Below are 72,089 nucleotides of genomic sequence, written 5' to 3' on the forward strand. Positions count from 1 at the left end.
AAAAGTCAGTATGTTTGATGTGGGAAAAGTACTGCCCTTTTTATGAGATTTCAGTTACTTCTACTTTATGCTTTTTATTTATACAATTACTTGGAGGAAAGAAATGGTAGGGAATTTTTAATCATGGCAAAACATAGTAGTTTTTTAAAGTGGCTTTTTCACTGAAATGGTAAGGTGGCTGGATTTATGGGGAAATCGCTGGAGGATGAAGATATTATTTTTCTAAAGTATCAGCTGAAGCCCATCTGTGTACCAGTGTCTGGTGATGTCTTAATTTGCAACCTTATTATCAAAGGCTCTCAGCAAAGGTCATCAAACAAACAAACACAGCCATTTGTTAGAGACAGAGATTTTGTTAGAGAAAAAACATGAGTCACACTTTTGCACTCTCCATCCAGAGAAGTAGAATATATAAATTCTTCTAAAAATTGTTATGCATTAAAGCAATAAAGTCACTAATCCCAGAAAATGTTTTACTTCCATTTTTCAACTTTTATTAAGCTTTTTCATCTCTTACTGAGTATTTCATTTTCAAAGCAAAAAAGTTCCTGGTGAAGAAACGGTAAAATGATAAAGACCTTTTTTTTTTTTTTAATGAAAAAGGGAAAACCATTCAGATTTCTTGTTTTCACTTTCCAAGCACAGTTGTTTTTGTTTTCATTTGATTTTCATTTTAGTATATGTAAACACTGAATAAAAATCACATAGATAGAGAAGCCTTTAAAAGAGAAGCTTCAGTAACTGTGGGGACACATATTCCTAGGTAAACCATGCTACTTTAGGATGATTTAACACTCTCTTATGCCTAATTCAGGAATTGGTCTCCTGATGAGAACGCTAAGTTCTTATGGCTCTTACAGAGAGCATCAGCCTTTGGGGTGCATTGACAGATAGTTCCTGCTAGGTAAGGAGCTAAGAGAAAAGATTTTCTGAGATTTTAATATCAGAAAACTTGTGATATCACAGTCCTAAAATTAAAGAAAGCATAAAGAAGCAAAGTACTTATTTTTGTCCATAGGATAGCAGGCTATTTGGAACCTGATATCGTGTTCCTGCCACAACAATTAATATTCCATGCATCAATGAGAAACAATTACTTTTGAGACATTTCAAAAAACTGAAGTCTCCAAATATAGCCCACAGAACCATAAAGGCTAATATGCTAACCTCTTTCTGCAAAGAACAATGACATTCATTCATTCATTCAAACTTTCATTAATTTATTCATTAGTTTGTCAATTTACTGAGTAGTTTATCTGCAGTCAGCATTATTCCAGCGACTGGAATATATCAGTGAAAAAAACTTCTGACCCCCAAAGTAGCTTCTATATTCTTGGAGTATAAGGATAATGAAATAGATAATACAAAAGTATTGATAACTAAATGAGCAAGAGAATTTCATAAGCTATAAGTCTTATGACGACTATAAAAAATAATAAGAGGGAGAGAGAGAATGGAAGGGTCTAGGAGCAGTTTCTGAGAAGGTGATAGCTGAGCCTGAAATATGAGTACTTACAAGCAGTATGATACAAGAAGATGGTGAATGAAAGAAACTCAAGCAGAGGAAACTGTAGTCAGTATATTTGAGAAAAACAGAGTCTGTATGATTGGAGTTCAGAAGGTAAAGAGATTAAACAGGAGATAAGGTTAGAGAGGTAAGTAGGATAAAAATGGTCAGAGACTTGAAGATCATAAGGAAAACAGATTTTAAATCCAGTGGGACATAATTGTAGAATCAAAAGCAGGAGATTGGCTTGATTTTATTTATACTCAAAAAAGAATATCTGGCAAGAGAATGGAAAATGGATTATAGACAAGCAACAGAAACAGGTAGAAATGATAGTTGCTATAATAGAGTAATAGCAGTAGACATGGTCAGAAGCACGGAAATTCATGGAGACCTCCTGCACATGGACAGGAAGAGGATGTGGGGAAGTAAAGAAATCAATCAATAAACTATATCTAAGTTTTTTGCCTGAATAAATGAATGGGCTGTGAGCCATTGCCTGGCATGGAAAAAACTAAGAAGAAAAAAAAATGTTTTAAAAATAGAAGTCAGAGATTTCCTTTGTCAATATTAACTTTAAGATGTCTCTCAGACATTTAAGTAGAGATTACATGGAAGAAGTTGGCCATACTGGACTAGGGATATTCCAACACCCCCAAGTCTATCATGCACACACAAAAAAGATAGAGAAAAGCAAGCTGAGAAGGAATACCAGTGAAATAGGAGAAACACTTGAGAAGGATGGTGTCATCAGAGTCAAGAGGAAATGATTCAAGAAAAAGGGAGTAGATAGCTGTGCTGAATACTGAGAAGTCAAGAAAGACAAGGACAGAGAAGCAATGATTTTGACAAGAGCTGCATTGGTGGATTTGTGAGTATATGTATTAATATTAATGAAAGAAGGTTAGAATATTTTTTTACAACAAACAAACCCTCAAATATCAGTGGTTAAACTCAATAAAGTCTTCCTTGCCAAACAAGCGATGTCTTGAGGTCAATCACTGACCTCCTTTCCAGTTCGTGGCCCTCATTCATCTTGTATAATGCCACTTTAAACAAATGGCTTTTATGTTTGTCACAGCAGCAGAAGAAAGACAGCATGGTTTATTTTTAAAAAATCTGGGCCGAAAAATATTTACATAACTTCCATACACATTATCCAAAATCCAGTTACATGGCAAAGAAAACTGGGAAATATAAAAGAGAACATGAGTATCTGGTGAGCACAGTGTCTACTTGGGATAGTAACCTAAGTTGCTGCACTGAAGACAGGATGAGAGATGACAAATTAGAAAGAAAAATAAGGACAATACAAATACTCTCCATCTCATAAAAGCCTTCCTTGATGCCACCTCCTCCTCAAGCTATTTCTTGAGAAATAGACTTTCTTGAGAAAGTCCATTTCTCTGCTCTCATTTGTACTTAACACTTTGAATTACCAACCAACATCTGAATAATAGTCTTAATAAAACTTTTGCTCTGTCATGAGCCAATGATAAAATTTTTGAAAATAACTGGCAAAAAATACCTGATACAATTATATAGTTTGGAATTGTTACATAATGAGCATTCATAGGACAAGGACAGTAATTTTTTTTTTCTTCTAACTTTGTATGATTAATGGACCCCCCCACACACACACACACACAAATAGGAACTGCATCGAAGAAAACAAACTGAAGTGAAGTAAAGTGAAGTTGCTCAGTTGTGTCCAACTCTTTGAGACCCCATGGACTGTAGGCTATCACACTCCTCAGTCCATGGGATATTCCAGGCAAGAGTACTGGAGTGGTTGCCATTTCCTTCTCCAGAGGATCTTCCCAACCCAGGGATTGAACCAGGATCTCCCGCACTGTAGGCAGATGTTCTACCATCTGAGCCACCAGGTAAGTTCTAAAAAAAACCAAAAGTACATGACAAATTTTGTTTGATACTTACTTCCATTATGAACCTAAGGTGAATAATGGATAGAGAATCAGTATTTATTAAGTTTTTTCTATGTGTTAGGCATGTTAATACATTGCTATATAAACCACATAGTAACATTAATTAGTATTAGGATCTTATTTGAAATGTGAAATTTAGGTTCTAAGGTGAAATTTTAGTAAGCAAGATAGCTGGGGTCTAAAATCAGTTGATTTTGATTCCAAAGTCAATGTTTTTTCTAACCCTTGATGATTTCTGTTCAAAGTTCAATAAATCAGGGTGCATATCTATTCTATTTTAAAATTCTAAGATCAAGAGCTTCTACAAAATGGCCTTTGAGAAAAAAATCTTCTATTAAAACTATACTTTAATTCTAATAATTACTTCTAACTTAAGTTTCAGTCTTCTATCAAGGAGCTGCTTTTAGAATACTTCCATTTTGATATTTCACATGACATCAAACTCAACACCCCCCCAAACCTGATTTCCCTTTTAAAAGCTACTCTCTCCCCAAGATTCTCATTTTACCATGGCATCACTTCTCCTGTCACCTCGCAATTCAGTCAGTCTATTGACCTGTCACCAAGTTATCCATTATTCTTATGTACGTATTTTCTCTGCTAGTTTAAAACTCTTTGAAGAAAAGACTCCGTATCTTCATCTTTTTATGTCCATTATCTCTGCCATTATCTTATTTATAACAGGTGCACAATACATGTTTGTTGATGCCTTTAATGACAAAATATAATTTTAATTCACTCTTTTATTTTTATGACATTTACTACCTAAATCTAAGGTTTCATAAGCTAGTTACTAAGACAGCTCCATCACTGACCTCCTAGCTCCCAGTAGATCTCCTTATAAGTATCATATAGACCCCCTGGAGAAGGGAATGGCTACCCACTCCAGTACTCTTGTCTGGAGAATCCCATGAACAGAGGAGCTTGGTGGGTTGCAGTCCATGGAGTTGCAAAGAGCTGGACCTGACTGAGCAACTAAGCATTCACTATATACTGTAATCAAGCAAAAAAAACTTACAAAATACTACTTGATCACATCAGTTCTCCTTTCCCAATTCTACAATGGAATTATATTGACTATTAATTTAGATGAAAGTTATTGACATACAAAGTCTTCCTAATCTAGTTTATCTTTGTCTCCCAACCAATGAACAGGTAGGGTTTTAAACACAGGAGATCATTGAATTGATATACACTTTCTTATTCTTCTCTTTAAGTATGACTAAAAGCTCTGGAAATGATATATAAAACAAATATAATAAGACTGTTAAAGAATGAAAGAAGAAAGTAGAATAGCTAGAAACCTCAGGACTCAGGAACAACATGGTGGTGAGAGCTCTGGGTTTCTTTTGGCCTCATGTAACCTAGATTTAGAACTGAAGAACCCAGAAACCTGAAATCACCTACAATAATAAGTAAAAAATATCTCCAAGAAAAGCCTTATTCAAAGGATCAATCTACGAAAGCAGAAAATGTTTAGATAATAACTGCACTATCCCCACCAAATGTCACAGGGCAAGTTGTGACCCCACTTTGCCCCCATGCCAGCAAAGGCTGAATGAAGAAATTAGACTGCGAAATTTGAAGCTATAATAAGGCACCTCAGTATTCTTGCCAGAATGATGTTAAGAGGAGGCTAAGTTGAAAGGCAGGATGTTCAGCACCACCCAGCAATAACAAAGCCTCATACCATAATGATGCTGGTGAAACCAACTGGGGAGCAAAACTCTCACCCACAAATAGCAATAATGAGGAGGACAAACTGCAGGTGTTAATATCCTAATGACAAGCCTGGACTTCTACACCCACCAGGATGTAATAAGATAGCAGAATGATGTTCAGAAAAAAGTAATCTAAAAAAGAAGGTTTAGCAACTTTGTGGATATTGACTAACTAATTCTAAAGTATTAAAAGGGAAAATATCTAAAACAGCCAACACAATGTTAAAGAATTAAAAAAAAAAAAACAATGAAAACAGACTGAAAAGATTTACTATCAATGGACAATATAGTATTGGTGACAGTGTGGTACTGGTGAAAGAATAGATGAAGAGATCAAAGGAACAGAATAGAGAGTCAGAAATAGACCCACACAAATATAAACAACTGATCTTCAACAAATGAGCAAAGGCAATACAGTGGAGCGTATTTTTTTGCAACAAATGGTGCAGGAACAAGTGGACATCCACATGCCAAAAAATAATATTAATAATAATCTAAACACAGACCTATACACTAAACTGAATTAAAATAAAAATACAACATATCATAATGTGTGTGATACAATGAAAGCAGTTCTAAGAGGAAATTTTTCCCTGATGGGTCAGACAGTAAAGAATCTGCCTGCAACTCAGGAAACCCGGGTTCAATCCCTGGGTTGGAAGATCCCCTGGAGAAAGGAATGGCAACCCAGTCCAGTATTCTTGCCTGGAGATTCCCACGGATAGGGGAGGCTGGCAGGCTACAATCCATGGGGTCGCAGAGTCAGACATGACTGAGTGATCAACACTACATATTCAAAGGAAATTCACAGCATTAAATGCACTTATTGGAAAAAATAAAGTCTGAACTGAGTAATCTCACTTCCTGCTTCAAGAATCTAGAAAAAGAAGAGCAAAATAACCCCAAGCAAGTGGAAGGAAGGAAATAAAATAGAATAGAAATGAATGAAATTGAAAATAGTAGATAAAAATCACAGGGACAAAGTGCTGAGTTTTCAAAAATGCAAATAAAATTAAAAAACTTCTAATAAAATTAAAGAAAAGAAATTCACTGATAGATAAGACACATGGATCAATGGATATCAGACTCACAACCCATGAATCAACCCATAGAAAAAGGCCCAAGTAATTTTGGACAAAGTTCATATAAAATTCAATAGAGTCTTATAAATAAGGCTGCTAGAGCAATTGGGGTTTTGCACATTCATAGACAAAACAAACAAGCAAAAACCTTATAGAAAAACATATTATCTTTAAGAACTATGAGGCAAACAGTTCTTAAACTTGACGTCAAAACTACAACCCATAAAAGGAGATATTGATAGACTATACTTCACCAAAATAAATAAGATTTTACTCTATGAAAGACCATGTTAAGAGGATAAAGACACAAGCTACAGTGAGAGAAAACATCAAATTACAACTAGCATCTAGAAAGATAAAGAACTCTCAAAACTCAGTATTAAGAAAGAAAATAAATCCAGTTAGAGAACAGACACAAAGATACAGACAGACACTTCACCAAAGAAGATAGATATACAAGTGCAAATAAATATATGAAAAAAATGTTCAAAATCTTTTCCTAAAATATCACTATACACCAGTCAGAATGGCTGAAGTAAAAAAATAAAGATAACTCTAAATGCTGATAAGAATGTGGAAGAAATGCATTACAAATACTTTTCTGCTGAAAATGGAAAATGGTACAGCCACTCTGGAAAATCATTTGGTAGTTTCTTAATAAAACTAAACATTCAACTACCATATGAGCCAGCAATTTCACTCCTGAGGATTTATCCCAGAGAAATGAGGCTTAAAATGAAGACATCAAACTGTACATGAATGTTTATAGTGTATTCATAGTGGTTCAAAACCTGAAACAACCCAGATGTATTTCAATAAGTGAATGTTTAAACAAATTATGGCATGCTGATATCACAAAATAATTTGTACGTGCAACCACCTCTAAATGAATCTCTAGATGATTATGCTAAGTGGAAATTACATATATACTCCATGTTTATAATTATATAACATTAATGAAATGGTAAAATTATGAAAATAGAAAACAGAGTAGTGGTTATCAAGGGTTAAGGTGATGAGAGGAGCAGAAGGGAAATGGATCTGGCTATAAAAAGACAACTGAAGGACTCCTGTGGTGACAGAAGTGTTCTCTGTCTTGACTTTATCGATGTCAATATCCTGACTGTGATATTGTACTACAGCTCTGCAAGAGGATACCACTGAGGGAAACTGGGTAAACAGTAAGGGGACCTTTTCATTATTTCTAACTGCTGCATGTTAGTTAGTGATTATTTCAAATAAAAGAGTTTAATAAAAAAATAAACATATGAAGGAATAGACACCTTAGTTTGATTCAAACTAAGAAATATGAATACTCAGACTCATTTATAGAGCCAGCTGATTTCTTCCCATGCATGCATGCTCAGTTTCCCAGCTGTGTTCTGACTCTGTGTGACTTCATGACTGCAGCTCACCAGGCTCCACTGTCCATGGGATTATCCAGGCAAGAATACTGGAGTGGGTTGCCATTTTCTTCTCTAGGGGATCCTTCCTGAGGCAGGGATCAAACCCACATCTCCTGCACTAGGAGGCAAATTCTTTACCACTGAACCACCTGGAAGGACTGATGCTGAAGATGAAACTCCAATACTTTGGCCACCTGATGCCAAGAAATGACTCATATGAAAAGACCCTGATGCTGGGAAAGATTAAAGGCAGGAGAAGAAGGGGACGACAGAGGATGAGATGGTTGGATGGCATCACTGACTCAATGGACATGGGTTTGAGCAGACTCTGGGAGTTGGTGATAGACAGGGTGGCCTGGCATGCAGCAGTCCATGGGGTCACAAAGAGTCAAACATGACTGAGTGACTGCTGAACTGAACTGAGCCACCTGGGAATCCAGGATTTCTTCCTAAACTTCTTTTAGAATAACTCATCAGGAGCTCCCCATTTCATATTTCTGATCTTTGCTTTCAAATTTACAAAATTACTGTTGATGGTAAAGAGCTTTCATGATACAGGAGTGACGTGAAAATACTCCATGTGTGGCATGCTCTTCTATTGTTTAGGACTCTTTTTCTGACTCTTTGACTTCATGATGTATTTGTTTGGAGGACCCCATGATCTACTGTTTTTGTCACTTCCAAGAAATATATCACAATGTCACCCAGAAACAGGTAGTGACGTACTTCATGATTTTATTCTGCTCAATTACTTACAGTTGCCTTTCTTTACTTTGCCATATCAGTAGCTTTTAGACAACCCTTCTATCTTACAGGAACCTTTTCTATTTGATTTTTCATATGTTCAGCTTGGTAGAGCTAAGTCACTCAGAATACAGCTTCAGTGCCCAGTGATCCTGCTACAGAACTTTATTGGATCATGTGAAATACTCAAGCAAGAAACTCAAATAACTAAATCTAATTTTCCAAGCTGGACTGTATATATAGGTGAAATGGCTCCCCAAATGATGGCTCTTTCAAGGCACTCAAACACATTTTAAAAAATAAAAATCAAGCAAATATTTGTAGAGTGCTATATATGTACCCATCGCTGTATGTCATTGTAAAGAATCCCAAAGCAACTTCTGATAGGAAGACACCAGCTTGATTGGGACAGAGGCACATGACATCAAGAAGTAGGAAATCAATTAGCATTAAAGAAATACATAATATGATCTCTAATCTAACAATTTTAGAAAACATTTTATTAATAACTAGTTTTTCAATGATAAGTGTCAAATATTACCATATTTATATAATTTTTAAAATTTTCATGAAATCTTTACTGTATGAGTCTAATGCTATTCTAAACATCAAAATGTGTATGATACTGGAAATACCAAAGACAGGGACCCTGACTTTAAACAGCTGGCATTTTGGTTGGAAAAATGCATCTCACCATGGGAAAATGTATAAGTAATAGATAACAATGTAAGAGAAAATAAAAATATATTTAATAAGAAAAGCACTCTTGAGAGAACAGCAACCAAAAATATCAAAATGTAGTAGAGACATTTTTATAGAAGGAGTGTGACTAGAGATGGGACTTATAAATAAATACTGGAGTGTTGACAGAATTGGCAGATAATCACATGAAAGTTTAAATTCCAAAGATTCTATTTTTCCAACCATATTTCCACAGCTTAGATCCCTTTCCTTAGGCACCTTCTCAGTGAACAGCATTCTGAGCTCAGGACCTTCCTTTCTTCCTGTTAAGCCTTCATCCATTTCCCCCACGCAAAGTCTTACCCTACAACTTCAGTCCCTCGCTCTCTTTTATCCATGCTTAAACATTCTCAGGCTTGGCTGCTTACCTAACATCCAGGGGAGATCTCCACCTCCCTTTCCTGGGTACTTGCTGAAAGGAATTGCCTGGATAGAATCTGTCAACTGACACTGTATATTACCCACCCGACTGTATTATCTGCAGGCAGGATTCTCCTCAAGTGTGTTCCCTATCCCAGTGTGCCTTCCAAGTTCCTATTATTTTGGTATCATGTTCTATGCATCAATGACTGTAACTAATTGACCATTTAAACCACTGAATCAGATCTGTTTCCCCACACTGTCAAAATGACATATTTATTCACTATTTTGTTTCTTTGAAATGACCATCTATTCTTCTAAAGAATGTACACAAGGGTTTCATGAGGGTGGATTATACTGAATGAAATTCTCACTAATAGTGAAAATAGTGAAATTTATAATTTAATTTAGGATTGCAAAAAGGCCTTGGAGGGAAGTGATTGTAAGTCATGCTAATGGAATAACAATACCAGAGTTCAATACAAAGTGATAATGATGTACACAGTGCAAGATGTGCCATATTATATTTGCAATCATCACAAACATTTAGTGCTCAGTTCCATCTGACTCCTGGCCACTCTATGAACTGTAGTCTGCCAGGCTCCTCTCTCCATGAGATTTCCAAGCAAGGATACTGGAGTGAGTTGCCATTTTATAACAGGACAAGTATTAAGAAATTAATGCATACAATAATCCTGGCAATGTCAGTATGAAAGAGGTTTGGACACTTATACAGGAAAAATTAAACAGACTGGAAAAGAGGCTAGATAATATATATTAGATAATTCTAGTAAATATGAATGAAGAGTGATAAAATCACTATATGTGGCTTAGTGAAAAACAAAATTAAAAAAAAAAAACTACAAGCAATTTTTTGATCTCTATTTATGTAAGAATGGTAATTTCTTTAGTGACTGGAGTTATAAATGATTTCTATTTTGATTAAAGCCTACAACTACAGAAATGTAAAATTTTGAGGTCTATTTTGAACTGTGGTGTTGGAGGAGACTCTTGAGAGTCCTTGTACTACAAGGAGATCAAACCAGTCAATCCTAAAGGAAATCAATCCTGAATATTCATTGGAAGGATTGATGCTGAAGCTGATGCTCCAATAATTTGGCCACCTGATGCGAAGAACTGACTCATTGGGAAAGACCCTGATGCTGGGAAAGATTAAAGGCAAGAGGAGAAGGGGACGACAGAGGATGAGATGGTTGGATGTCATCACTGACTCAATGGACATGAGTTTGAGCAAGCTCTGGGAGTCGGTGATGGACAGGGAGACCTGGTGTGCTTCAGTACATGGGGTCGCAAAGAGTCTGAGTGACTGAACTGAACTGAATTGATGGCAGGCTAGGATCTCATAGCATAAAACTCCAAATCCAAAATCATTAGGGCAGTTAATCACCACTTCTGTCTTAACTTATTTCCTACTTCATACACCTTTAGTTTTTGTGGGGTTTTTTTGTTTGTTTGGTTGGTTTTTTTAATGGTGCAGTATTTCAGGTCCAGCTCTCCAGGAGTCAGTAGAGGAGCATGTCAAGTCATTAGTTACATCTCCCATCCCCTCTAATGGTCTTCGATTACCATTTTAGTGTTGCAATGATAATTTGAGTTAATAGAAGCTAAACTAATTAAACAAACAAACTCTACTGATCATCTCCCATCTGTTCCTTGAAATATAATCAAATCTCCCTTCATCGTTCATCGTTCCCTGGATGGCCACTGTCCCTGGTCCACATTCCTGACTCCTTTGCACTCTAGTCTTCTGTTGGCAGAAGAAGGGAAGGAAGGAGGAAATATGGCTGGAGTTTACTTCCTGAGCCCCTCACTGTGGTCACTGTAGGCTGGTGGTAAGAGTGTGCCTTCTTCTGACAGGGGCTTCTCTCTTTTTTTTTTTTTTTTTCATTTTTTTTATTAGTTGGAGGCTAATTGCTTTACAATATTGTAGTAGTTTTTGCCATACATTGACATGAATCAGCCATGGATTTACATGTGTTCCCAATCCTGAACACCCCTCCCATTCCCTCCCCATCCCATCCTCTGGGTCATCCCAGTGTACCAGCCCTGAACATTTGTCTCATGCATCCAACCTGGACTTCTCTTCTTATTAGTTCCTCTCACCTCTCCACTTCAGAGAGGGGTTGTCAGACATTCTATTCCAATCCCAGAGAACCAAACTATTCATGTCAGTCAGTTCAATCACTCAGTCCTGTCTGACTCTTTGTGACCCCATGAATTGCAGCATGCCAGGCCTCCCTGTCCATCACCAACTCCTGGAGTTTACTCAAACTCATGTCCATTGAGTCGGTGATACTATCCAGCCATCTCATCCTCTGTTGTCTCCTTCTCCTCCTGTCCCCAATGCCTCCCAGCATCAGGGTCTTTTCCAATGAGTCAATTATTCGCATGAGGTGGCCAAAGTATGAGTTTCAGCTTCAACATCAGCCCTTCCAATGAACACCTAGGACTGATCTCCTTTAGAATGGACTGGTTGGATCTGCTCGCAGTACAAGGGACTCTTAAGACTCTTCTCCAACACGACAGTTCAAAAGCATCAATTCTTCAGTGCTCAGCTTTCTTCAAGTCCAATTCTCACATCCATACATGACCACTGGAAAAACCATAGCGTTGACTAGACAGAACACTGTTGGCAAAGTAACGTCTCTGCTTTTTAACATGCTGTCTAGCTTGGTCATAACTTTCCTTCCAAGGAGTAAGCATCTTTTAATTTCATAGCTGCAATCACCATCTGTAGTGATTTTGGAGCCCAAAACAATAAAATCAGCCACTGTTTCCACTGTTTCCCCATCTATTTGCCATGAAGTGATGGGATCAGATGCCATGATCTTAGTTTTCTGAATGTTGAGCTTTAAGCCAACATTTTCACTCTCCTCCTTCACTTTCATCAAGAGGCTTTTTAGTTCCTCTTCACTTTCTGCCATAAGGGTGCTGTCATCTGCATATCTGAGGTCATTGATATTTCTCCCGGCAATCTTGATTCCAGCTTGGGCTTCTTCCAGTCCAGCGTTTCTCACGATATACTCTGCATACAAGTTAAATAATCAGGGTGACATATATAGCCTTGACGTACTCCTTTTCCTATTTGGAACCAGTCTGTTGTTCCATGTCCAGTTCTAACTGTTGCTTCCTGACCTAAATACAGGTTTCTCAAGAGGCAGGTCAGGTGGTCTGGTATTCCCAACTCTTTCAGAATTTTCCACAGTTTATTGTGACCCACACCATCAAAGGATTTGGCATAGTCAATGAAGCAGAAATAGATGTTTTTCTGGAACTCTCTTGTTTTTACAATCATCCAGCAGATGTTGGCAATTTGATCTCTGGTTCCTCTGCCTTTTCTAAAACCAGCTTGAACATCTGGAAGCTCATGGTTCACGTATTGCTGAAGCCTGGCTTGGAGAATTTTGAGCATTACTTTACTAGCATGTGAGATGAGTGCAATTGTGCAGTAGTTTGAGCATTCTTTGGGTTGCCTTTCTTAGGGATTGGAATGAAAACTGACCTTTTCCAGTCCTGTGGCCACTGCTGAGTTTTCCAAATTTGCTGGCATATTGAGTTCAACACTTTAACAGCATCATCTTTCAGGATTTGAAATAGTTCAACTAGAATTCTGTCACCTCCACTAGCTTTGTTCATAGTGATACTTTCTAAGGCCCACTTGACTTCACCTTCCAGGATGTCTGGCTCTAGGTGAGTGATCACACCATTGTGATTATCTGGGTCATGAAGATCTTTTTTGTACAGTTCTGTGTATTCTTGCCACCTCTTCTTAACATCTTCTGCTTCTGTTAAATCCGTAGCATTTCTGTCCTTTATTGAACCCATCTTCACATGGAATGTTCCCTTGGTATTTCTAATTTTCTTGAAGAAATCTCTAGTCTTTCCCATTCTGTTGTTTTTCTCTATTTCTTTGCATTGATTGCTGAGGAAGGCTTTCTTATCTCCTCTTGCTATTCTTTGGAACTCTGCATTCAAATGGGAATATCTTTCCTTTTCTCCTTTGCTTTTTGCTTCTCTTCTTTTCACAGCTATTTGTAAGGCCTCTTCAGACATGTATTTCCCTACAAAATGTTCAATTTTGTAATAGCCCTTTATTATATTCACTTCAGCTTTCTCCAATTTGATTGTGCTATCATTTCCTGCTGAGATATAACTGACATCCAAAAAATTAAACACATTGTTTTCTGGCATCACTTCATAGAATATGGGTGACATTAATACGATTTCCAAATCTTCCCATATTCTACCATGCTATTTACGACATACTTCTTGAACTACTCACAATAAGCATAAAGATAGAAATGTGGGATGCGGATATTGACAGATTTTAGGAATATTCTTTATTGGAGAGCCGCAGTTTTGCCAATGAAATTTCAGAAACTGCATATTGTATGAATCATTTTGTGTGTTTTGAGTATTTGGTGAAATTAGTGAGGGACAAATAAGGTTTGTCAGGAAAGCCTACCAGTTGTATAAAAGCTTTGGGAAAAGTCAAACCCTTTAGACCTAGTATTGATATTGATTATTTCATTTTATTCAATTCTTTTCTGAATAAATTTCTTTACAAGACCAGCTGGAATGGATTTACTCTTTACAGGTTACACTGGCTATCCCTAAAAGTGCCTGTTTCTGTGTACACCTCCACACTGTCTATCCAAACACACTCAGTGACAGATTCTTTCCTCCTTCTCTTCCTGTGAAATCTGGTTTCTATCTAACATCCAGAACAAATGACAGCTTCTCCATGAGGTGTATCCAGATGTCTCCAAAGGCTATTACTTTCTCTGTATTTTCAAACTCTTGGGTGTATCTCTACATTAGTATCCCTTTAATATATTAAAATTAGAACTCTAAATATGTTGTGATTTTCTGGATGGCAAACGTCTAATTTATTTTTCTTCCCCTAGTATCCAGTTCAGTATATAACAGCATACAATAATTATTTAATGAATGAATGAATTAGTGAATTTATTAGCTAACCACAATGCAAACCCACATAGAGCATTTAGATTCTGTTCTTATAAAGCCCCAAATGTTCTCTTGAAACATCCCACCCTCGCCTTCTCCCCATGTATATTATCTAGGGTGAAACAGATCACCAGTCCAGGTTGGATGCATGAGACAAGTGCTCGGACCTGGTGCACTGGGAAGACGCAGAGGGATCAGGCGGAGAGGGAGGTGGGAGGGGGGATTGGGATGGGGAACACATGTGGATCCATGGCTGATTCATGTCAATGTATGACAAAACCCACTACGATGTTGTGGGGTAATTAGCCTCCAACTAATTTAAAAAAAAAAAAAGCCCCAAATGTGTATTCCTAAATGTAAATAAGGGATCATTTTCTGATCAAAAATAAACATATTATCTATTAAATTATTTTAATACTTAATTTAACAATTGCTACTTCAACTGAGCTTGGATATTTTATTTCTTGATTTTACATTAACACAAACTTCAACAGTAAAACATATGCATTGTTTTACACTTAAATCCACTGAGAAAGAATTCATGAAACAAACAAAAACAAACAAAAAGTTACAAACCAAATTCTGGTCATAAAATGGTAGCTATTTGAAAAGGATATGGGAAATCTACTTGAATCTTTCTTATGTGCTATCTATTTAACATTAAACTGCTCACTGAAATCTTTAAAAAGCCTGAGAGGTAATATAATGAATGACTATGGAGGAAGTCAGCAGATGGTATTCCTCAGAGTTATAATACAACTGGACATGATGACTTAAGGATACTGTTGTAAAACTTGTCCACAATTTTAACAATGAATGCTATAAATTTCATAGGTCTATAGGCTGTCCAAACCAGCATGATTCTTCTCACTGTTAAGACTGTAAATATAACTGCTTATTCTATTGGGCTTTTCAATCCTGCTATCTCACTATTCTATGGTTGCTTAGCAACCTTGGTACTATTATGGCATGATCACTTTAAAAAAAAAAAAAATGGAATCACCAAAATGTGTTTGCTGATTTATTTGAATGGAAATGATCCAGGTCCAAAATAAAATCTTTTCATTGTGACAGCTGGCACTGACTGGGTAACAACTTGCAACTTGACTGTAATCACAGTTAAGACAATGTTTTTCTCTGAAAAGGTAGACTCCTAGGTACCCTCTTATCCCAAATGTATATTTGTTTAATCATTTTTGGTCGGGATTGCTTTTGAATACCTGAAGATAGATGTGGCCTTTGGAAGTTCATGTGAAAAAGTATATGTGTAGTGGAGCCCAGGGCCAGGACGTTTGTAGGACAATATGAAGTATGAATTATTGCAACTGTAGTACTCAGTGAGAAAACTAACCCATCAAGCGATATAAGTTGTCACAAAATGTACTGAGGCATTCCGTTCCACTCAGGTGAGATAGGACGAAGGGCAGAAAGAAGGAGTCTGAGTCATAAAATCTTTCCTGCCTCAGGGTAATAGTAACTTATTTCATGGTATTTATAGGTCACTAATGGGAACTGATCCAAAAGAAATGGTGGCATCGAATTGTCCTTGGCCTCTTGTCAAAAAGAAAGAAATCATCTATGAATGTAGTCAAGGGCCAAAAAAGAAAAACACACAATAAATGACAACACTATTAGCATAAATACAGGAATAATAATAGTATGTAATTTATATGGTCTATCTTCAATGTTTTTTTCTAATGAAATTATTCAAATTCTAGTACATGCAGAGAATATTTATCACACAGAGGAAAAGAAAGTCTACCAGTACACTATTCAAACTTATGAGGCTAAATTCGCTATATTCACTTTGAGTGTTCCTGGGTGAAGAGAATAATATAATGAATCATCATTTCCTCCCTCTATTTCTCCTTCCCAGGTTAGATGGCTTTGTCAGGAGAAGCTGAGATATCGGAAAATAAATTCAGCTCTTTCCTGTACTCTGTGTCTCAGAGAAGCACACATACATTTTTCTAGTTCTTAATTTTTATCCTTTCATTCTGTTCCTAAGCCGTTCCATGATAACTTATGCTAAAGGAAACTGCATTGTTTAGTGATATTACTCATGGCTACCATTTTCTGAGGACTTGATATATGACCAGAGTTTATACCATTCTAGATTATCCTTTGCTTATTTGTCCAGTGTAATAAGAATCCATTAAATAATACAGAATCTTTGTTTCAGGGAAGAATGAACATGAAACCAGTCAAAATTCAAATTTTTTTCTATGTTAAGCACCACAGTAAAACAATGCAATGAAATGGGGTAGCTATTTTATTCCTAAAATATAGATTATGATTTCACTCACTCTTCTGTTATTCTGCTGAAATACTTTTAAATGGTGTTTTACCAATGCATAAACCCTGCTGAGAATCCTCAGACATGTGTATACTATAAAGCAGTCACACACTTCTTGTTTCCATAACCTTTATGGCTAAGCTCTTTTAATCAAATTATAACATCTATTCTCTGTTTTATATCACTAATTATCACAAACATGGTATAACACTCTTACCCATCAGTTTAGGGTTTAGAAATTCATATGGGAACTCTAGGAAAATTCAATGTCACAGAATTCATTGATGAATTTCAATTTTATACAATACATGTTCAAAAGTATACTTATGAGTAAGTTTGTGTCTGGCATTAATTAGTCTCTTTGACTCATTGATAACTGAATTAGCTAATTATTTGAATATATTAAACTGCCAAGTTTGAGCATATATTGATACATATAAATCATTCTTAAGTTTTAAAATTTTTTAAATCAATGTCTGCAATATATTTCTTCCCAGGTGGCGTTAGTGGTAAAGAACCCAACTGCCAATGTAAGAAACATAAGAGAAGCCTGCCAATGCAGGAGACATGGGTTCGATTCCTGGTTTGGAAAGATCCCTTGGGAGAGGTCATGGCAACCCACTCCGGTTTTCTTGCCTGGAGAATCCCATGGACTGAGGAGCCTGGTGGGCTACAGTCCACAGGGTTGCAAAGAGGCAAAAATGATTGAAGTGACTTAGCAGCAGAAGCAGTTGCATTAATTTAGTTGACTACTTTGAAAGAGGTAGACTATATTGTAAAAATATTTAGAACTTTATTAACCAAACAATGGAATAAACTTAAATGCTACCTTTAAATAATATATTCATTGTTTACTAAAAAATAAACAGTTTTGTTAATTAGACTCCTCTAGTTGGTAAAGAATCTGCCTGCAATGCAGGAGACCCCGGTTCGATTCCTGGGTCGGGAAGATTCACTGGAGAAGGGATAGGCTACCCACTCCAGTATTCTTGGGCTTTCCTTGTGGCTCAGCTGGTAAAGAATCTGCCTGCAGTGTGGGAGGCCTGGCTTTGATCCCTGTGTTGGGAAGATCCCCTGGAGAAGGGAAAGGCTACCCACCCCAGTATTCTGGCCTGGAGAATTCCATGGACTGTGTAGAGAATTCCATGGACTATACAGTCCACGGGGTCTCAAGGAGTCATACAAGACTAAGCGACTTCACTTTCTTTCTTTCACCCTGAAACTCAATTCAGTTTTACTTAGACTTGTTATACCATGTGGCTTCAAACTGTGCTTATGGTGTGCAGAAGGATGACATTTCACTTGACTTAATAGTGTCTGGTTTTGCATTCAAAAGACAGTAAACATTTTTATGGCATAAAACTGTTTAACTCAAATGAATGGCACTCACACGTGGGCTTCAAAGCTGCATTTATACATCTCATATTGCAGTGCACTTACATAAATCTGTCTTTTCTGGAGAGCATGCTTCCCTTGAGGGGCTCACCTGAAATGTCAGATCAACTAGAGCATGAAGATCTAGCCTGGTGAGCAATTCAACAGTCTGAAAATATTCAGGTTGAGTTAAAACAAATACTTTCTTGTTTATAAAGCAAGATCTACTTATTAGCACCTATTTAGGTATTACTTTAAGCTTTTAAACATAGATCAACTCATGTTTTGTGTTTCTATCCATAGGGGACAGGAAAAAAGAAACAGCAGAAAAAAAGAAAAATGAGACTTATGCATGCTTAGAATGCCAATTATTCTGAAATAAAGTATTTTATGGCTAAAAATTGCTAATAGTCAAATGTTTAAAATAAATATTATGCCTAAATATCTAAAAAGTAGCATATCTGTACTGTGATAACCATTTAATCATAGTTCAGTGTTAACTTCATCACATTTGAAGAGAATCTATATTTACAAATTCTTAAACTTGTTATTTATCTACTTTATAAACAAAGTTGCCCATCATATACAGTGAAGTAAGTCAGAAAGAAAAACACCAATACAGTATATTAACACATATATACAGAATTTAGAAAGATGGTAACAATGACCCTATATGTGAGATAGCAAAAGAGACACAGAAGTAAAGAACAGACTTCTGGACTCTGTAGGAGAAGGCCAGGGTGGGATGATCTCAGAGAATAGCATTGAAACATGTATATTACTATATGTGAAACAGATCACCAGTCCAAGTTAGATTCATGAAACAGGGCACTCAAAGCCAGTGCCCTGGGACAACCTGAGGGATGGGATGGGGAGGGGGGTGGGAGGGGGGCTCAGGATGGGGGTCACATGTACACCCATGGCTGATTCATGTCAATGTCTGGCAAAAACCACTATAATATTGTAAAGTAATTAACCTCCAATTAAAATAAATAAGTAAATTTAAATTTAAAAATAAAGCTGCCCAGAAGATAAAATTTATCATCATCTTACAAGTTAAAACAATCCTTGTTTTGGGGAAACAATCCTTAACAAGAAGTTAAATAAAACAACTCTTTCCTAAACACTTCAATATACTTTTGGGCGGTGGGTAATAAACTATATAGGCTAATCCTATGTACTAATCCATTCTTTTGAAAATCCTCCTAAATCTTGCTGCTCTGAACAGCAACAGATAATGAGATGTGGGCTCCCCTGGTGGCTCAGAAGGTAAAGAATCTGCCTACAATGCAGGAGACAACCCCTAGGTCAGGAAGATCTCCTGGAGAAGGGAATGGCTACCCACTCCATAAGCTTGCCTGGGAAATCCCATGGACAGAGGAGCCTGATGGGCTACAGTCCATGGAGTGTCAAAGAGTTGGACACACCATTGAGCAACTAACACTTTCACTTTCACACTTTCACCTCTCATATATGTCTGGGGTTTTTGTTGTTGTTGTTTTTAATTGCGTCCTGTGATGTTGAAAGGGGAAAAATTAAATAAACTACAGAGGACAGTATACAGCAGAGTTGTCTCCTAAGAGTGCTTAAGAATAATTTTTCGATGTAAATATCCAATGGTCACTCTAAAATGTTAGACCAAGGAACAAAATAAAGAGACAACACTTTCAAAGTTGTCTTTGATGTTGCTTCCTTAAAATAGGGTCCTTACTTTTTAGTCACAGTCACTGATTTTCTCCAAAATTCCTTATCTACAGGTGATCCAAGAGATGACTGAAAGTCGCAGAATAACAACAACAACAAAAATGGTCTGCAGAAAATTCTTACTTGGGACTTTCTCCCTAATTAAAATCCGTATCCTCATAAACAGTTAACATTCCCCATCTTATTAACATTATTTTTAGTTGTTCAAGCACAATATTCATTTAATAAAAATTGAACTTATTTTGAACACTCATGTAAAACTATATATTTTCCATTGAACATAAGAAGGTCCTATGTATTCAAACATATTCACCTTTCCTTTCAGGTTTGCAAACACAATAAATACTTACAGTGAGCAAATTTTTTTTTTCCTTTATGATATTTTCATGTGGTAAAGAACCCGCCTGCTGATGTAGAAGATGAAATTTGTTCCCTAGATCAGGAAGATCCCCTGGAGAAGGAAATGGCAAACCATGCCAGTGTTCTAGCCTGGGAAATAACATAGACATAGAAGCCTGGTGGGCTACAGTCCACAGGATCATAATGGATTGGACATGACTTAGCAACTGAACAACAACAACAGTCATTTACACTATATACTTCAGAGAATCTCCCATCATGGATTCACTGTTACTGACTAAGGAGTTAAAATTTAGACTGTGAAAATAAGTTCAGTTCAGTTGCTCAGTCATGTCTGACAGTTTGCGACCCCATGAATCGCAGCACGCCAGACCTCCCTTTCCATCACCAATGCTTGGAGTTTACTCAAACTCATGTCCATCGAGTAGGTGATGCCATCCAGCCATCTCATCCTCTGTCGTCCCCTTCTCCTCCTGCCCCCAATCCCTCCCAGGATCAGGGTCTTCTCCAATGAGTCAATTATTCCCATGAGGTGGCAAAAGTATTGGAGTTTCAGCTTCAGCATCAGTCCATCCAATGAACAACCAGGACTGATCTCCTTTAGAATGGACTGGTTGGATCTGCTCACAGTCCAAGGGACTCTCAAGAGTCTCCTCCAACACCACAGTTCAAAAGCATCAATTCTTCAGTGCTCAGCTTTCTTCACAGTCCAACTCTCACATCCATTCATGACCACTGGTAAAACCATAGCCTTGACTAGACAGAACACTGTTGGCAAAGTAATGTCTCTGCTTTTTAATATGCTGTCTAGGTAGGTCGTAACTTTCCTTCCAAGGAGTAAGCATCTTTTAATTTCATGACTGCAGTCACCATCTGCAGTGATTTTGGAGCCCAAAAAAGTAAAGTCTGACACTGCTTCCACTGTTTCCCCATCTATTTGCCATGAAGTGATGGGATCAGATGCCATGATCTTAGTTTTCTGAATGTTGAGCTTTAAGCCAACATTTTCACTCTCCTTCACTTTCATCAAGAGGCTTTTTAGTTCCTTTTCACTTTTTTGCCATAAGGGTGGTGTCATCTACATATCTGAGGTCATTGATATTTCTCCCAGCAATCTTGATTCCAGCTTGGGCTTCTTCCAGCCCAGCGTTTCTCATGATGTATTCTGCATACAAGTTAAATAAGCAGGGTGACAATATATAGCCTTGACGTACTCCTTTTCCTATTTGGAACCAGTCTGTTGTTCCATGTCCAGTTCTAACTGTTGCTTCCTGACCTAAATACAGATTTCTCAAGAGGCAGGTCTGGTGGTCTGGTATGCCAATCTCTTTCAGAATTTTCCACAGTTTATTATGATCCACACAGTCAAAGGCTTTGGTGTAATCAATGAAGCAGAAATAGATGTTTTTCTGGAACTCTCTTGCTTTTTTGATGATCCAGAGGATGTTGGCAATTTGATCTCTGGTTCCTCTGCCTTTTCTAAAACCAGCTTTAACATCTGGAAGTTCATGGTTCACATATTGCTGAAGCCTGTCTTGGAGAATTTTGAGCATTACTTTACTAGCATGTGAGATGAGTGCAATTGTGCAGTAGTTTGAGCATTCTTTGGGATTGCCTTTCTTAGGGATTGGAATGAAAACTGACCTTTTCCAGTCCTGTGGCCACTGCTGAGTTTTCCAAATTTACTGGCATATTGAGTTCAGCACTTTAACAGCATCATCTTTCAGGATTTGAAATAGTTCAACTGGAACTCCATCACCTCCACTAGCTTTGTTTGTAGTGATGCTCTCCAAGTCCCACCTGACTTCACATTCCAGGATGTGAATCACTCTAGGTGAGTGATCACACCATCATGATCATCTGGGTCATGAAGATCTTTTTGTACACTCCTTCTGTGTCTTCTCGCCACCTCTTCTTAATATCTTCTGCTTCTGTTAGGTCCATACCATTTCTGTCCTTTTATCGAACCCATCTTTGCATGAAATGTTCCCTTGGTATCTCTAATTTTCTTGAAGAGATCTCTAGCCTTTCACATTCTGTTGTTTTCCTCTATTTCTTTGCATTGATTGCTGAGGAGAGCTTTCTTATCTCTCCTTGCTATCCTTTGGAACTCTGCATTCAAATGGGAATATCTTTCCTTTTCTCCTTTGCTTTTCACTTCTCTTCTGTTCACAGCTATTTGCAAGGCCTCCTCAGACAGCCATTTTGCCTTTTTGCATTTCTTTTCCATGGGGATGGTCTTAATCCCTGTCTGCTGTACAATGTCAGAAACCTCCGTTCATCGTTCATCAGGCACTCTATCAGATCTAGTCCCTTAAATCTATTTCAAACTTCCACTGTATAGTCATAAGGGATTTGATTTAGGTCATACCTGAATGGTCTAGTGGTTTTCCCTACTTTCTTCAATTTATGTCTGAATTTGGCAATAAGGAGTTCATGATCTGAGCCACAGTCAGCTCCCGATCTTGATTTTGCTGACCGTATAGAGCTTCTCCATCTTTGGCTGCAAAGAATATAATCAGTCTGATTTCGGTGTTGACCATCTGGTGATGTCCATGTGTAGAGTCTTCTCTTGTGTTGTTGGAAGAGGGTGTTTGCTATGACCAGTGCGTTCTCTTGGCAAAACTCTATTAGCCTTTGCCCTGCTTCATTCTGTACTCCAAGGCTGAATTTGCCTGTTACTCCAGGTGTTTCTTGACTTCCTACTTTTGCATTCCAGTCCCCTATAATGAAAAGGACTTCTTTTTTGGGTGTTAGTTCTAAAAGGTCTTGTAGGTCTTCATAAACCCATTCAACTTCAGCTTCTTCAGCATTCCTGGTAGGGGCATAAGCTTGGATTACCGTGATATTGAATGGTTTGCCTTGGAAACGAACAGAGATCATTCTGTCATTTTTGAGATTGCATCCAAGTACAGCATTTTGGACTCTTTTGTTGACCATGATGGCTACTCCATTTCTTCTAAGGGATTCCTGCCCACAATAGTAGATATAATGGTCATCTGAGTTAAATTCACCCCTTCCAGTCCATTTTCGTTTGCTGATTCCTAAAATGTCGACATTTACTCTTGCCATCTCCTCTTTGACCACTTCCAACTTGCCTTGATTCATGGACCTAACATTCCAGGTTCCTATGCAATACTGCTCTTTACAGCATCGGACCTTGCTTCTATCACCAGTCACATCCACACTGGGTATTGTTTTTGCTTTGGCTCCATCCCTTCATTCTTTCTGGAGTTATTTCTCCACAGATCTCCAGTAGCATATTGGGCACCTACCGACCCGGCGGAGTTCCTCTTTCAGTATCCTTTCATTTTGCCTTTTCATACTCTTCATGGGGTTCTCAAGGCAGGAATACTGAAGTGGTTTGCCATTCCCTTCTCCAGTGGACCACATTCTGTCAGACCTCTCCACCATGACCCTACCGTCTTGGGTGGCCCCACACGGCATGGCTTAGTTTCACTGAGTTAGACAAGGCTGTGGTCCTGTGATCAGATTGGCTGGTTTTCTGGGATTATGGTTTCAGTGTGCCTGCCCTTTGATGCCCTCCCGCAACACCTACCGTCTTACTTGGGGTTCTCTTACCTCGGACATGGGGTATCTCTTCACGGCTACCCTAGAAAAGCGCAGCCGCTGCTCCTTACCTTGGACGAGGAGTATCTCCTCACGACTGCCCCTCCTGACCTTGAACTTGGAGTAGCTCCTCTAGGCCCTCCTGCGGGGCCCAGCCGCAGCTCCTTGGACGTGGGGTAGCTCCTCTCAGCTGCTCTTGCACCTTCGCAGCTTGGCCCTCTCGGTCTCCGCCCCTGACCTTGGGCAAAGGGTAGCTCCTCACAGCCACGCTTCTGCGCGGTCCGTCGCAGCCGGCGCGCTTCTGAAAATAAATAACATGGACAAACCAGGAGGTTGGTATATCTTTCCCTGTTTATTTATGCTCCTTCTCTTCCAACTTCCACATTTTGTGAGAGTGCTTCTTAGCAAATTACAACACATTGGATATCACCAGTATGGTACTGGCGCAAAAAACATATAGATGAGTGGTACAGAATAGAGAGCCCAGAAATAAGCCCATGCATGACATGACCAATTGTTGTTACTGAGTCACTAAGTCATGTCTAACTCTTTGCAACCTCATGGAATGCAGCATGCCAAACTCCTCTGTCCTCCACTATGTCCTGGAGTTGGCTCAAATTCAATAACTAATTTTCAAATTCAAACGGAAAAGCTTTCACACAATGAAGGACACCATCAAACAAAATGGAAAAGCAACCTACTGGGAGAAAAATATCTGCAGATGATACATCTGGTAAACCATTAATATCCAAAATATTCAGACAACTCATGCAATTCAACAACAACAAAAAATCCAATTAAAAAATAAGAAGAGGACTTGAACAGGCTGTCTTCCAAAGAAGAAATACAGATGTTCAACAGGAATATGCAAAGATACTCAACATCACTAGTCATTGGGAAAATGAAAGTATAAGAAACAATGAGATCTCACCTTACACCTGTGAGAATGACTATCCTCAAAGAGACAACAAACAAAAAGTATCAGTGAGAATGTAGAGGAAAGGTAACTCTCAGGCACTGTTACTGGAATGTAAACTGGATCAGCCACTATGGAAAATAGTATGGAGGCTTCCCAAAAAATTAAAAATAGAGCTACTATACAATCCAGCAATTTCACTCCTGGATATTTATCCAAAGGCAACAGAAACAATAATTCAACAAGATACTACACCCCTATGCTTATTTCAGCATTACTTATAATAGCCAAGATATGAAAGCAATCTAAGTGTCCAGTGATGAATAGATGAAGAGGGTGTGACATACACATACAACAGAATATCACTCAGACATAAAAAGAATGAAATCTTGCCGTTTGTAACATAAATGAACTTAGAGGGTATTGAGCTAAGTGAAATAAGTCAGACAAAGAAAGATAAATAAAGTATGTTTTCACCTGTGTGTGGAATCTAACAACAACAAAAGAATAAGTATAACAAAATAGAAAACAGATTCACAGATAGAAGAAACAAAGTAGTGGTTTCCAAAGGGGAGTGGGATGAAAAATGGATGAAATGAGTAAAAGGGATTAAGAGGTAAAACTATTTAATACCAATTATAAAATACATAAGTCACAGGGGTGCAATGTATAACACGGGGGTATAGTCAATAATACTGTAATAACTTTGGTGCATATTATAGAAACTATTATAAAATTAATTTTATTGGATTATAGTTGATTTACAATGCTCTGTTAGATTCTGCCACACAGCAAAGTGAATCAGTCATACACAGACCTATATCCATTCTTTTTTAGATTCTATTCTCATATAAGTCATTACAAAGTATTGAGTAGGTGTCAATTGCTATTCATCACCAAGACAGGTTACTATGGCTGTAACTAAGAAGTAAGCAATGAATAAGGAAGAAAAAAGGGGTTAACCAACAAGTATTCACACAGAATTCTTACTTAGCCAGTATAGATACAGAGTGTAGCTACTTCCCCTCATTCCCTGCCCTGGTCATTTCATCTGTCCTTTTACCTTTAATTTTTCCTTAGTCCTACCCAAATGTATTCCGGCTCTCCTGCTCAAAGCTGCAGGATCTCACAGGCAACATTATGGAATTTTACATGTTTCACCACTGCTAAGAGGGTCATATAGGCCACTTCTGGCTTCCAGCTTCTCCAAATACCCAATTTTATTCATGCTATTTCTTACACTTCACTCTTAATGTTGCCGTGTGTGTGTGTGTGTGTGTGTGTGTGTGTGTGTGTGTGTGTTAGTCACTCAGTAGTGTCTGACTCTTTGCAAACCTATGGACTGTAGCCCACAGGCTCCTCTGTCCATGGAATTCTCCAGGCAAGAATACTGGAGTGGGTAGCCATTCTCTTGTCCAGGGAATCATCCCAACCCGGGGATTGAACCTAGGTCTCCCATATTGAATGCAGATTCTTTACCATCTGAGCCACCAGGGAAGCCCAATGTTGTCTTAAGGACTTTCAAAAAGAAATACTCTTTTTGTGTTGTTGTTTAAAATATCATGCTCTTCAAGAACTACTGTCCATTTAGTCAATAAAAATTCACCTAAGACATATCCAAAGTAGTAACCTCTAAAATTAATTTAGCCATGCAAATAATAGGTTAAGTTCTGTATAACTAAGTAAAAGAGCTTGGTGTGAGTAATGTTTCAATGATGATGTTAATGATTGCATACATACTTGGTCAAGGTGAAATTATCTTCTCTACACATTTTAAGTGAATATATTTGAATATTGAATGAGTGTATTTAAATGAAAATGTTAATAATGAGGGCTAACCCTGGCAAAAACATTTATATGAAAAACACTTCTTTCCAATGACAGCTACTTAAAGACTGATCCAAGGATTTCTAGAAACAGCATCTTCACATATTTGAAGGCCCACAGTATACTTTGCTCCATCTCCAGAAGTCTCAGTAGATTCTCTTTTCACACTTACCTCCGTACAATCCTCATGCATGCTGTTCTCTTTCACTTTTGACCTGGACTCTTCTCCTAACTACCCCTACTGCCACCACCACATTCAACAATGTTTTTTCCTAACCAAGTTCTCTAGATGCTTGATGTAGGCTTATGATATAGTTGGCATTATTCTAGTGCACTAAGTTCTATTTTCCTTTTTTTAAAAAATTTGATTTTATTGGAGTATAATTGCTTTACAATGTGTTAATTTCTACTGTACAACAAAATGAATCAGCCGTACGTATACATATATCCTCTCTCTTTTGTATTTCCTTCCCATTCAGGACACCACTGAGGATGAAGAAGAGTTCCCTGCTCTATACAGTATCTCTTCATTAGTTATCTATTTTATACAAAGTATCGATAGTGTATATGTGTCAATCCCAATCTCCCTTCTATTTTCAATGGAAACCACTATTCCTTCACATTTTTAGAAAATATTTGATGTATGCACATGCCTCCTATATTGTTTGTATGCTTAGTGACAATATTACTAATCATCTATACAAGATTACAGCTTATTGTAGAGTAGGAATTTTTTTTTTCATATTTGTATCAGTTATAAGAAAGAACTAAAAATCTTTTTTCTCAGTAAGAAGTGAGTTTAGTTCATTTTCTGGTAAGAAAACTTTATCTGCAAGTTATATTATAAAAGAAAGGCCAGTGATTAACTCCTGCAATAATCTTCTATTGCTTCTAGTCACATGTAAGAATTAGGTGAGAATGGATTCCTCTAATATAGGTTGTATTCAGAAGATGGAAATGGTGTAAAAGGTAGTGGAAAGAACAGAGCCCTTGTCTCTAATGATTATTTCTTACTGAAAGAGGCAAGAAAGAGTCACAGTGACAAGACCCATGTCCTCTCATTTAGGGATCAAAAACCATGCAGCTTATAACCAAAGATAAGTGAAACCAAATTTTCCCATGGAATGTAATGAGGAACAAGGGAGTGTAGAAAATTTTTAACAGGTTGGAAGAAAATCCTAGGAAGGGTAGGCAGAGTTCTCTGCATGACCCACCTAGGATGACCAGACCCTGTCCCTATCTTACCAAGCTCCTGTCTCATTAAAAACCTCCAAGTCACACCCCCAAAAAGCTAAGTTTGAACTAATGATCAAGGGATCTCCTTGTTACTTTGCTCATTTCATAAAATCATAAGAATAGGGTTTGGTTTAAAATTAGGATTTAATTTAAGATGGAAGAGAAAAGAGTTTAAAAATTTAGATATATTATTATTCCTGGAAATCTGACTTTATGGAGCAAGTCACACCCATTAGATTTCTGACATCTATTTTATTAATATCTTGATTATAGCCCAGATTAATGTAATGCTTAAAAATTACCCATCTTCCATGGAAATGTGACTTCATGATCTTTTATTTTCATTATGGTACCCCTAATTTCTGGTCTTGATCTTAAAAATGAACAATTAGCAATTAAATGTAAGGGCACAATACCACTGAGCTTCAACTTATTGCCTAAAGCTTACAGTCAGTGAGTTACTATGAGTATTTAACAGAGTAATAACTTCACTATGGCTTAGAAAAATCTAGAATTTAATTAGAATTTTGTATTGGCTTTCATTATTGTTTATATACATAGAAATAAGAGAAGGTAAATTCAAACATCAAATGAACAAATTGTGTTGACTTTTATTCTTTTGCTATGGGAAATCTGTTTTTAGAACTACTTCATTTGTAAATTTCAGAGTTTAACAAATGAATTTAACAAATGAATTTATCTTAACCTAATAAAGAGAGCTGGTAGAAACACTACTCTCTCTACAGTATCTAACACTTCACTACTCTGTACACACATCCTGTGGTGACTTGTTCAAACCTCTAGTTACATAATCCTTGAAATTAGACAAATTGTGAAATTTGGTGAAATAATTAAATTTAATAAATGCCAGCAAATGACAAAAATTGTTTTTCTATCCTGGTTTACCAACTGTTTACAGTAATCAATTAGCACTTAGGATTATTATGTATATCCACAGAATTTTAGAACCCATTTTAGTGAAGTAGAGATCCCAAGATACTAAGTAACTTACCTCAAAATTCCATTTCTCCTTTTTAAAAACTGCCCCATTCCCATTTGTAACTTGTAATGAGACATTCCTTAGCAATGTTTTCCACCATCCTATAAAAAGTTTTAAATTTTAACATTATTGTTTTATACTAACTAAATTAAACTTTAGCAAGATTTAAGGTAAAATATACAGTCTCAAATGTTCTTTTTATTTTTATTTAATACTTACAACTTTTTATTTGGCAATAATTACAGATTAACATGAAGTTGCCAAAATAGTACAAGGAGTTCCAGTTTTCCCCAGTGGTAAGATCTTGCACATAACTCTAGTCCTTCAAAACCAACATATTAACAATGGTACAAAAATGCTAAATAGATTATAGACCTTATTTGGTTTCATCAGATTTTACCTGCATTTATTTGTGAGTGTGTGTAGCTCTGTATAGTTTTAGCACAGATATACAGTCATGTAATCAACAAAACAATCAAGATACAGAAGTGTTCCATCAGCCCAAAGGAACTCCTTGTGCTACCCTTCATAAACTCATACCCTCGTGTTTAAGACTGTAAAGAATTGCCTGCAATGCAGGTGACCAAGGTTTGATATCTGGGTAGGCAAGATCCCCTGGAGCAGGAAATGGTAACCCACTCCAGCATTCTTCCCTGGAGAATTCATGACCAGAGGAGAGTGGTGAGCTACAGTTCACAGGGTCGCAAAAAGCAGGAAACAACTGAAGGACCAACACTCCAGTTCCTATCCTTGGCAACCATTTATCTTCTTCACCTCTATAATTTTGTCATTTCAAGAACTGAGAAATAACATACAGTAGGCGACCTTTTTTAAAAACTGATTTATTTTTTTTATTGAAGGATAATTGCTTTACAGAATTTTGCTGTTTTCTGTCAAGCCTCAACATGAATCAGCCACAGGTATACATATATCCCCTCCCTTTTGAATGTCCCTCCCATCTACCTCCCCATCCCACCCCTCTAGGCTGAGTTGATACAGAGCCCCTGTTTTGAGTTTCCTGAGCCACACAGAAAATTCCCTCGGGCTACCTATTTTACATATGGTAATGTAAGTTTCCATGTTACTCTTTCCATACATCTCACCCTCTCTTCCCCTCTCCCCAAGTCCATAAGTGTATTCTCTATATCTATTTCTCCACTGCTGCCCTGTAAGTAAATTCTTCAGTACTGTTTTTCTAGATTCCATATATATGTGTTGGAATGTGGTATTTATCTTTCTCTTTCTGACTCACTTCACTCTGTATAATACATTCTAGGTTCATCCAACTCATTAGAAGTGACTCAAATGTGTTCCTTTTTATGGCTGAGTAATATTCCATTATGCATATATACCACAGCTTCTTTATCCATTTATCTGTTGATGGACATCTAGGTTATTCCATGTTCTAGCTATTGTAAATAGTGCAGCAATAAACAATGGGATACATGTGTCTCTTTCAATTTTGATTTCCTCAGGGTATATGACTAGGGATGGGATTGCTGGGTCATATGGTGGTTTTATTCTTGGTTTTTAAAGGAATCTCCATAGTGGCTGTATCAATATACATTCCTACCAACAGTGTAAGATCGCTCCCTTTTCTCCACACCCTTTCCAGCATTTATTGTTTGTAGATTTTTTGATGAGGGCCATTCTGACCAGTGTAAGGTGATATCTCATTGCAGTTTTGATTTGCATTTCTCTAATAATGAGCAATGTTGACCATCTTTTCATGTATTTGTTAGCCATCTTTGGAGAAATGTCTCTTTAGGATTTTTTCCCACTTTTTGATTGGGTTGTTTGTTTTTCTCGCATTGAGATGTATGAGCTGCTTGTATATTTTAGAAATTAATCCTTGTCATTTGTTTCATTTGCTATTATTTTCTCCCAATCTGAGGGCTGTTTTTTCACTTTGCTTATAGTTTCCTCTGCTGTGCAAAAGCTTTTAACTTTAATCAGGTCCCACTTGTTTACTTTTGTTTTTATTTCAGTTACTCTAGAAGGTGGGTCATAGAGTATCTGGCTTTGATTTATATCATTGAGTGTTCTGCCTATGTTTTCCTCTAAGAGTTTCATAGTTTATGGTCTTAAATTTAGGTTGTTAATCCATTTTGAGTTTATCTTTGTGTATAGTATTAGGAAGTGTTCTAATTTCATTCTTTTATATGTAGCTGTTCAGTTTTCCCAGCACCATTTATTGAAGAGGCTGTCTTTGCCCCATTGTATATTCCTGCCTCCTTTGTCAAAAATAAGGTACCCACAGGTGCATGGGTTTATTTCTGGCCTTTCTATCTGTTCCATTGGTCTGTATTTCTGTTTCTGTGCCAGTACCACACTGTCTTGATGACTGTAGCTTTGTAGTATCATCTGAAATCAGGAAGGTTGATTTCTCCAGCTCCATTCTTTTTTCTCAAGACTGCTTTGGCTATTCAAGGTCTTTTGTGTTTCCATATGAATTGTAAAATTAATTTTTTGTTCTAGTTCTGCGAAAAATGCCATTGATAATTTTATAGGGATTGCATTAAATCTGTAGATTGCATTTGGTAGTATAGTCATTTTCACAATACTGATTCTTCCTACCCAGGAACATGGAATATCTCACCATCTGTTTATGTCATCTTTGATTTCTTTCATTAGTATCTTATAATTTTCTGTGTACAGTTGCTTTGTCTCCTTAGGTAAGTTTATTCCTAGATATTTAATTCTTTTTGTTGCAATGGTGAATGGGATTGATTTCTTGATTGCTCTTTCTGATTTTCCATTTTTAGCATATAGAAATGCAAACAACTTCTGTGTATTGATTTTGTATCCTGCAACTTTGCTAAATTCACCGATTAGCTCTAGTAATTTTCAGATACTATCTTTAGGTTTTTCTATGTACAGTATCATGTCATCTACAAACAGTGAGAGCTTTGCTTCTTCTTTTCTGATATGGATTCCTTTTATTTCTTTTTTCTTCTCTGATTGCTGTAGCTAGGACTTCTAGAACTTGTTGAATAATAGTGGTGAAAGTGGACACCCTTGTCTTGTTCCTGATCTTAGAGGGAATGCTTTCAGTTTTTCTCCATTGAGAATAATGTTTGCTGTAGGCTTATCATATTTGGCCTCTTCAGGTTCCTTCTATGCCCATTTTTTGTAGAGTTTTAATAGGTGCTGAATTTTGTCAAAGACTTTTCTGCTTCTATTGAGATGATCATATCATTTTTATGTTTCAACTTGTTAATATGGTGCATCACATTGATTGATTTCCATATATCGAAGAATCCTTGCATCCCTGGAATAAACCCAACTAGATCATGGTGTGTGACTTTTTGATGTGTTGCTGAAATCTGCTTGCTAAAATTTTGTTGAGGATTTTTGCATCTATGTTCATCAGTGATATTGGACTCTAGTTTTCTTTTTGTGTGTTGTCTGTCTGGTTTTGGTATCAGGGTGATGGTGGCCTCGTAGAATGAGTTTGGAAGTGTTCCTTCCTCTACAATGTTTTGAAAGAGTTTTGGAAGGATAAGCATTAGCTCTTCTCTAAATTTTTGATAGAATTCTACTGTGAAGCCATCTGGAGCCATCTGGTCCTAGGCTTTTTTTTTGTGGGTGGGGGGGGGGGAGATTTTATCACAGCTTCAATTTCAGTGCTTGTAATTGGGTTGTTCATAATTTCTATTTCTTCCTGATTCAGTCTTGGAAGATTGAACTTTTCTAAGAATCTGTCCATTTCCTCCAGGTTATCTATTTTATTGCCATACAATTGTTCATAATAGTCTCATAATTCTTTGTATTTCTGCACTGTCTGTTGTAAGCTCTCCTTTTTCATTTCTAATTTTGTTGATTTGACTTTTCTCTCTTTTTTTTCTTGATCAGTCTAGCTAAGGGCTTGTCAAGTTTATCTTCTCAAAGTACCAGCTTTTAGTTTTATTAATCTTTACTATTGTGTCTTTCATTTCTTTTTCATTTACTTCTGCTTGGATCTTTATGATTGCTTTCCTTCTACAAATTTTGGGGGTGTTTTTCTTCTTCTTTTTCCAGTTGCGTTAGGTGTAAGTTTAGGTTGCCTATTTGATGTTTGTCTTGTTTCTTGAGGCAGGATTGTATTGCTATAAACTTCACTCTTAGAACTGCTTTTGCATCATCCCATAGGTTTTGAGTTGTCATGTTTACTTTGTCATTTGTTTTTAGAAATTTTTTGATTTCCCATTTGATTTCTTCAGTAACCTGCTGGTTATTTAGAAACGTGTTTTGATCTCCATGTGTTTGCTTTTCTTACAGTTTTTTTCTTGTAGTTGATATCTAGTCTCATAGCATTGTTATGAAGAAGATGCTTGATATAGTTTCAATTTTCTTAAATTTACTGAGGTTTGATTTGTGACCCAAGATGTGGTCTATCCTGGAGAATGTTCCATGTGCACTTGAGAAGGTATATTCTTCTGCATTTGGAAGGAATGTCCTGAAGATATCAATGAGATCCATCTCATCTAATGTATCATTTAAGACTTGTGTTTCCTTCTTAATTTTCTGTTTAGATTATCTGTCCATTGGTGTGAGTGGAGTGTTAAAGTCTCCTGCTATTATTGTGTTACTGTCAATTTCTTCTTTTATGTCTGTTAGTGTTTGTCTTATGTATTGAGGTGCTCCTCATGTTGGGTGCATAGATATTTACAATTGTTTTGTCTTCCTCTTGGATTGATCCCTTGATCGTTATGTACTGCCCTTCCAGACCTCTTGTAATCTTCTTTATTTTAAGGTCTATTTTGTCTGCTATAAGGGTTGCTACTCCAGCTCTTTTGCTTCTCATTTGCATGGAATATATTTTTCCATCCTCCCACTTGCAGTCTGTATGTGTCTTGAGGTCTGAAGTGGGTTTCTTGTAGACAGTATATATATATGTGTCTTGTTTTTGTATACATTCAGTCTGTGTATTTTGGTTGGAGCATTTAATCCATTTACATTTAAAACAATTATTGATATATATGTTCCTATTGCTATTTTCTAATTATTTGGGGTTGATTTTGTAGCTCTTTTTTCTTCTGTTGTATTTCTTGTCTATATAAATCTGTTTAACATTTGTTTTAAAGCTGGTTTGGTGGTACTGAATTTGCTTAACGTTTGCTTGTCTGAAAAGTTTTTTATTTCTCCATCAATTTTGAATGAGATCCTTGCTGGGTACAGTAATCTTGCTTTTAGATTATTCCCTTTCAGTACTTTAAATATATCCTGCCATTCCTTTCTGGTATGCAGAGCCTTTGCTGAAAGATCAACTGTTAAGCGTATGGGGTTTCCCTTGTATGTTACTTGTTGCTCCTCCCTTGCTGCTTTTAATATTCTTTCTTTGTGTTGGTCTTTGTTAGTTTGATTAGTATGTGTTTTGGCATGTTTCTCCTTGGGTTTATCTTGTATGGAACTCTCTGTGTCTCTTGGACTTGATTGGCTATTTCCTTCTCCACGTTGGGGGAATTTTCAACTATAATCCTTCAAAAAATTTATCATACCCTTTCTTTTTCTCTTCCTCTGGGACCCCTATAATTAAAATGTTGGGGTATTTGACATGGTCCCAGGGGGCTCTGAGACTGTCCTCAGCTCTTTTAATTCTTTTTACTTTATTCTGCTCTTCAGAAGTTATTTCCATCATTTTATCTTCCAGCTCACTGATTCATTCTTCTGTTTCAGATATTCTGCTATTGAGCCCTTCTAAAGTATTTTTAATTTCAGTAATTGTGTTGTTTGTCTCTGTATGCTTATTCTTTAATTCTTCTAGGTCTTTGTTAATTGATTCTTGCATTTTCTCCATTTTGTTTTTAAGGTTTTTTATCATCTTTACTATCATCATCCTGAATTGTTTTTCAGCTAATTTTCCTATTTTGTCTTCATTTATTTGGACTTCTGTGTTTCTAGTTTGTTCCTTCATTTGTGAAGTATTTCTCTGCTTTTTCTTTATTTTTTAAAGTTATTGTGTTTGAGGTCTCCTTTTCCCAGGCTTCAAGGAAAGTTGAATTCTTTCCTTGAAAAAGGTTGAATTCTTTCTTCCTTTTGATTTCTGCCCTCCTAAGGTTGGTCCAGTGGTTTGTGTGATCTTCATATAGGGTGAGATTTGTGCTGAGTTTTGTTTGTTTGTTTTTCCTCTGATGGACAAGGATGAGTGAGGTGATACTTCTATCTGCTGATGACGGGTTGGTATTTTTGTTTTGTTTGTTGTTTTGATATGGCATCCTGCAGAGGGTGCTATTGGTGGTTGGGTGATGCCCGGTCTTGTATTCAAGTGGTTTCCTTTCTGTGAGTTCTTACTATTTGATACTCCCTAGACTGAGTGACTGAACTGAATTGAACTAACTGAGGGTTAGTTAGGAGGGGCGGCCATGAGCAGATACCCCATGTCCAAGGTAAGGAGCAGTGGCTGTGTTTTGCTGCAGCAGCTGTGAAGAGATACCCCACATGCAAGGTAAGAGAAACCAAAATAAGAGGGTAGGTGTTGCGGGAGGGCATCAGAGGGCAGACACACTGAAACCATAATCACAGAAAACTGGCCAATCTGATCACAGGACCACAGCCTTGTCTAACTCAATGAAACTAAGCCATGCCGTGTGGGGCCACCCAAGACGGATGGGTCATGGTGGAGAGGTCTGACAGAATGTGGTCCACTGGAGAAGGGAATGGCAAACCACTTCAGTGTTCTTGCCTTGAGAACCCCATGAAGAGTATGAAAAGGCACAATGATAGGACGCTGAAAGAGGAACTCCCCAGGTCAGTAGGTGCCCAATATGCTACTGGAGATCTGTGGAGAAATAACTCCAGAAAGAATGAAGGGATGGAGCCAAAGCAAAAACAATACCCAGTGTGGATGTGACTGGTGATAGAAGCAAGGTCCGATGCTGTAAAGAGCAATATTGCATAGGAACCTGGAATGTTAGGTCCATGAATCAAGGCAAGTTGGAAGTGGTCAAAGAGGAGATGGCAAGAGTGAGTGTCGACATTCTAGGAATCAGCAAACGAAAATGGACTGGAAGGGGTGAATTTAACTCAGATGACCATTATATCTACTACTGTGGGCAGGAATCCCTTAGAAGAAATGGAGTAGCCATCATGGTCAACAAAAGAGTCCAAAATGCTGTACTTGGATGCAATCTCAAAAATGACAGAATGATCTCTGTTCGTTTCCAAGGCAAACCATTCAATATCACGGTAATCCAAGCTTATGGCCCTACCAGGAATGCTGAAGAAGCTGAAGTTGAATGGGTTTATGAAGACCTACAAGACCTTTTAGAACTAACACCCAAAAAGGATGTCCTTTTCATTATAGGGGACTGGAATGCAAAAGTAGGAAGTCAAGAAACACCTGGAGTAACAGGCAAATTCAGCCTTGGAGTACAGAATGAAGCAGGGCAAAGGCTAATAGAGTTTTGCCAAGAGAATGCACTAGTCATAGCAAACACTCTCTTCCAACAACACAAGAGGAGACTCTACACATGGACATCACCAGATGGTCAACACCGAAATCAGACTGATTATATTCTTTGCAGCCAAAGATGGAGAAGCTCTATACGGTCAGCAAAATCAAGATCGGGAGCTGACTGTGGCTCAGATCATGAACTCCTTATTGCCAAATTCAGACATAAATTGAAGAAAGTAGGGAAAACCACTAGACCATTCAGGTATGACCTAAATCAAATCCCTTATGACTATACAGTGGAAGTTTGAAATAGATTTAAGGGACTAGATCTGATAGCCAGAGAGCCTGATGAACTATGGACAGAGGTTCCTGACACTGTATAGGAGACAGAGATTAAGACAATTCCCATGGAAAAGAAATGCAGAAAAGCAAAATGGCTGTCTAAGGAGGCCTTACAAACAGCTGTGAAAAGAAAAGAAGTGAAAAGCAAAGGAGAAAAGGAAAGATATTCCCGTTTGAATGCAGAGTTCCAAAGAATAGCAAGGAGAGATAAGAAAACCTTCCTCAGAGATCAATGCAAAGAAATAGAGAAAAACAACAGAATGTGAAAGACTAGAGATCTCTTCAAGAAAATTAGAGATACCAAGGGAACATCTCATGCAAAGATGGGCTCGATAAAGGATAGAAGTGGTATGGACCTAACAGAAGCAGAAGATATTAAGAAGAGGCGGCAAGAATACACAGAAGGAGTGTACAAAAAAGATCTTCACGACCCAGGTGATCACGATGGTGTGATCACTCACCTAGAGCCAGACATCTTGGAATGCTCAAACTACCACACAATTGCACTCATCTCACACGCCGGAAAAGTAATGCTCAAAATTCTCCGAGCCAGGCTTCAGCAATACGTGAACGGTGAACTTCCAGACGTTCAAGCTGGTTTTAGAAAAGGCAGAGGAACCAGAGATCAAATTACCAACATCCGCTGGATCATTGAAAAAGCAAGAGAGTTCCAGAAAAACATCTATTTCTGCTTTATTGACTATGCCAAAGCCTTTGACTGTGTAGATCACAATAAACTGTGGAAAATTCTGAAACAGATGGGAATGCCAGACCACCTGACCTGTCTCTTGAGAAACCTGTATACAGGTCAGGAAGCACCAGTTAGAACTGGACATGGAACAACAGACTGGTTCCAAATACGAAAAGGAGTATGTCAAGGCTGTATATTGTCACCCTGCTTATTTAACTTACATGCAGAATACATCATGAGAAACGCTGGGCTGGAAGAAGCACATGCTGGAATCATGATTGCCGGGGGAAGTACCAATAACCTCAGATATGCAGATGACACTACCCTTATTGCAGAAAGTAAAGAGGAACTAAAGAGCCTCTTGATGAAAGTGAACCAGAAAGATAAAGACCACTACAGTATACTAACACATATATATGGAATTTAGAAAGATGGTAACAATAACCCTATATGCAAAACAGAAAAAGAGACCCAGATGTATAGAACAGACTTGTGGACTCTGTGGGAGAAGGCGAGGGTGGGATGTTTCAAGAGAACAGCATTGAAACATGTATATTATCTAGGGTGAAACAGATCACCAGCCCAGGTTGGATGCATGAGACAAGTGCTTGGGCCTGGTGCACTGGGAAGACCCAGAGGGATCGGGTGGAGAGGGAGGTGGGAGGGGGGACCAGAATGGGGAATACATGTTAATCCATGGCTAATTCATGTCAATGTATGACAAAAACCACTGCAATGTTGTAAAGTAATTAGCCTCCAACTAATAAAAATAAATGGAAAAAAGAAAAAAAGAAAGTGAAGGAGGAGAGTGAAAAAGTTGGCTTAAAGCTCAACATTCAGAAAACTAAGATCATGGCATCCAGTCCCATCACTTCATGGCAAATAGATGGGGAAACAGTGGAAACAGTGGCAGACTATTTTTATGGGTTCCAAAATCACTGCAGATGGTGATTGCAGCCATGAAATTAAAAGGCGCTTACTCCTTGGAAGGAAAGTTATGACCAACCTAGATAGCATATCAAAAAGCAGAGACATTACTTTTCCAACAAAGGTCCATCTAGTCAAGGCTATGGTTTTTCCAGTGGTCACGTACGGATGTGAGAGTTAGACTGTGAAGAAAGCTGAGCACCGAAGAATTGATGCTTTTGAACTGTGGTGTTGGAGAAGACTCTTGAGAGTCCCTTGGACTGCAAGGAGATCCAACCAGCCCACCCTAAAAGAGATCAGCCCTGGTTGTTCACTGGAAGGACTGATGCTGAAGCTGAAATACCAATACTTTCGCTACCTGATGCAAAGAGTTGACTCGTTGGAAAAGACCCTGAAGCTGGGAGGGATTGGGGGCAGGAGGAGAAGGGGACAACAGAGGATGATATAGGTGGATGGCATCACCGACCTAATGGACATGAGTTTGAGTAAACTCCGGGAGTTGGTGATGGACAAGGAGGCCTGGCGTGCTGTGATTCATGGGGTAGCAAAGAATTGGACACAACTGAGCGACTGAACTGAACTGAGGGTTAGTTCTTCAGTAGTCTACGGTCTTGGAGTCTGCTTCCACTCCAAAGGCTCAGGGTTTGATCTCTGGTCAGTAATGAGGATTCCACAAACAGTTTGTTATGGTATTAAGGGAGAGTAAAACAAATATTCAAAAATGAGAAACCAAAGATGAACCCCAGATGAAGTTCAGTTACAAAATTTGGCAAAGAATAATTAAAGTAATGAAGTGTACACATATACATATATACCCTGAGCAAAGTGAATACAGTTCAACCAAAATATAGTACAGTAGATTGATCAGGCAAACAAAGGAAATAAAAAATTATACTTACCAGTTAAGAAGAAAACTAACTTAAGCATAAACTGGAAAACAAAACTAAGCAAGGTGCCAAGTGGGGAATAAAGCGTTGAAAACAGAAGTAACAAATATGTTGAGAGGAAAGGAAAGAAAGAATAGATATGCAAAGCTAAAGAGAGGTAGATGAAGAAGATTTATATAGATTAAATATTAACTGCAAGGGGAAAAGAAGGATAGGAAAGGTAAATAAAGGATTAAATGTAAAAAAAAAATAGGTTTTAAAAAAGTAAAAAGTAAAATTATTAAAAAAAAAAAAAAGAGAAAAGAGACAAAAAAGACGCAGAAAGAAAAAAGGGGGCAAAAAAGGGAAAATTCCACAGAACTGCAAAAGCCCAATGTAGAGGCAGAGGTTTATAACAATAGAAAGTATGACTGAATATACACATATACATATACACCCATAAGCAAAATCAAAACAGTCCAACAAAAATTAAATACAAAAGATCAACACAGCAAACAAAGGAAACCAATAATTATATCTACCAGATAATAATTATACCTACCAGAACAAAACTAAAACACAAACTGGAAAACAAAACTAAAGCAAGGTTCCAACTGGGGAATAAAGCAATGAAAATAAAACTAATATGTTGAGAGGAAAGGAGAGAAAGGAAAGAAAGAATTGATATGCAAAGATAAACAGAGGTAGATAAAGAAGATTTAAGGGCTTCTGGTGGCTCAGAGTTTAAAGCATCTGCCTGCAATGTGGGAGACCTGGGTTCAATCCCTGGGTTGGGAAGATCCCCTGGAGAAGGGAATGGCAACCCACTCCAGTATGCTTGTCTGGAAAATCCCATGGATGGGGGAACCTGATAGTCTATAGTCCATGGGGTTGTGAAGAGTCGGACACAACTGAGCAATTTCACTGTCAGAAGGGTATGACAAGTAGTATTATCCAATATGCTCCAGTATTCTTGCCTGGAGAACCCACGCTCTGACAGAGAAGCCTGGCAGGCCACAGGCTACAGTGTTGCAAACAGTCGGACAGGACCAAAGCGACACTGTGCCCATAAACACAAGATTTTTTTTTTCTTTTTCGGCTGTGGCAGCTCTGCCTCAGTGAGAGTTGAGCGTGAAGGTGGTACTCAGCTTGTAGGGACCCTGGCAGCGCCAAGTGTTCAGGGACACAAACTGCCTCCATGGCAGGAGTTATGGCCCTGTCACTCTTTTTTCAAGCCTCTTGTAGCTGGTGATCAGAAGGCCTCTTTGGCCAGTCTTTCTCCGTAGCTCCACCCATTCAGGCACTTAGAGGGACCCCTTGCCTGGGGTCCTTCTCTGCTGTTTGGCATGTCAGACACATAGAGGGCCCCCCTGACTGGGGTCCTACTCTGTAGATCTGTGCATCAGGCACTTAAAGGGGCACCCTAGGTGGGCTCCTACACTGTAGTTCAGTGCATCAGGCTTTTGATGGGCCAGCCTCTCTATTGTTCAGCTGCTGATGCTGGCATGTGGAAAGAGAGAGGCTATAGTGATGGCTCTACCCTCTACGCATGACTCAGCAGTATTGCCTTGCTTCCATGGCTGCCTGACTTTCCTCCACAGGCATTTCCCACCACGATCTTCTCCCTCATGTCCCCTCTATCCATCTCTCCACAATCAATAGCAGCCCTCACATTGGGATTGCTCCACAATCCCTAAACTCCAGCTCCCAGTCACTGCACCTTCCAAGAGACCGGTTGTTTCTGCCTGGCATATGTAAGGTTGGGGGAAGGACTGTCTGATTCTCATTCCATTTAGGCTGCCACAGATCAGCTGTTTCACCCTCAGTGGTAAATGTTTCTCCTCTGACTCAGACAGTTGCCCCGCTGTGGGGATCGGAACCCTATTTCACTTCCCCTACCCGCTGAGGGTCCAGTCCTATTAACACTCTTGTTTTTTGCCTTAGTTCTTTCATTGTACCAAGTTTTACATGGTTCTCTATATTCTTTTCCACTGGTCAAGTCCTCCTGTCCGCTCTCAGCTGGTGTTCTGCATGCACTTCTGTGTCTGTAAGTGTATTCCTGATGTATCCATAGAGAGAGACATGTACTCTACATCCACCTACTCCTCTACCATCTTGTTCTTCAATAGGTAACCTTTTAAGACTGGCTTTTTCCTCATCCTAATATGCTTGAAGTCCATCCAAGTTGTGCATATCAACAGGCTGTTCCCTTACACTGCAGGATAGTATCATACGGTATGCATAGTTGCTTTGACCACACACTCAGCTGCAGGACCTGGGTTGTTTCATTTGGGGCTATTACAAGTGAAAGTGCTAAGAACATCTGTATAGAAATGTTTGTGCCAAAATAGGTTTTCATTTCTTTGGGATAAATGTACAGGAAAATAACTGCTGGGTAATAAATTATGTGTATATTTAACTTTGGTAGAATTTTCTAAACTCTTTTTTTTAGAGTGGCTTACCATTTTACATTCCACTCAGAAAGAATGGAAACCACAATTACAGAAAACTAACCAAACTGATCACTTGGCTCAGAGCCTTGTTTAACTCAGTGAAAAAATGAATCATGCCATGTAGGGCCACCCAAGACAGACAGATCATGGCGGAGAGTTCTGAGAAAACATGGCCCACTGCAGAAGGGGATGGCAAACCACTTCAGTACTCTTGCTTTGAGAACTCCATGAACAGTATGAAAAGACAAAAAGATATGACAATGAAAGGTGAACTCCCCAGGTCAGTAGATGCCCAGTATGCTACTGGAGAAGAGTGGAGAAAGAATGAAGAGGCTGAGTCAAAGCAGAAACAAAACCCAGTGTGTAGTTGTGACTGGTGATGGAAGCAAAGTCAGATGCTGTAAAGAATAATATTGCATAGGAACCTGGAATGTTACATCCTTGAATTAAGGTAAATTGGAAGTGGTCAAACAGGAGATGGCAAGAGTGAACATCAACAGTTTAGGAATCAGAGAACTAAAATGGACCAGAATGGGTTAATTTAATTCAGAGGCCCATTACATCTACTACATTGGGCAAGAATCTCTTAGAAGAAATGAAGTAGCCCTCATAGTCAACAAAAGTCCAAAATGCAGTACTTGTGTACAATCTCAAAAAGGACAGAATGATCTCTGTTTATTTCCAAGGCAAACTCAATATCCCAGTAATCCAAGTCTATGCCCCAAACACTAATGCTGAAGAAGCTGAAGTTGAATGGTTCTATGAAGACATATAAGACCTTCTATATATAAGACCAAAAAAATATATATATATGTCCTTTTCATCACAGGGGACTGTAATGCAAAAGTAGGAAGTCAAGAGATACCTGGAGTAACAGGCAAGTTGGCCTTGGAGCACAAAATAAAGCAGGGCAAAGACTACAGAGTTTTGCCAAGAGAATGCACTGGTCATAGCAAACTCCCTCTACCACAAACAAAAGAAGACTCTACATATGGACATCACCAGATGGTCAACACCAAAATAAGATTGATTATATTCTTTGCAACCAAAGATGGAGAAGCTCTATACAGTTAGTGCAAACAAGACTGGGAGCTGACTGCAGTTGAGATCATTAAGTCCTTATTGCAAGATTCAAACTTAAAATGAAGAAAGTAGGGAAAAACCACTAGATCATTCTGGTATGACCTAAATAAAATCCTGTATGATTACACAGTAGAAGTGACAACTAGATTCAAGGGATGAGATCTGACAGACAGAATTGTACAGGAGGCACTGATCAAAACCATCCCCAAGAAAAGGAAATGCAGAAAGGCAAAATGGTTGTCTGAGGAGGCCTTAAAAATAGATGAGAAAAGAAGAGAAGCAAACAGCAAAGGAGAAAAGGAAAGATATATCAATCTGAATGCAGAGTTCCAAAGAAGAGCAAGGAGAAATAAGAACACCTTTCTAAGTGATCAATGCAAAGAAATAGAGGAAAACATAGAATGGGAAAGACTAGAGATCTCGTCAAGAATATTAGAGACACCAAGGGAATATTTCATGCAAAGATGGGCACACAGAAATGGTGTGGATCTAACAGAAGCAGAAGATAAAGAAGAGGTGGCAAGAATACACAGAAGAACTATACAAGAATGATACAAAAAAGGTCTTAATGATCCAGATAACCACAATGGTGTGGTCACTCACCTAAAGCTAGAAATCCTGGAGTGGGAGGTCAAGTGGGCCATAAGAAACATTACTTTAAACAAAGCTAGTGGAACTGACAGAATTCCAGCTAAGATATTTCAAATTCTAAAAGATGATGATGTGAAAGAGCTTCTCTCAGTATACAAGCTATTTTAAAAACTCAGCAGTAGCCACAGGACTGGAAAAGGTCAGTTTTCATTCCAATCCAAAGGAAAGGCAATACCAAAGAATGTTCAAACTAACACACAGTTGTACTCATCTCAAGCAAAGTAATGCTCAAAATTCTCCAAGTGAGGCTTCAGCAGTATGTGAACTGAGAAATTTCAGATGTTCAAGCTAGATTTAGAAAAGGCAAATGAACCAGATATCAAATTTCCAACAACCATTGATCATCAAAAAGCAAGAGAGTTCCAGAAAAACATCTACTTCTGTTTCATTGATTATGCTAAAGCGTTTGACTCTGTGGATCACAACAAACTGGAAAATTCTTAAAGGGATGGGAATAGCAAACCACCTTACCTGCCTCCTGAGATATCTGTATGCAGGTCAAGAAGCAACAGTTAGAACTGAACATGGGAAAATGGAGTGGTTCCAAATTGGGAAAGGAGTACATCAAGGCTCTATATTGCCACCCTGCTTATTTAACTTATATGCAGAGTACATCATGCGAAATGCTGGGCTGGATGAAGCACAAGCTGGAGTCAAGTTTGTTGGGAGAAATATCAACAACCTCAGATATGCAGATGACACCACCCTTATGGAAGAAAGTAAAGAGGAATTAAAGATCCTCTTGATGAAAGAGGACAGTAAAAAAAAAAAAAGCTGGCTTAAATCTCAACATTTAAAACATGAAAATCATGGTATCCAGTCCCATCACTTCATGGCAAATAGATGGGAAAACAATGGAAACAGTGAGAGATTTTATTTTCTTGGCTGAGAAAATCACTTTAGATGGTAACTGTAGCCATGAAATTAAAAGATGCTTGCTCCTTAGAAGAAAAGCTATGACCAACTTAGCATATTAAAAAACAGACACACTACTTTGCTGACAAAGGTCCATATGGACCTTTTTCCAGTAGTCACATGAGGTACAATATAAATTGGGATTCCAATTCTCTCATATTCTGAGCTCTTTTAGGCCTATATGGATTGAAATCAAGTATAGATTACCTGTCCAGTCTTTGTACATTTATCTTCTGTGAAACAGGAAAATATAAGCCTGACAACACCTTGATCCATCATCTGGTACATGGCTTGGTGTGAAAATCAACAAGTGAAGGCCAAACAGTTATATGGGGAGAGGAATTATACCAGCCTGCAACTCTCATGGGATGACCTGTTAGTTCACCCAACCTCTCTACCTCTGTTGAGGCCACAGACACCTATTTGGAGAAGTTTCCACTCTATCCTTCTTATCAGAACATCGCAAGATGATGACAAAATGAACACGAACACTTACGTTGATGTCAACGGTTTCAGCAACAGTGCAGATTTCAGTTCCAGTATATGTAAATTTGGAGTCACTATTTAAATCACCATTCAATGCCCCTATGCACAACCCCATCACCTCCTCCTTCTCTGTGCTGACAGTGTGATTGAGACATACTACGAAAGCCTCCAGATGAACTGCTCTTACTGCCTGCACTACCGGCACCGCCATTTTGGCCCAGCCCCACTCACATACGCCTCCCACCTACTTACGCCGGCCAACCAGCTGCTCAGGCATGCAGGTTGAGTCCAAACGTTCTTTACTTAAATCCACAAAACTAAGTGTCTTTAAGAAAGACACAAACTTTTGTTCTGAATGATCATGTATTTTTAATGTTTTTTTGCTAAGTTATTAGTCAATCCAATTCTAATATATTAATTTCACAGATCTCATCCAGGAAAAATGCTACTCATTACCTCTCAAAAATGCTTTTATTAATGCTGCATTTTTAAGTCTTAGAAAAACGATTGCGATACCACATGTGAAGTTTTCAGTCAGAAGAATTCATGCTTTAAAAATTATTAGATTGATTTATCAATTGATAATCAAAAAATTCTTTTCCATTAACTTTTATATCAAGCCCAGTAAAAACACTTTTTCCTTATTTAGAGACTACCAGAATTTATTTAAAATGGCAAAGAAAAGTTAGTAAATCTACATTTGCTATTGAACGGTCTATTAGTTATATTACTCCCTTTTCAATATTTTACATCATTGATGTTTGGAAAAATAATCAGGGTTATAAAAATCCAAGCCTGATTATCCGTGTTCTCAGATTCTTCAAACTTTTTTCTCAATTATATGAAGAGCACAATGCAGCATTATAGCACTTGAGGCTTACTATCATTTCATTTAATTCTGTAGCCTCAAATACCTAATGATTATAAAAAATGATAATATTATGATGTGATTTATAAAATTAAAATATTCACTATTCTATTTGACCCTGTTTAAAGAAACAAATAACAAAATACTGATATCTTAATAGTTCTTAATGGTAACTTAAAATCTAAGACTGATGGTGACTTGTAAGGTACACACCAGTTCAGCATAATGGCTGGCCTCAATTCTTACAGGTCAGTCAACATATTGGCCTATGCCCAATGTGCATTATTTTGAATATCATTCCTGAATATACCTGTCCTTCCTCTAAGCTAAACTGGGCACAGTGTTGGTTTAGAAAGACAAACAGAAAGACAAACAAGCTTAAACCATCAGTCTGACAACCAAAATGCATTAAAAATTCATAGATAATTAATGAGAACCTACTGTACAGCACAGGGAACTCTACACAATGTTCTGTGGTGACCTAATGGGAAGGAAATTCAAAAAAGAGGGGATATATGTACACATATGATTGAATTACTTTCCTGTACAGTGAAAACTAACACACTCTAAAGCAACTATGTGTGTTAGTAGCTCAGTCGAATCTGTCTCTTTGCAATCCCATGGAATTCACCAGGTAAGAATACTAGGGTGGATAGCCATTTCCTTCTCCAGGGGATCTTCCCGACCCAGGGATCAAACCGGGGTGCCTGCATTGCAGGTGAATTCTTTACTATCTAACCAACCAGGGAAGCCCAAAGCAACTGGACTCCAATGAATTTTTTTTAAGTCATCTTAACTGCAATCTACAGCAGAGCTACTAGTCATCTATCTCTCAAAGTAGTTACACATAAGACAAGCTGCTCCCACTTCTTTACGTTGCTGTCTCCTAACTTTCTGGCCATGCATATATTCTCACTCCACTCCTGTCCACTGCATCAACTTGCAGAGAATCTCTCCTTACCATCCATCAGTGGAGTCTTTTTGCAGCTTGGAATTTTTGTCAACATTTCTCCACCCCCTTGCCTCCCCCCCTCCCCTGCCCCGTGCCTTGAAAGGATCACTTGGTTACCTGCCTTATTTGCTCATCGGTACTGATCCAGATACAATCATGTTATCTCCTCTTAGCTATTATCTAAGCTGGTAAGTACAGGATCTTCCTGAGTGAGGAGGATGAAAGTTTTAAATACTTATTATTAATGTATTTTGCCACCTTCACTCCAATCTAATAGTTACTTATATTTTCACAGTAGTTTATACAACTTGTATAAGACCATTAACAGTATATTATTAGATGTGTGGCTCTTTAAAAATGGTTCCATTCACCCTTTTCATAATGAAGCTTTCTTTCACCTTATTTTTTTTCCCTTGAGATATCAAATTTCAGTTTAGTGGAATTATTTTCCCTTTCATCATTTGCTTCACATTTGTTTATGTTTTTTATATGATATCCCTACCCTTCTGGCATGAGGCAAGTGGCCTATTCTTTCTTTCCTTCTTTTTTCAGAACATCTTGGGCACTGGAGGATCAGAGGAAGAGGATGAAGTGTAAATGCTGCCTTACTAACTGAATAGTAAACAGCATTCTCCCAACAGGTTTCAGTTTGAACATTACTCATTCCAGGACTGCAGGTGATGATCACCCTGCACAGGAAAGCCAAGTCTCCCATGAAAAATAATGATTTCAAATATAACTGAGCAAAAGTAAGAACCATCACTAAGGCAGCATTTCCACTGGTAGAGCACTCTCTGAACATCTGGCCAGAAGGCTGGTTCAGAATTGACTCAAAGGTAGTCCTTTTGTTGAATTATTTCTTAAAATAGCTATTCTACAGAATGTGTTCCTCAGAGACATCACCAAATACTGACCCAGTCTGTTCCTGCTTAGCTTAAACTGACAGGTTCAGTATTTTAGTTGCCCTGCCTTCAGTTCAGTTCAGTCGCTCAGTCCTATCCAACTCTCTGTGACCCCATGGACTGTAGCACACCAGGCTTCCCTGTCCATCACCAACTTCCAGAGTTTACTCAAATTCATGTCCATCGAGTGAGTGATGCCATCCAGCCATCTCATCCTCTGCCGCCCCCTTCTCCTTGTGCCTTCAGTCTTTCTGCCTTAGCATGGAAGAAATCCTACTTGCTTTCTCTTAACATATTAAAAGTGTGGAAATAGACTCCTGTCACCTTTTCTTCTCAGCAGTTCAAGATAAAGTTTTCTTTCAACAAGCTAGTGTTAACAAAAACTGGTTGATTTTTGTCAGGTTTCAGCTACCAATCATAAAAGGAAACTTTCCAAATGGATCTCTATTCTTTTTCATTCTGTATCAAATAATGGGGTCAATGGTCTTGCTTTCAATGTAACTGTGCAGGCTATGCATATAAAGCCTTTACTGCTTTGTGGCTCATTCCTTCTGAAAGTTTCCTTCTCATTTCTTTACCTTGTTTATGATCCTCTATTGCAATCCAGACTCATTCCCTTACATCTTACCTCTTATACATAAAACATCCAACATCTGGAGCCCATCAGTTTCTCTGTTTTATTTCAGTTTGAAGAAAATACATATAAAATAATAATAATTATAATAACTAAACCATTTCTGTTCATTAAGAATAATATGATGAATACCCATGTATTCAACCTCCATGTTAATATAAATTTAAAGCCCAGTATGTACCTGTTTCCAACACATTGCCTCAGAAGCATGCCACCTCTACATTTGTACCTGTGATTCCTATTTATTTTTGGTTAAAACACTTTAGAATAATTTTTTAACTAACACATTACTTAACCTTTGTCCTTTCTTGAACTTTATATACATTAAATTATACCACATGCATTCTTATGTGAATATATCTTTTATATAAGAAATATATGGGATAGGTCCAGTTTAAAATCTTAAAAATCTTCACATGATGGCTGTGTTGACTGTTTTTCACTCATTTTATTATTGTACAGTGCTCAACTGTATGACTACACCACAATTTAATAATTGGTCCTATTTTTGGTGTCGGAATGGTCAAAAGCAAAAGTCTTAAACAAATTAAAACAAAAAGAATTTTTTTTACAGTATAGTATCCCCAACTAATTTTAAAAGTCATGATTAAAGAAACATGATATTCAAAAAGTAGAGTTGAGATACAGTTAGGAAACCTTTGAAAAACTAGAGGGAAAGAAAGATAGTACACAGAATGACAAGTGGGTCAGTTCAGGACATGCGACATCTAAACAAGTATAGTTTCAGAAAGAGGGAGTAGAAAAAAATAGAGGAGTACATTATTAAGAAAACAATTTCAGAAAGATTCTAGAAGGATATGAACTTTTTTTTTATTAGAAAACTCACCAAGTGCCCAGTAAAGGAGATGAAAAATGATTCATGGCAAAGCATATTGTTATGAAAGCTCAAGAGAGAAATGTCACACCAGCAGCAAGACAATGGAGGACGTTTTCAATCATTTAAAGAAAAACATTTTCAACTAAGAATTCTATGCTGATACATCCTCTCAATCTAGTGTAAAGGTAGAAAATATACATTTTTAAACATGGATTTCTCATATTTTCAGATTTACTTTCCTTAAGTAAACAAAACAAAACAAAAAAACAGATCCAGTACACCACATGAGAGAGAAAAACACAAAGCCCCAGGATGATGAGAAAGGAGAGCTTCAAGGACATAACCTAAAAATTTAAACATTTAGGAGAAATTGTAGTTCTGGGAAAGAATTCAAAGATAACTATGTGATACTCACATTGCAAACTATTCAAAGGAAAAAAAAAGACAATTACTGAACTCAAGGAAAGCAAAAATCTATGTAAGAATGCAGCAATTCAGGAGCTCTGATATGATTTACTCCTACCTACATAAATTCTACCTACTTGCCACCCTCATCCAACTTCTTAACTACACCTCTATTTCTGACATGTGGATAGCTTCTCCAATAGTGTTAGTCACTCAGTCATGTCCGATTCTTTGCAACCCCATGGACTGTAGTCCACCAGATTCCTCTGTCCATGGAATTCTTCAGGCAAGAATACTGGAGTGGGTTGCCATTCCCTTCTCCGGGGGATCTTCCTGACCTAGGGATTGAACCCAGGTATCCTGAATTGCAGGCAGATTCTTTACCATCTGAGCCACCAAGGAAGCCCTTCTCCAACAGAAGAGGACTAAAAGACAACATACAAAATCTTAAACTCCAACAGCATCTCATTCTAAGCTAGACTCTGCCTTCAAGATAAACTTTTCACAAACTCTATTTTTCCACATAGCCTAATAAACTGCATCTATCGGACATGTGTATAAGATTCAATATCAGAATCCTTTTATCTTCATTATATTTATCTAAAAATGATGGGGAAATCTTTTAAAACATTGTCAGCAATGAGACAGATGAGACTCAAGTCAATTTCATACAATTTATCCTTTGCTAAACTAATATCATGTTCATACTCCTTATCAAGCTGTTTTTCTTTCCTGTTTGACCTATTTCATAAAGCTTCACATAAAATGAGGTTGAAAGAATGCTACAAATAAATGTGTGGTTTTAATATGCTCTGAATGAAATATAGGAAGGAAAATTTCTTTTGATGTCTTTGAGTATAAAAAGTAGACAATTAGAGGTAATAGGTAATCATTGCTGGGACCAATCTGTAATACATGAGAGAGGCAAAACTCCTTGATTTTACAAATTGAGATGATAGGCAAGCTGCTATTAGGATTAGAGAAAAAATATTACAACAAAAAGCCAATATGACATGGATGTCAAGGGAGAACAGTACCCAACAGAAAGTTTATATCTGTACAAAGTGACCTACTTCATATAAAATAAAATCAAGTTACTGCAAGAGAGAAGTGTCAGGCAATAGGAAATGACTATTCATCCTATGTAACCTACTTTTGCTTCAAGCTTCCCTGAATGATTTCTTACTAGAGAAACTAGAGTATACAGTCACACTCATTTAAATACATATGCTATACAAAGAACATGTATAATTTTTATTGTGATATTTAAGTGCCGCATTTTGTTGCATTGGGGATATATTTAAAAGGCATAATGTGAAAGAATGATTTCTAAGTAGTTTGTCATGTTTTAACAATTGTGAATGAGGTGAATCTTTATTTCTCTTTGTCAGTTTATTCACAGAAATACCAAATTAGCATCTGTCTGGTTGTAGATAGTTTATTATTTCCCTTTATTAAAAAGTAACCTTCCCATTTGTTTCTATAATTAATTTTGTTACTATAATCTATAGGCTTCCTATATAATAATTCTAATTACTTTACTGAATTATTTAAATTATAACTCACAATTGGAACATATCTTCATGTCTCCATCTCTGTTCATGGTCTTCCCACTGCCAGGAACACCTCATACTACATTTCTGTGATTCCAAATCCCAACTACCTTCCCCTTAGTAAATTGTCAGTTTCTTACAAAATCACCGCTGATGGTTCAGCTGGAAGGAATCCTTTGCTGTCCCTAAACTCCCATTTTCGCCATACCACTGCAATGGCAGGCTTCCCTGAGAGCACAGTTAGTAAATGCTATTCAGGAGACCCCAGTTCAATTCCTGGGTCAGGAAGCTCCCCAGAAGAGACAGGCTACCGACTCCAGTATTCTTGGGCTTCCCCTGTGGCTCAGCTGGTAAAGAGTCCACCTGCAACGTGGGAGAGCTGGTTTTGACTCTGGGGTTGGGAAGATCCCATGGAGAAGGGAAAGACTACCCACTCCAGTATTCTGGCCTGGAGAATTCCATGGACTGTATAGCCTATGGGGTCACAAAGAGTTGGACACAACTAAGTGACTTTCACTTTCACTGCAATGGCATTACTCATGACTTCCCATCCTATAATATATAGTCACTTGTCTGTTTCAGGAACCCTCTCTGAAGAAGGCTTAGTTATTTTTATATTTAGTGTGGATGACAATAAACTGTAGAAAATTCTGAAAGAGATGAGCATACCAGACCACCTGACCTGCCTCTTAAGAAACCTGTATACCAGTCAGGAAGAAACAGTTAGAACTGGACATGAAACAACAGACTGGTTCCAAATAGGAAAAGGAGTAAGTCAAGGCTGTATACTGTCGCCCTGCTTATTTATCTTATATGCAGAGTACATCATGATAAACGCTGGGCTGGATAAAGCACAAGCTAGAATCAAGATTGCTGGGAGAAATAGCAATAACCTCAGATATGCAGATGACACCACCCTTATGGCAGAAAGTGAAGAAGAACTAAAGAGCCTCTTGATGAAAGTGAAAGAGGAGAGTGAAAAAGTTGGCTTAAAGCTCAACATTCAGAAAACTAAGATCATAGCATCTGTTCCCCTCACTTCATGGCAAATAGATGGGGAAACAGTGGAAACAGTGACTGACTTTATTTTGGGGGGCTCCAAAATTACTGCAGATGATGACTGCAGCTGTGAAATTAAAAGACGCTTACTCCTTGGAAGGAAAGTTATGACCAACCTCGATAGCATATTAAAAACCAGACATTACTTTGTCAACAAAGGTCCATCTAGTCAAGGCTATGGTTTTTCCAGTAGTGTCATGCACAGATGTGAGAGTTGGGCTATAAAAAAAGCTGAGTGCTGAAGAATTGATGCTTTTGAACTGTGGTGTTGGGGAAGACTCTTGAGAGTCCCTTGGACTGCAAGGAGATCCAACCAGTCCATCCTAAAGGAGATCAGTCCTGGATGTTCATTGGAAGGACTGATGTTGATGCTGAAACTCCAAAAATTTGGCCTACTGATGCGAAGAGCTGACTCATTTGAAAAGACCCTAATATTGGGAAAGATTGAAGGCAGGAGGAGAAGGGGACAACAGAGGATGAGATGGCTGGATGGCATCACCAACTCAATAGACATGAGTTTGGGTGACCTCTGGGAGTTGGCGATGGACTGTGAGGCCTGGTGTGCTACTGTTCATGGGGTCACAAAGAGTCAGACACAACTGAGCAACTGAACTGAACTGAAGCAGAAAATATTATTGCACAGACAAATTAACATGCATTAATGTTTGCCTTAAAAAGCTCTAGCAAAACATGAACCTAAAAAAAAAAAACAAAAACAAAAACAACTATATGTTTGTATCCTGATCATGAAAAAAAGTGACCCAAAATAAATGAGAATGTTTTCTTTCAGCATATTTCTTAGATTAAGCAGCCAATCATAAAATCTTAGATGACTTAAAAAACCTGACCAATTTCAGACATCTGTCCCACCTAGGATCACAATACTACTATAAAATCACCCTCTGTGTAATACCCTGGACATGAAATGGGAGTAAAAGTATAAAGGTGGCAGGCAACTTCTCTACATGTGATCAATATATTGATTTTAGAGACTCATTTCTCTCAGACCTATCCAACTCTCATAACACAATCAACTAATGTTATAATCCCAAGAAACAAAAGCTAGGTTCTCCTAACAAAATGGGTGGAGACTTCAATATTTAGGTACTTCTTAAAGGTGAGACAGATTGATTCTACAAGTTTCCAAAAGCTTTATTGTTTTAGCTTTTGAGCTGGTATTTTTGTGTATAGTAGAAGATAGGACTTATAGTTTATTTTCATCTATAGCTAGCTTTTTAACCTATCACCCTGTGTTTAAATGACCATCCTTTTCCCTCCACACTGCTGTATCACCTCTATTATAAATCAGGAGATCATATATGTGATTGCTTTCTGAAAACCATTGTTTCACGGTTCTATTCTTGCATTCTTTTGTTAACATTTTGATCTTAGCTACGATGGTTAAGAAATAAAGTTTTTACCTGATAAAGTAAACTTTACCTTTACTTCCAGATAAGGTTTGTATCTGGAAGAACACATCTCCCAGCTTTGTTCTTGTTCAAGATTACCCTGTTTATTCACAGCTTTTGATTTTCCATAAAAACTTTAGAAATAGCCTCTTACTTTCCTCCAGAAAAACCTGTTGGAATGTTCACTAGTGTCTATTAGGGAAATTTTACTTCTTTAAAATCTTGATTCTTCAATTCCATTGACATAAAATTTCATGGTCAAATTAAATTTATTATTTTGGCATAGATTGCAGCCAGTATTCCCAACCTCCTTGCTTGACTGTAACTGTAAAGGTTTCTAAATATAAATAATTTCAGTGTACTTTGCAGTTTGGAATGCCATGTGACATAGGTCTGGCTTATTAAACATAGGGGAAGATTAAGAGGCTTTCTTAAAAATTTATTAGTCTATTGAAGTAGAGTTGATGTACAACATTATATATTACAGATATACAATATAGTGATTCATATTTTAAAGGTTACACCTCATTTATAGTTATTATGAAATATTGGCTATATTTCCCACATTGTATATCCTTTTAGATTATTTTATACCTAATATTGCCCCTATCTGCTTCCAACTCCCCAGTGGTAACCACTAGTTTGTTCTCTATATCTGTGAATCTGTTTCTTTTTTGTCATATTCATTAGTTTGGTAAAATTTTTAGATTCCACATATAAATGATATAACACAGTATTTGTCTTTCTCTGTCTGACATTTCACTTAGCATAGTACCTTTCAAATCCAACCATGTTGTTGCAAATGGCAAAATTTCATTCTTTTGTACGGTTGAGTAGTATTTCATTGCATATATATACCATACCTTCTGTATCCACTCATTTGTTGATGGATAATGGGGCTTTTGTATTCTTAATAAAGGGAGGAAATGTAAATGGCACTATGTTTTCCTCTTTCTTATGCCCTAAATGTAGAAGTGAGCCATCAGTATCCAAAGGAATCACCAACTGGGCCAAATTAAGGCCAGATGCTACCTATTTCAAAAAAAAAAAAACTCATTTATTAAGTTACTAATTACCTAAGGTTTCACATTCTCAAAGGACAATCCATTGCTAAGCAAAATTATATTCTTTAAAAAAGAAAAAAACACTAGATTAGAATTCTGTGTATTCTTTCCATGTAGGAAGTCTCTGATAACCAGAGACTAATCACACTAATCAAAATAGTGTGATTGAAATGGAATTAATATAAAAAATTTACATATAACTCATGTGGCTCAATACCCAAAAAACAAACAATGCAATAAAAAAATTGGGCAGAAGACATTTTGGAGAAATAGACATTTCTCCAAAAAAGACATACAGATGCTCAACAAACACATGAAAAGATGCACAACATCACTAACTATTAGAGAAATGCAAATCAAAATTGCAGTGGGATATCATCTTTCACCAGTCAGACTGGCCATCGTCAAAAAATCTACAGTAAATGCTGGAGAAGATGTGGAGAAAAGAGAACCCTCCTACACTGCTGGTGGAAAAGTAAATTGGTATAGCCAATTGGTACAGTATGGAGGTTCCTTAAAAAGCTAAAAATAGAGCTACCATATGATCAAGCAATCACACTCCTGGGTATATGTCTGAAGAAAAACATGTACCTCAATGTTCATTGGAGCACTGTTTACAATAGCCAAGACATGGAAGCAACTTAAATATCCATCAATAGATGAATGGATAAAGAAGATGTGGTACATATATACAAAGGAATATCACTCAACTATTAAAAGAATGAAATAATGCTTGCAGCATCATGGATGGACCCAGAGATTGTCATACTGCATGAAATAAGTCAGTCAAAGAAAGACAGATATAAATTATATCGCTTTTGTGCAGAATCTTAAAAAAATTGATACAAATGAACTTAATTACAAGACAGAAAGAGACTCACAGACTTAGAGAATGAATTTACGATACCAGGTGGGAAGGGTTCAGAGAAGAATAAATTGGGAGTTTGAGACTGACATGTACACACTGCTATATTTAAAATAGACAACCAGGACTCACCTGGTGGTCCAGAGGTTGAGGATCCACCTTGCAGTGCAAGGGATGCAGGTTTGATCCCTGGTTGGGAAACAGATCCCACATGTTGCAGAGCAACTAAGCCTACACGCCACAACTAGAAAACCCACAGGCTGCAACTTTTGAGTGCATGTGATGCTGGAGAGTTTGCACTTGCAATAAAAGATCTGTATGATGCAACAAAGATCCCACGTGCTTCAACTAGGATTTGATGTGGTCAAATAAATAAGTATTTTTTTAAATTAAAATAATACATAACCAACAAGGACCTACTACAAAAATAATATAGAAAGAAAAGATAAAAGGTGAGCAGGGAAATTACGAATTTCATGAAGACCTGCCACAAATGGCTAACAAGAGGAATTTCACTTCATTAATATTAAATAAATAAAAACTAGAACTAAAAAATTAATTGAAGTAGTAGGAATTAATACAACACTGTAAACAACTATACTTCAATAAGGGCTTCCCTGGTGGCTCAGAGGGTAAAGAATCTGCCTTCATTGCAGGAGACCTAGGTTCAATCCCTGGGTTGGGAAGATCCCTTGGAGAAGGGAATAGAAACCTACTCCAATATTCTTGCCTCTAGAATTCCATGGACAGAGGAACCTGGTGGTCCACAGTCCATGGGGTCACAGAGAGTAGAACACAACTGAGTGACTAATGCTATGCTAATACTTCAATAAAAAGTTAATTAGAAAGCTTTCAGTCTACTACAAATTAGAAATATTAAAGAACTCATATAAACAATAACATTACTTTTCTTGGCTATATATAAAATTCATATGCATTAAGCATTTTGAAAACATCAATTCCTAATGTAGTAAGTATAGTGTCTTGCTTAACTCCCATAAAGTAACTGCAATATTTCCTTCTCCTCAGTAAAAGTTTCACACGTTACTCCCAGTATCTGTGTTTGATCTTTTAAAGACAAAGCAAAACACAGATAAAGAACAGACTTTTGGACTCTGTGGGAGAAGGCGAGGGTGGGATACTTTGAGAGAATAGCACTGAAACATGTATATTATCATATGTGTAATAGATCACCAGTCCAGGTTCGATGCATGAGACAGGGTGCTCAGGGCTGGTGCACTGGGATGACCCTGAGGGATGGGATGGGGAGGGAGGTGGGAGGGGGGTTCAGGATGGGGAACACATGTGCACCCATGACTGATTCATGTCAATCTATGGCAAAAACCACTACAATATTGTAAAGTAAATAGCTTTTTTAAAAGACAAAGCAAAAACCCTAATGGTGGGTAAATGGTGTTCTTATTTTATAATTTAGTCATTTACACTAAATGATTTAATGATTTACTAACTATGGATGGCTGTATTTCCCTTCAAATGCCTTTAAGATATTATTATTTTGAAATGTTTTAATATATTTTATTTGCTTAAATGTCACAACTAGATGTAAATAACATGTGTTTTTTAAAATATTTCAAAAATAGCACCTAATATGACTCTTTAATAGAGCAGGATAGCATGTACTAAAATAAAAAGTGAAATATACCCAAGGACTAACATGTAGTTTATAGATAAAAACTTATATTTATTTTAAAAGTTGCACCAGAGTCACCTTTCCTAGATATAGAATTATTTTGTCAGAACTCTTGGATCCATAAAAAAAGAATTAGATCTTAAAAAATTTCTCTAAATACCATTTTGGTACTTATTTGGAATCACCTTGTTTCATTTTGAGTCAATGAAAAATTGTTTGTTATGATTTGAAAGACAGTTTTCCAAGGTAGCTCTAGTGAAAATGAAAATATTTAAATTTTTGAAAAATGAAAATAATTAAACCAAACTATAGCCCATAACATGAGCCATGAACTTCCAGATGTTCAAGCTGGTTTTAGAAAAGGCAGAGGAACCAGAGATCAAATTGCTAACATTCGCTAAATCATCGAAAAAGCAAGAGAGTTCCAGAAAAACATCTATTTCTGCTTTATTGACTATGCCAAAGCCTTTGACTGTGTGGATCACAATAAACTGTGGAAAATTCTTAAAGAGATGGGAATACCAGACCACCTGACCTGTCTCTTGAGAAACCTGTATACAGATCAGGAAGCAACAGTTAGAACTGGACATGGAACAACAGACTGGTTCCAAATAGGAAAAGGAGTACGTCAAGGCTGTATATTGCCACCCTGCTTGTTTAACTTAGCTGCAGAGTACATCATGAGAAACACTGGGCTGGAAGAAGCACAAGCTGGAATCAAGACTGCCAGGAGAAATATCAATAACCTCGACACCACCCTTATGGCAGAAAGTGAAGAAGAACTAAAAAACCTCTTGATGAAAGTGAAAGAGGAGAGTGAAAAAGTTGGCTTAAAGCTCAACATTCAGAAAACTAAGATCATGGCATCTCGTCCCATCACTTCATGGGAAATAGATTGGGAGATAGTGGAAACAGTGTCAGACTTTATTTTAGGGGGCTCCAAAATCACTGCAGATGGTGATTGCAGCCATGAAATTAAAAGACACTTACTCCTTGGAAGGAAAGTTATGACCAAACTAGACAGCATATTTAAAAGCAGAGACATTACATTGCCAACAAAGGTCTGTCTAGTCAAGGCTATGATTTTTCCAGTAGCCATGTATGGATGTGAATGCTAGACTATAAAGAAAGCTGAGTGCCAAAGAACTGATGCTTTTGAACTGTTGTGTTGGAGAAGACTCTTGAGAGTCCCTTGGACTGCAAGGAGATCCAATCAGCCCATTGTAAAGGAGATCAGTCCCGGGTTGTTCATTGGAAAGATTGATGCTGAAGCTGAAACTCCAATATGTTGGCCACCTGATGCAAAGAGTTGACTCATTGGGAAAGACCCTAATGCTGGGAAGGATTAGGGGCAGGAGGAGAAAGGGACGACAGAGGATGAGATGGCTGGATGGCATCACTAACTCAATGGACATGAATTTGGATAGACTCCAGGAGTTGGTGATGGACAGGGAGGCCTGGTGTGCTGCGATTCATGGGGTTGCAAAGAGTTGGACACGACTGAGCAACTGAACTGAACTGAAATGATAGCCCATAATCCCAGACTACTACTCTATACTGCTCTACCCACCCCCCAATACAAATAACCTGTGGTTTCAAAAGATTCCTATAAATAAAGTACACTATTTAAACACAATTTTCTTCAATAAGCATACAAAATAAAAGTAGATCATTTATTGGTGGTGGCAATTGATGCCATATTCATTAGCAGTTGGAGAAAATACATTCATATCATAAACTTTTCTCCATAAATTTTCAGGGAAAAACACATTTTCCTTGAGTAATATACCAAAGTTGACTAATAGTTTTCATTTACTTGGTAAAGATGAAGACCCTCTGAGATGCGTCTCTTGACAGCATCTTAGTTCATCAGCTCTTTTCAATATTAAGATTCCAGCCCAGAAACAGTCCCTGCATACTGCCTTGGCTACTCCTACTATGAGTTTAAAAAACAAGAGCTATTGAAAAACTCGAAGGGCTTCCTAATCAACATGCTAGAGACTTATTATAATAATAATATAATAGGTTATAATAATACCTAATACTCAAGTCCATTGCATTGAAGAAAATAGTAAGGCATTCTTTCTCTTTTCCTCTCACCAAATGCCTTTCTCCACTAATGCTTCTCTTTCTTCCTAATATTTAAAGCTTAGAATTCATTCCTTAAAGCTAACTGAGCTTTGGACTAAACATTAAATTTACTTATGTACTGGATTCTCAAATTAAAGTGATTATTGAGACTAGGTAGGTAATGTAATGTAAGTTAAAAAAAAAAATAGGTCAAGTGTGATAAAATAGAGAGCACATACCCTATCTAAAGAAGGCAGCATCCAGTGAATTTTTCTTTTGGGAACTGAGACATAGTTTTGGTAGAACTTGATTTTTTGCAACTCATAATGAAGGTAATTCAATGAAATGTTTCAATTTTAAATGCTTGCAACCAATTCAAATTTAATAAGAAACAAACAACATACAGGATCATACTTTTTGAATTAAACAATATTCATCTGTTGATATATTCAGTCTTGTTTCTTACTTTTGTGCTTATACAGACATAACCAGCAGAATGTACACAACTATATCACTCTTTATCTCGTCCCACCTATTAAAAAGTTTGTTTTTTACAGGGAAGCAGGGAAACTATACAGTTTCCTCTTGTCAACAAGGAAATTTTAAAATGTGTATAATTTTACCTTATTGCTCCAGGTCTCAACGGGAGTCATTTTGCCCCCTCAGAAACATTTGGTAATATCTTTGGGCATTTTTGGTTGTCATAATAGGGGAATGGATATGCTACTGGCATCTAATGAGTAAAAGCATCTACAGATCCTGTTAATTATCTCATAATGGACAGGACAGACCCATAACAAAGACTTATCTGGCCCTAAATTTCATTGGTAGTAAGGTTGAGAAATCCTGGTTATAATATCTCCCCCCTCGCCCCAGTTCTTAATACTTCCTAAAATTTTTGTGAAAGCTTAATGTATGAGAAATGGTATTGAAAAGAACTGAATAAAAATGTGTGAAGGGACTGAAAGGGTGTTGGATATGAAATGAATAGTTCCCATTTTGTCGAGTGTTTTAATTTATTCCGCTTCTCAGTTAGTGGAACAACCTGAAACAGAGTTCTTCATTTTATTTAAATTTTATTTAAAAGCAAAACAAGGAAAATCATTCCTATTTATTTTTCTCTACTTTAAGCCTAGATGTTTGTTTTAAAGCCTTATTCTTCCATCATGTTTAGATCTCAAGCAAGGCCATTTAAATATTCATGCTCAGTTGTTCAGTCATGGGATTCTCCAGGCAAGAATACTGGAGTGAGTTGCTAACTCCTCCTTCAGGGGACTTAAATGTTCAATTTACTATTATTATTAATACCAATAGCCCAAGTAATAGTCTAGTATTTCAGACATTTATGAATATTTGTGACATATAATAAATACTCAATAAATATTAGTTTTATTACTTAGTCTTTTTTCACCTGCATTTTCAATGACTTTTAATAGTAATTTTATTTCTCCTTTTCTTAGACTTTCTGGTTTTTATTTATTTTCATGTGCTTTAGCTAAGAGTTGGAGATTTATTCCAAAAGGTTTAAGCTAGCTAAAATAAACAATTACATACTAAAACTGATATATCATTGCAGTAGGGTAAATGAATTCATTCAGATATATTTTCCCATCTTCTGGGTTGTCACATTAGGAAACTTAAATTCTTCTAATAAAGATATATTTAAAAGAAAATGTCCTGATGAGTCGGCTATTTCCTGATGGGTCGGTTATTTGGATACATAATTAATATGTATAGACTCAGGAGTTCTGCTCCTTTCTTGAGCTCAGGAATCATTTAATGGGGTAATTCCTTTTCTTGAAATGTTTTTGTTTTTTTTGCATTTTCTAATTCATAATCACTATAAATTATTTGCTTGCATTCTCCATAGAAATTTATATTATATGGTTCAGGGATATTGGATAGAGTATTTGCAATATTTTTTCAGGTTTCAAGAGACCACCAGAATGAATCAGATTTTCTTAACAACTTCTGACAAGCATCAAATGCATTTAGACTGAGGAGTTAGTCACCTTGAAAATTTCAGTTCATCTTAATCTATGGCCAAATACACCACCAATTTCATTCAATTTATTCTCTTAGAAGTAGGGTTAAGGATTTTTAACTTCTTTGAAATATCTATTGGTGACTAGCTATATTTTTGCTTCTCTTATGTTGGTTTGATCTGTTGACACTATTTCATTGGATGAGCTGAAATTTTCATTTTTGCCAGTTTGTTTACACATTATATAAATGCCTCATTAATGTGATTTCAGATTATATGATAACTTCAAACTAACTATAAACCCTAACTACAAACCCAAGAAACTAACTGCAAATACTAACTACAAACTACAAACCCAAGAAACCCTCTACTCCTCCAAATTTCTAAAATTGAAAGATTTTAGATTAGAAAATTATCATATTTTAGCCATGAATAAAAATTATGGGAAATTTTTCTCTTACTCTGTGGTAATTAAGGAAATGCTTTAAAAAAGTAAGAGTTTTATAAAATTATTTCATTAACATTAAAAATAGTTATACAAGTATATACAGACATGTGGGTACAGTATAGAGAGTTATGTACAGTTACAAATGATTGCAGCTCCTTAAAACTTCTGAAAGTATAGAATTCATAGAGAGTATAATCACATACTTCCTGAACATATTCAAGAATACTAGCATTTTTTTTTACCTATTCTCTCAAGCTCAAGGGGATTTATTTAGGACAAATAAATGAATATACTACTTCATACCATACAACTTTTGTGACTAACACGCTGGGAAAACATTTCTTTACAAATAACATCACTTGGCTTTTTTTCTTGCCTTCCCTTCAGGTGATGTCACTAATTTACAAAGCTTTAAGTAAATGTGTCAATGTGTATGTATATATGTGCAGCTTTGTTAATTCTTAAATTATTATCAGTACATAAACATAGTAACATTGAACATTTAAAATTATTATTAATACTTCATTAACTCAGCTTGAATTATCTCCATTTAACAAAATTACCCCAATCAACTACTTTAAAAGTTCAAAGTTTAAAACTAGTTTAAAAGTTCATGGTTCATGTATTGCTGAGGCCTGGCTTGGAGAATTTTGAGCATTATTTTACTAGCGTGTGACATGAGTGCAATTGTGTGGTAGTTTGAGCATTCTTTCGCATTGCCTTTCTTTGGGACTGGAATAAAAACTGACCTTTTCCAGTCCTGTGGACACTGCTGAGTTTTCCACATTTGTTGGCATATTGAGTGCAGCACTTTCACAGCATCATCTTTCAGGATTTGAAACAGCTCAACTGGAATTCCATCACCTCCACTAGCTTTGTTCATAGATGCTTTCTAAGGCCCACTTGACTTCACATTCCAGGATGTCTGGCTCTAGGTGAGTGATCACACCATTGTGATTATCTGGGTCATGAAGATCTTTTTTGTACAGTTCTTCTGTGTATTCTTGCCACCTCTTCTTAACATCTTCTGCTTCTGTTAGGTCCATAGCATTTCTATCCTTTATCGAACCCATTTTTGCATGAAATGTTCCCTTGGTATCTCTAATTTTCTTGAAGAGATCTCTAGTCTTTCCCATTCTCTTGTTTTCCTCTATTTCTTTGCATTAATCACTGAGGAAGGCTTTCTTATCTCTCCTGGCTATTCTTTGGAACTCTGCATTCAAATGGGAATCTTTCCTTTTCTCCTTTGCTTTTCGTTTCTCTTCTTTTCACAGATATTTGTAATTCCTCCTCAGACAGTCACTTTGCCTTTTTGCATTTCTTTTCCATGGGGATGGTCTTGATCCTTGTCTCCCGTACAATGTCATGAACCTCTGTCCATAGTTCATCAGGCACTCTGTCTATCAGATCTAGTCCCTTAAATCTATTTCTCACTTCCACTGTATAGTCATAAGGGATTTGATTTAGGTCCTACCTGAATTGTCTAGTGGCTCAGATCATGAACTCCTTATTGTTTATTCTGTAGGACTTCACAAAATTAAGCTACCATTATGATGAAGACACATTGACTGGGGTGACTTTCACTCACGTTGGACACAGAGTGAATTCAGAGTTCTAGGCTACTATGGACCAACACTAACCCTTGCTGACATGAGTTGAATATCTGGACCTATGCATTAGCTCTTGTTCTCAATTCAACTGTAGTGCCACTTCTAGTCTTTGGCACACAATGGTGCCTGCTTGGTGGCAGGTGACTTTGACCATTTATGCCCCTGCTGCTGACACCTGGAGAGATCAGCACTGCGGCCCCCCGCCCTAAGCAGGCTTTGTGCCACTTGACAGGCATTAAAGTCCACGAAGCCTTAGAGGCTTGCTCACAAGACCTATCCATCTGACTGGTCTTTTTCTGATCAATTTAGTAATGTTATAATCTCCTGGATCAGTCTTAAGCTTTGCCAGACAGGGACAATTAACAGCATTGTTAGTTTTATTATCATGCTATGCCAGAAGATATGAAACTGTGCGTGAATTTACTTTGGAAAATAAAACTTAAAAAATGTTCTGGAGTTGAACTGGAGGGAACAGTGCCTAGAACCTATGAAGAAAGTTCTTGCATAATGAGTAGACAATCAACAAACCCCTAAAGACATCTCTAACCACAATTCTAACTTATCAATAAATTACTGTACCTCAAAAGGGCCTGTGAATTTTCCAACATTTTTTTTTTACTCCAGTTGTTTGTGTAGACTGGGGCCCAACACACCCTAGGGGATGCCCCAGAATAGCCATCTCTATTGCTGGAATTTGACAGATCTTACTATGTAATTTAAAATACTTAAAAATGAGACCACAGACAAGAAATAAAGGGACAAAGTGAAACATAGAAGAACATTTTGAAGATAAACTTCACAAATTCCAAATTCATCTTTTATGTGGCTTATTAATAAAAATTGAAATTATTAACCTTTTTGTTAACTTCTATGTGTTTATATTGTAGTTGTACATCTGTGGCCTTTTTCCTTTTTACTAACAAGCACAGGTCTTGAAAATAACATACTCTGAAGATGAAAATATTACTGGTGCCAGATTAGCTGTGGCCAAAAACAGCTGAAAAAAAATTATAAAATATATATGGCAACTGTTTTCAGAGGAAAGCAGGCAGGGAATAAAACACAAGTAGGGAAATACATAGGTAAGCTGAGCAATCACCCTGGCTTTGTTCCTGGGGACACTTTCCAGATTGTGGTGCAGAGAGTTGGAACCCAAACAGAGCACAGGGATCCTGCTGAACTGTGAAGGCAAGGATCAGGGTTCCAAGTTACTAAGCTGGCTAGACTCTGTAAGACAGAATACTACAGGTGAAGAAGAGCTACAGAAATTCTGTAGCTCTCCATCACTATTAAAACTATACTAAGCTTTGCTAGTATACTTTTTCCCAGGATAAAACTCCATAAGGTTTAGTAGAGAACAGCTGCTGGGGAATATGATAATCTCACATCCCAGCCAACACTTGGCCTCCAACAATATGTTAAATTTTTAACTGATTCATCTTATGTGCTTGTGTAGTTGCACCAATATCTCCCATGCTCTGCCACAAATAAGCTACTGTGTATGTTGTTACTCCCAAGAAGAGCCATTTCTGCTTTGTATTCTATGTTACTTATTTGTCCTGTGGCTTCAGTTCTTTAATAGTCTCAAGAAGTTATGATTTTAAAGTTTATCTAGCCATGAATAGTTGCTAGAATGGATAAGACTCTTTTCAGTTTTATATATGCTGGGCAGAAGCAGAAATAACATTCAGTTGATTTTCAACAAAGGTGACAAAATATTTAAATTGGGTAAAGGAATGTCTTTTCAGAAAATGATTCTGGCATAATTGAATATTCATATAGAAAAAAAAAGGGGAACCTCAATGACTATTTCACATCATATAGAAAAATCAACTGGGGGGTGAGTCATAAAATTAAATGTAAGTTAAAGCTCTAAAGCTTCCTGAAGAAGGATGCCACAAAAAAAGGAAAACTACATGCCAGTATCACCGATAAAGATAGATGCAAAAGTCCTCAACAAAATTCTAGAAAATGGAATCCAACAATGTATTAAAAAGATTGTACATCATGACCAAGTAGGCTTTATTCCAGGGATGCAAGGATTCTTCAATATTCACAAATCAATCAATGTGATACACCATATTAACAGATTGAAAGATAAAAACCATATTATTATCTCAATAAATGCAGAGAAAGCCTTTGACAAAATTCAACACCCATTTATGATAAAAACTTTCCAGGAAGCAGGCATAGAAAGAACATACCTCAACATAATAAAAGCCATATACAACAAAGTCACAGCAAACATTACCCTCAATTGTGAAAAACTGAAAGCATTTCCTCTAAAATCAGGAACAAGACAAGGGTGACCACTTTCATCACTACTATTCAACATAATTTTGGAAGTCCTAGCCACAGCAGTAAGAGAAGAAAAAGAAATAAAAGGAATCTAGATTAGAAAAGAAGAAGTAAAACTCTCACTGTTCACAGACAACATGATCCTCTACATAGAAAAATCTTAAGATACCATTAGAAAATTATTAGAGCTAATCAGTGAATATAGTTAAGTTGTAGAATATAAAATTAATGCATAGAAATCCCTTGCATTCCTATACACTAACAATGAAAATACAGAAAGAGAAATTAAGGAACAATCCCATTCACTATTGCAGCCTAAAAAATAAAATACTTAGGAAAAAATTTACCTAAAGAAACAAAAGACCTATATATAGAAAACTATAAAACACTGATGGAAAAAAATCAAAGATTACACAAATAGATAGAGAAATATACCATGTTCGTGGATTGCAAGAATCAATAAGGTTAAAATAAGTATACTACCCAAAGGAATCTATAGATTCAATGCAATCCCTATCAAGCTACCAACAGTATTTTTCACAGAACAAGAACAAATAATTTCACATTTGTATGGAAACACAAAAGATTTGAATAGCCAAAGCAATCTTGAGAAAGAAGAATGGAACTGGAGGAATCAACCTTCCTGACTTCAGACTATACTACAAAGCTATAGCCATCAAGACAGTATGGTACTGGCACAAAAACAGAAATATAGATCAATGGAACAACGTAGAAAATTCAGAGATAAACACACCTATGGACACCTTATATTTGACAAATGAGGCAAGAATATACAATGGAGAAAAGACAATCTCTTTAACTAATGGTGCCTGAAAAACTGGTCAACCATGTGTAGCAGAATGAAACTAGAACACTTTCTAACACCATACACAAAAATAACCTCAAAGTGGATTAAAGATCCAAATGTAAGACCAGAAACTATAAAATTCTTAGAGAAAAACATAGGCAGGACACTCTCTGACATAAATCACAGAAAGATCCTCTATGACTCACCTTCCAGACTAAAGGAAATAAAAACAAAAATAAACAAGTGGGACCTAATTAAACTTAAAAGTTTTTGCACAATGAAGGAAACTATAATCAAGGTGAAAAGGCAGCCTTCAGAATGGGAGAAAATAATAGCAAATGAAACAACTTACAAAGTATTAATCTCCAAAATATACAAGCAGCTCATGCGTCTCAATACCAGAAAAAAAAAAAAAAAAGCAACCCAATCAAAAAGTGGGCAAAAGAATTAAACAGACATTTCTCCAAAGACATACAGATGGCCAATAAACACATGAAAAGATGCTCAACATCACTCATTATTAGAGAAATACAAATCAAAACCACAATGAGGTGTCATCTCATGACATCAAAAAGTCTACAAACAATAAATTATGCAGAGAGTGTTGGAACCCTCTTACACTGTTGGTGGGAATGCAAACTGGTACAGCCACTATGGAGAACAATGTGGAGATTCCTTAAAAAGCTGGAAATAGAACTTCCATATGACCCATGTATATGTTCAGTCTCACTGCTGGACATGCACACTGAGGAAACCAGAATTGAAAAAGACGCATGTACTACAATGTTCCTTGCAGCACTGTTTACTAGGACATGGAAAAACTTGGATCTCCATCGGCAGATGAATGGATAAGGAAGCTGTGGTACATTTACACAATGGAATATTATTCAGCTATAAAAAGGAACACATTTGAGTCAGTTCTAATGAGGTGGACAAAACTGTAGCCTATTATACAGAGTTAAGTAAGTCAGAAAGAGAAACACCAATAGAGTATATTAATACATATATATGAAATTTAGAAAGATGGTAAAGACAATCCTGTATGCAAGGCAGCAAAAGAGACACAGATATAAAGAACAGACTTTTGGACTCTGTGGGAGGAGCCGAGGGAGGGATGATTTGGGAGAATAGCATTGAAACATGTATATTACCATATGTAAAATAGATGACCAGTGCAAGTTCAATGCATGAAGCAGAGCACTCAAAGCCAATGCTCTGGGACAACCCAGAAGGATGGGGTGCGGAGGGAGGTGGACGTGGGGTTCAGGATGAGGGGACACGTGCACCTGTGACTGATTCATATCAATGTATGGCAAAAACCGTCACAATATTGCAAAGTAATTATCCTCAAATTAAAATAAATTAATTAATTAAAAAAAAATAAAGCTCCCTGAAAAAAACACAGAAGAATATCTTTATGGCTTAGGGAGAGTTAAATATTGATTTCTTAAGGCTGCACAAAAAACAAAGCCCCCTCCCCAAAATTTTAAATGTTAAATTCTATTTCATTAAAATTAAAAATTTATGTTCATCAAAGAGACACCATGTACAAAATGAAGAGATCAACCACATTGGGAGATTTTTCACTAGGAGAATTTTCACTAGAAGAAAATACTTGCAAAACAAAGTATTGACAAAAAACTGACAAAGTCTTGTACCATGGTATATAAATAACTCCTACAACTCAGAAATTAAAAAAAAAAAAAAAACTTCAATAATAATGGGAAAAATACTTGGGACATTTAAAAAGAATATGATGACTGATAAGCACATGAAAAGCTGTTCAATCATTAGTTTTTAGGGAAATACAAAGCAAGACCACAATCAGTTAGGTATTTCCCTGTTGGTCCAATGCAATGGTGGTGAAGACTCTACACTTCCAATGTAGGGCTATGGGTTCTATCCCTGGTCAGGTTACTGAGATTTCACATGCCTTACAGTGTGAGGAAAAAAAACAAACAAAAACACACCACAATGTATTATTTAAAGATATCTAATATAACTAAAGGGAGAAGGCAATGGCACCCCTCTCCAGTACTCTTGCCTGGAAAATCCCATGGACGGAGGAGCCTGGTAGGCTGTAGTCCACGGGGTCGCGAAGAGTCGGACACGACTGAGCGACTTCACTTTCACTTTTCATTTTCATGCATTGGAGAAGGAAATGACCACCCACTCCAGTGTTCTTGCCTGGAGAATCCCAGGGACGGGGAAGCCTGGTGGGCTGCCGTCTATGGGGTAGCACAGAGTCAGACATGACTGAAGCAACTTAGCAGCAGCAGCAATATAACTAGAATTAATACAATTATAACAGCAAATATAAGCAAAGATGTAGAGATACTGGAACTTTCATAAACTCTTAAAGGGAGTGTGAATTGGTACAAATACTTTGGAAAATGTCTGCAAGTTGCTTTAAAGTTAAATGTAAATCTGCTCTGTGCTGTGTTTAGTCACTCTATCATGTCCAACTCTTTGCAACGCCATGGACTGTAGCTCACCATACTCCTCTGTTCACAGGGACTCTCCAGGAAAGAATACTGGAATGGGTCGCCATGCCCTCCTCCAGGGAACCTTCCCAATGTAAGTATTGTACCCAGGTCTCCAACATTGCAAGCAGATTCTTTACAATCTGAAACACCAGGGAAGCCTAATAATACTGGAGTGGATAGCCTGTTCCTTCTCCAGGGGATCTTTTCAACCCAGGAATCAAACTGGAATCTCCTAGATTGAAGGCAGATTCTTTGCCAGCTGAGCTACCAGAGAAGCCCCAAATCTGCACTATGGTTCAGCAATTCTATTTATAGGTATTTCCCAAGAGAAACAAACAAACAAAGAAAATCATCCCACAGAATAACTTGAACAAGGGTTCCTAGCAGGCTTTCTTATAATTGCTAGGGAAAAAAAAAAAGTCAACCCAAATATTCACTCCCTTAAGAATGAATAAACAATCTGTGGTTTATTAGTTAAACACTACTTAGCAATAAAAAGGGCAAAACCACTTATGAATCTCAAGAATATTTAACTGTGCAAAACAAGATGGACAAATTAGTGTACACACTGTATGATTTCATTATTATTGAGAAAAAGTTGAATATAGATTTTGATTTAGATAACAGTTTTGTTTCAATGTTAACTTTGAAGTAAAATATCCTTCTTCTGGAAAAACATATTGGAATATTTAGAGGTATAGAACTAAATTTGAATATATTCAGCAAAGTTTTAGAGAAATTAGTGTGTCTGTGAGAGAAAGGGACAGAGAGAGAGGGTAATAAATAATAAGTCAAATGGAGAAAAATATGAACAATTAGAAACTGCATAATGGGTACCAAGAAATTCCCATTTTGGCAACTGTTCTATAAGTTAGAAATAATATAAAAAGTTAAAGTTCCAAAAATTAGCATGCTCTACTTTATATAATCAAAGTGCATACAAAAGTCTCTTACTGCCAAAATATTGTTTAATGCTCAAGGCAAAGTATCTTACCCTCAAATTTTGACTGAGATATTTATGTATCATACTACCCATTCTTTAAAAAAAAAAAAAGGCTTTTTAAAAATTTTATTTATTTATTTAGACCATGCCACAACACATGTGGGATCTTAGTCTCCCAACTAGGATAAAACCTGTGTCCCCTGCTGTTGAAGCATCAGGTAAATTTCATTTACCATTTCACCATTCATTTTTTCTTTTTAATATAAACTTATTTATTTTAATTGGAGGCTAATTACTTTACATTATTGTATTGGTTTTGCCATACATTGACATGAATCCGCCACGGGTGTACGTGTGTTCCCCACCATGAAGCCCCCTCCCACCTCCCTCCCCATCCCATCCCTCTGGGTTATCCCAGTGTACCAGCCCCAAGCACCCTGTATCATGTATCGAACCTGGACTGGCGATCGTTTCACATATGATAATAAACATGTTTCAGTGCCATTCTCCCAAATCATCCCACCCTCGCCCTTTCCCACAGAGCCCAAAAGACTGTTCTATGCATCTGTGTCTCTTTTGTTGTCTCGCATACAGGGTTATCGTTACCATCTTTCTAAATTCCACATATATGTGTTAGTATACTGTATTGGTGTTTTTCTTTCTGGCTTGCTTCACTCTGTATAATAGGCTCCAGTTTCATCCACCTCATTAGAACTGATTCAAATGCATTCTTTTTAATAGCTGAATAATATTCCATTGTGTATATGTACCACAGCTTTCTTATCCATTCATCTGCTGATGGACATCTAGGTTGCTTCCATGTCCTGGCTATTATAAACATTGCTGCGATGAACATTGCTCTTTCAATTCTGGTTTCCTCGTTGTGCATGCCCAGCAGTGGGATTGCTGGGTCATATGGCAGTTCTATTTCCAGTTTTTTAAGGAATCTCCACACTGTTCTCCACAGTGACTGTACTAGTTTGCATTCCCACCAACATTGTAAGAGGGTTAACTTTTCTCCACACACTCTCCAGCATTTATTGCTTGTAGGCTTTTGGATAGCAGCCATTTGGACTGGCTAGAAATGGTACCTCACTATGGAAACTAAGTGGCTTAGACATACCACCATTCATTCTGGTTTTTTGTGTTTTTTTTTTTTTTTTTTTTTTACTCATTTATTTTTATTAGTTGGAGGCTAATTACTTTACAATATTGTAGTGGTTTTTGCCATACATTGACATGAATCAGCCATGGATTTACATGTGTTCCCCATCCTGATCCCCCCTCCCGCCTTCCTCCCCATCCCATTCCTCTGGGTCTTCCCAGTGCACCAGCCCTGAGCACTTGTCTCATGCATCCAACCTGGGCTGGTGATCTCTTTCACCCTTGATAGTATACTTGTTTCAATGCTATTCTCTCAGAACATCCCACCCTCGCCTTCTCCCACAGAGTCCAAAAGTCTGTTCTGTACATCTGTGTCTCTTTTTCTGTTTTGCATGTAGAGTTACTGTTACCATCTTTTTAAATTCCATATATATGTGTTAGTATACTGTATTGGTGTTTATCTTTCTGGCTTACTTTACTCTGTATAATGGGCTCCAGTTTCACCCATCTCATTAGAACTGATTCAAATGAATTCTTTTTAATGGTTGAGTAATATTCCATTGTGCATATGTACTACAGCTTCCTTATCCATTCTTCTGCTGATGGGCATCTAGGTTGCTTCCATGTCCTAGCTATTATAAACAGTGCTGTGATGAACACTGGACACCTTATCTTCGACAAAGGAGGCAAGAATATACAGTGGAGAAAAGACAACCTCTTTAATAAGTGGTGCTGGGAAAACTGGTCAACCACTTGGAAAAGAATGAAACTAGAACACTTTCTAACACCATACACAAAAATAAACTCAAAATGGATTAAAGATCTAAATGTAAGACCAGAAACTATAAAACTCCTAGAGGAGAACATAGGCAAAACACTCTCCGACATAAATCACAGCAGGATCCTCTATGACCCACCTCCCAGAATATTGGAAATAAAAGCAAAAATAAACAAATTGGACCTAGTGAAACTTAAAAGCTTTTGCACATCAAAGGAAACTATAAGCAAGGTGAAAAGACAGCCCTCAGATTGGGAGAAAATAATAGCAAACGAAGCAACAGACAAAGGATTAATCTCAAAAATATACAAGCAACTCCTCCAGCTCAACTCCAGAAAAATAAATGACCCAATCAAAAAATGGGCCAAAGAGCTAAACAGACATTTCTCCAAAGAAGACATACAGATGGCTAACAAACACATGAAAAAATGCTCAAATTCACTCATTATCAGAGAAATGCAAATCAAAACCACAATGAGGTACACACCAGTCAGGATGGCTGCTACGCAAAAGTCTACAAGCAGTAAATGCTGGAGAGGGTTTGGAGAAAAGGGAACCCTCCTACATTGCTGGTGGGAATGCAAACTAGTACAGCCACTAGAGAACAGTGTGGAGATTCCTTAAACACTGGAAATAGAACTGCCATATGACCCAGCAATCCCACTGCTGGGCATACACATCAAGGAAACTAGATCTGAAGAGACGTGTGCACCACCACCCATTCTTAATAGCTAGCAGCATAATGGTACCTAAAATACTCAGTGTAAGGCTGTCTCCCACATAAGAATGGTG

General features: G+C 37.2%; 1 pseudogene; it reads right to left on the bottom strand.

The window, feature by feature from the left end:
* Window positions 1–23,891: 23,891 nt before the first annotated feature.
* Window positions 23,892–44,779, bottom strand: LOC139037847 (lys-63-specific deubiquitinase BRCC36 pseudogene; annotated as a pseudogene).
* Between the last annotated feature and the right edge of the window lie 27,310 nt (window positions 44,780–72,089).

The sequence above is a fragment of the Odocoileus virginianus genome, chromosome 1 (genome assembly GCF_023699985.2).
Source record: "Odocoileus virginianus isolate 20LAN1187 ecotype Illinois chromosome 1, Ovbor_1.2, whole genome shotgun sequence".
Taxonomy (NCBI): domain Eukaryota; kingdom Metazoa; phylum Chordata; class Mammalia; order Artiodactyla; family Cervidae; genus Odocoileus; species Odocoileus virginianus.